The 71,831-nt window shown below is 39.5% G+C and overlaps 3 protein-coding genes across 7 annotated transcripts in view; all 3 read right to left on the minus strand.

Annotated features, from left to right (window-relative positions):
- The window catches only part of LIMS1 (LIM zinc finger domain containing 1), a 63,982-nt gene extending 61,461 nt beyond the window's left edge, over positions 1-2,521 (minus strand). The window contains exon 1 of one of the 4 annotated variants that reach the window (XM_068679417.1): positions 2,384-2,521. In XM_068679417.1, coding sequence (XP_068535518.1) covers positions 2,384-2,418 — 35 coding nt within the window. In that variant the 5' untranslated portion in view covers positions 2,419-2,521. Of the gene's footprint in view, positions 1-1,039; positions 1,265-1,812; positions 2,098-2,383 lie in introns of those variants that run through there. The other 3 variants (XM_068679435.1, XM_068679426.1, XM_068679444.1) reach the window with 3 other exon arrangements.
- Positions 2,522-8,152: 5,631 nt separating this feature from the next.
- Positions 8,153-36,031, minus strand: GCC2 (GRIP and coiled-coil domain containing 2). Of its 2 annotated transcripts, none has more exons than XM_068679492.1 (23): positions 35,899-36,031; positions 34,116-34,178; positions 33,396-33,480; positions 32,257-32,324; positions 31,309-31,413; positions 28,096-30,576; positions 27,344-27,413; positions 26,585-26,685; positions 26,406-26,504; positions 25,196-25,315; positions 23,703-23,867; positions 23,219-23,323; positions 22,456-22,618; positions 21,814-21,914; positions 21,615-21,692; positions 20,824-20,961; positions 19,064-19,185; positions 17,262-17,438; positions 15,833-16,050; positions 14,688-14,876; positions 13,756-13,895; positions 12,717-12,918; positions 8,153-11,609 (listed from the first exon to the last, which is right to left on the minus strand). In XM_068679492.1, exons 1-23 carry the CDS (start codon positions 35,902-35,904, stop codon positions 11,539-11,541), a joined length of 5,067 nt encoding a protein of 1,688 aa, XP_068535593.1. In that variant the 5' UTR covers positions 35,905-36,031; the 3' UTR covers positions 8,153-11,538. The 2 variants fall into 2 exon arrangements, with proteins under 2 accessions (XP_068535593.1, XP_068535590.1); XM_068679489.1 differs by having other exon boundaries at positions 14,688-14,882.
- A 6,896-nt stretch (positions 36,032-42,927) lies between these two features.
- Positions 42,928-50,039, minus strand: SULT1C4 (sulfotransferase family 1C member 4). The gene is made up of 9 exons (XM_068679504.1): positions 50,021-50,039; positions 49,559-49,654; positions 48,908-49,085; positions 47,065-47,202; positions 45,637-45,734; positions 45,157-45,283; positions 43,812-43,906; positions 43,436-43,616; positions 42,928-43,285 (listed from the first exon to the last, which is right to left on the minus strand). The coding sequence occupies exons 3-9, from the start codon at positions 49,077-49,079 to the stop codon at positions 43,173-43,175; spliced, it is 924 nt and encodes a 307-aa protein (XP_068535605.1). The 5' UTR covers positions 49,080-49,085; positions 49,559-49,654; positions 50,021-50,039; the 3' UTR covers positions 42,928-43,172.
- Positions 50,040-71,831: the final 21,792 nt, after the last annotated feature.

Consider the following 71,831-nt stretch of genomic DNA (forward strand, 5'->3'; position numbering starts at 1 on the left):
CACAATTGCAAGAGCGGAATAGCCTGCCTTAAGTGCTTTGATAATAAATATTTTATTGTAACTTGAAAAAGAATTTGTTAACTATGCAAGTGATGATGCTCCGTGCATTATGGGCCATTAAATGGTTCCCCTGCAGAAGCCATCCAGAGCCAGTTCTAAGAAAAAGACTGCTGTGATTTAACTCCAGGATCACCTACAGCTTCTTGTTTGTCTTATCAATGCCTTCCAAAGACAGTAGCACTAGGAAGTGCCCACAGTTTTCAGCTTCACGCGAACAAGAGCTGTAAATCCAATGAGTGTACACTAATTTCTCAAACACAAGTATTCTGTAAATAAAGAGGAGCTTGCTTTGTTCAGTATTTGACTGCACACTGGCCTAGATTTATTACCCCAAAAGAAAAACTTAGTTTTCATTAGGAAACTACAAATGTTTAAGATAATAAAAGCTCTGAGCTGCAAGCTAATATTTTTCTCTGAATCCCGTAAGAAACTTATTCCAACAATAACACGTCAAGATGAATTCAACACAACCAGCTGGAAAAGCTGCCCACAAAACTCAGCCTGTGGTCCCCCTCCTGTGCCCCCGCCAAAAAAAAAAGCCCTACAACTCATGCACTCTCGATCCAAGCATCACACTTCTTACATCTTACATTCATATGTTGGATGCTGGGTGCATTTTTGATTGAATCTATAACATTTATAACAACTATGAAGCAAGCGTGCGTTATAGCAAGTATCTCTCAGCACCAGGATGCACACTCAGCAATCCGGAGTGACAAACTGCTGCCCAGCATCATCCCAACTGCACGTCCCACACCACCCAAAAAAACCCCTCTCCCCTGTGGAAGACCTTCTTCCTCTGTTTGACACTGTGGTCCCACAGCAGTGCCCTGGGGTTACAGGCATTCAGGTTATAGCCTGCAGGCTCCTCGCATTGCAAAAACAAAAGCAGTGACAGCAACTGGAGCTCAAAAAGCATCCATAAAGCGGAAAAGATATATCAAGTTAGAAAGAACAGAATTTCAGAGAACATACTGACCAGATGTCTGCTCCACCTCCGTACACAGGTCTGGAGGGAAACCTCAAGTCATTCTTTCCCTTTTTGGTTCTCTTCCGCTGATTCAAACAGGAATTCAAATGCACTGATTTTGAATCCCCTCCCCTCAGAACTCACAATACATTTCACGTGGACCTTGGCGTTAGTTTTACACTGAACCTAGCACAGCTGCATGACCCGAAGGCAGCTCCACAGCCTCGCGCCCCTGATGACCAGCACCTTCTACCACCCAGAGTCTTCACCTCCTTCCACCCCTTGGTCCTTCCTATGACAACATGACCAAAATAATACACGGAGAAGAGAGGCGCAGGAGGAACCACGCTTGTTTTGTGCTGCAGAAACTTCCTCCCCGTGCAGCCAGGAGGGAGGTGGGCTCCCCGCCGGCACGCTCTGCCTGCTTCACCGCGGCAAGTTTCTACACGCGGAGGCCCCGGCCTGACGTTGTCCCAAAATTTTTGGCGGTGCCAGGGGTGTAGCTGAGCTCACGCCCTGGGGAGCGTGTAGCAGCAGTGCCACCGGCCCGACACCGATAGCTTCAGTGAAGCAGGCGATGGCTGCGCTCACCTGGAGAGGCGAAGCACCTGTGCGGGGCTGGATGCCCGCAGCACGGCTGCTGTCACCTGGGCTGCTCCCAGGAACAGGGGAATAACACAGAGAGCATAAAGAAGCCCAGATGGGCAGCTCCGGCACCCCAATAAGAAAGCTAAGCGTGTGAAATAAAAGCAGTGAGCCCTGTAAGCACGGAGCCACCTTACCTTTAACAAGCGTGCAGGGCAGCGAGGCTCAGACCTGGGGGCTCGCCCCCAGCCCCACGCCACGTGGCGGGGACGCGGGGTGCCACGGCTGCACCCCGGGGCTCGCTGCTGCTGCTGCTGGTGGTCCCCGAGGAGCAAGAGGGCTCGGGAAGGGGCACAAAAAAGGACGAGGCAGGCTCAGGTCGTCCCGGAGCGGCTCCTGCTTCCCCTTCCCCCGGCCCCAGCCTGCCCCGTGCCCGTGCAGCCCTCGCCGAGGGCTGTGATTCGGGCTGGCTCTTCCCGAGAAACGTTTACAATGGGCGAGGCTCCGAAGCGCCGGGCAATTAACAGAGCAGACTTTGCTTCCCCTACCCCATTCCCAGTAACCTTTTTCCCTGCAGGTAATGCTCCCCAAGGACTCTCCAAGCTTTCCCTCCACGTCCCCCCCCCCCCACCTCCCTCCCCGCCGCCCGGTAAGCGCGGGGCAGGCACCAACCCACACCAAACACCCACAGGCTCCTCGGCATCGCCTCCCGGGGCGGAATCTCCCGTCTCCAAGCCCTCGCAGCCCCCGGCCGCCATCTCCTCCTACCTGTTGGTCATCCCCGCCGCCGCCACCCCCAGCATCCCGCTGTAATGGCGCTGGGCGCCCGCCGCCCCCCCGCAGCCCCGCGCCGCCGCCGTTGCCGCCGCCGGGGGGCGCCCGTGGCCCGCACCGCCCCCGGCCCCGCTCCCGGCCCCCCGCGGGCAGAGCTCGCCTCAGCCCGGGGGCTGGGGGGAGAAAGGGTCGGTGGTCCTCGGTGCTGTGTGTTGGGGTGCCACAGGTCCCCCCCCAGCCTGCCTCAGGGCAGAGCTGCAAGTGTGGAAGCACAGGAACACCACCAGGCTGCGGGCTTTTGTTTGCTGGCTTGCTGCCTTCTTGGCATGGTTCGGTGTTGCTTGCCACGGTTAGGGGTACAAGGGTAGCAAAATCGGGAGTGTGTTTCTGTACGCAGACTTAAATAAATTACATGGAAAAGGGAAGGGAGCCTTCCCATTGGAAGGGGAAGTGCTCCCCACACCTGGAGCACTGAGTCCGCTTCTGAGCCCCCAGTACACGGGAGCCCTGCGCATACTGCATAGAGTCCAAGCAGGGTCACCAAGGTGATGGAGGGCCTGGAGCAGCTCTCCTGGGAGGAGAGGCTGAGAGCTGGGACTGCCCAGCCTGGGGAAGAGGAGGCTCAGGGGGATCTCATCCATGTCTGAGGGGAGGCTGCAGAGAGGACGGAGCCAGGCTCTTGTCAAAGGTGCCCAGTGCCAGGACCAGAGGCCCTGGGTACAACCAGGCCCCCAGGAGGCTCCCCCTGAGCCCCAGGAGCTCTGTGCTGTGCGGGTGAGGAGCCCTGGCACAGGCTGCCCAGAGAGGCTGTGGGGTCTCCTCCTTGGAGGCCTTCCAAAGCCGCCTGGAGATGGGCCTGGGCAGCCTGCGCTGGGTGGCCCTGCTGGGGCAGGGCTGGGGCCTGGTGCCCTCCACAGGGCCCTGACAGCCTCTGCCATTTCAAGTGATTCTGCTTAAAAAAAAAAGAACAGCGAAACAACAACCAAACAAAAAAACAACAACCAAACAAAACCCTCCACGCACCATCTGGCAGCAGGACTTCCGTATATCATCTCAATAGGTAAGTGCTCACTCTGTGCCTGTTGAAGGTAACACTACCCCGGCTGTTTTTCTTTCTAATCAACTTTGGGCAGCCTGCCACGTTACTTGTAGGCAGCTTCTCAAAAGTCTTTAATTAACCCCAGTTTGGCTGCAAGGAGCCTCTCAGATCACAAGCGGCACCTCCGACCAGCGTGGCCTGGAACAGGACCTGTGCCATCGGTACTGCACCATGCCTGCCCCTGCCAGGGCAGCAAACTCCAAAACGGCCACCTCTGGAAATAATTAACAGCCCAGGCATGGCAGTGAGCACAGCTGTTGTGGTCCTTCCTTTAGTAAATGCATTAATAGCTTTAATAGCGAGTGAATTGCACCCTGTGCAGTTTTCCGGTGCCTTTAAAGATGACAGCCCTGGAGCACGCTCTGCTAGCAATCTCATCTCAAAGCAACAAAGGCACTTGTAAGGAGTGGGAGAGCCTCCACCAAGCAGTAAGCCAAATGGTAAGTGCTAACAGCTTTCGGAAGCACACTAACAAGAAGATCTAGGCATTCAGTTTTGAAGATTGCCTCCCCAGACTCTGTACACTTTACAGCAAGTTTGTGCCTTGGCTTTGGGATCTGTCTTAAATTTTTGCTTTGGCTTCCTGTACATCAGAAATAACAATTCTTAATGATCTCCATTACATAGTATTAGAGCATTCTGGCATCCTAATTAACTTGTAAAATTCAGTCCAGAGTACTTACGTTAATAGTTTAATAGGATTCACAAACGCATTCTGCAAAACTCAAAAGAAAAAATGTCATTTTTCCAATCCTGTATAATGAAAGACTATGACCACTTTCTTCCTATGCAGTTTTTTTTTTTTTTTTCCCCCAATGGTAATCTGCCTGTGAAGCCATCATTAGCTTGGCCATTCTACCACTAACATGGTTAGTATCAGGAGGGTAAGTGCAAGTATCCCCAGAAGGCAAGTGAGGAGGTGGAGACAGAGCAGTTGAAATTAAGTTCACAAAGGAAGCATGTAGCAGAGCAGGGATTTATGACTCCATGTCTCCAGACCAGTGTCTTAATCACAATATTAACATTTATTTATTTTTTAATTATGTCTCCATGCTAGAGCAAACTAAAAATCAGTTTTATTTGAATATATGCTTTTGATGTTCCGTTTCTGGGAAACATTAAGCCTTCCATCATTGTTGAAATACCAACGTGTAATACCAGGGCTGGCAGTGGTAGAAATGACAGTGCAGAATCTTTACCTACTCTTTACCTATTCAGAACCAAAATTATCAGTGTTGCTGACGCCAGAGAAACAAGACCAATTGTTGTAGGCCTGGGAAAGTGAAGAAGGAAATCTTGTTGGAGGAACAGCCCCATGTGTTTAAGAAAAGGTTGGATGTGGTACTTAGGAACATGGTTTATTGAGTGATATTGGTGGTAGGGGGACAGTTGGACCAGATGATCTTGGAGGTCTTTTCCAACCTTTATGATTTTTATGATCTGTGATGATGAATGCTATCATCTTTACACCGAGTTCTTTCCATTTCCAGAAAAAATGTTTTACAATTTTGACATGATATAAAGAAATTTGAGTAAATAAGAGCCCAGGCACTTAAAAAATTACTTATCGCTTTGTCTTCTTCATTGTCTTCACAGGCTCCTTTCCCAGAGTAGTGGTCACAGCACTGAGCCTGCCAGAGTTCAAGGAGTGTTTGGACAATTCTTTCAGACACATTGTCTGATTTTTGGGTGGTCCTGTGTGGAGCCAGGAATTAGACTCAATGGTCCTTGTGGGTCCCTTCCAACTTGGGATATTTCATGATTTTATGATCTTCACAGCTTAAGCAATAAGGCTTTTTTGGTAGGTTTTCCTTACATAAATACTTATGCCTAGAGAAACAGATGCTATCAAGCAAAAACGTTCTAATTTAGGCTCGGCAACACAGAGTCTTTTCAATGCTTACACTTGGGGGTCTCAACCTCAAGGGTATTTGTCCTAGCTTTTGCGTTCTCACCGAACTTCATGAAACTGCAGGTACTGCATTCTTCTTATCATACTTTCAAAACTATGAGGCTAAAGCAACAGCAAAGGCATCTTTGAGTGTCTTCTGATCATTTAAGTATGAATAACTTTTGAACACAGGATGTTCAGGTAACATTCCTAGCAAAACCCTTAATGGATTCACAAATTATGAATTAAATTTCAAATTCTTGCTCAGCATTAATAACTTTTTGCAACTCAGTTGTAGAAACAACTATTGACCGCTGTTTGAGCTCCACAGAAATCTCTGGTATCTTTTTACATAGTGTATAGTTTATTCAGAATAGCTGCAGCATCGTTCTAGTGATCATTCTGACATCCCTATAAAAGCAAAGGCAAATTTCTGCTTCATGCATTTTAGTATATTTGGCTTCACCTTTTCTTGGAAGCTGGAAAGGGATAGTGCAGGAACAAGGACATAACTCTTATAGATCGACCTCAAAAACCTGCAAAACTGATCATCAAAATTCTGTGCTTAGCAGCATAAATTTATGCTTCATGACAAGGTCAGTAATTGGATGGATGCACTAATGGCTGAAGAAAAAGCTTCTGGCAGCACCACGAAACAGGTACTTTACAAAGTAATGTAATGACTTTTAGTGCTCATGGTATTATGCTCACAGTTTTATTTATGCTTTTATGTTACTTGTGTATAACAGAGGAGTATTTGTCCACAGCAATGTTTACTGTTGGTGATGCTTTAAAAAAAGTTCAGGGAATCTGTTCCAAACTGAAACCTTAGCCTACACTGATAAATGAAGCCAAGAGAAGAGTTAAAGCCACAGTCATCCTTTCTGCTCATCAGGCCATTATTGTACTCGACCCATCACAAGAAATAAGCCACTACCTGGCCCACCCCAAATTCCTAACCCACCCGTTATCAGAGATATTTTTTCCAAGTCATCGCTGTTCTACCACAGAAGGTAGGGAACAGATCTGATGGCAAGGATCCAATGATCTCCTTGTCCTGCTGACACCCTCGTTTTTCTTTGTCACACATGGACTGTATTTTAGCAGAAACATCATCCCTCACTGTTGCAGGATCAGTGGTATCACCATTGGGGAAAAAAATAATTGCTCAATTCTATTTATTTGATGCAACCAATTAGAATTACAGATGCATATCAGCACTTCAACATTCCCCTCAGTGATAATCTGCCTGCAGCTGGGACTCCTAAGTCTTTCTTCTGGTGCGTTTAGAAGATCTATCATCTTGCGTGGCTACGTGGATGTTTTTGCTAATGCCACTGCTCTGAGGGCCTCCAGAGAAAGAAAATGTAGCTCAAGAGTCAAGAAGCACATAAGTCACCCAAATACCTTGGGGTAACTAGAGGGGAAACAAACAGGTTTCAACACAAAGTAATTGAAGTATGTAATTTTTCTATTTTAAGCTTTTCTTCCAGGCAACTTCTCACAAAATCTATCATTAGCTTTTCTGCATTTTCTGAAAATCCTTGTCCTGCAAGAAGAATGTGATATATCCACTATCCCCTAACTCTCTGCAAACAACTGGTTTGAGTGGTTCTCAAGAGAAAGGCTGCTAGAGAACGTGAGGGCCACCCCATCAACAACAGCTTCACTTGGATTGCTGTGGCTGCAGGTTTGAGTAATTCCTGTTGACTACTCGTGAGAGGAACATTAACTAGTCTGTATAAATATTTAGCTACCAAAAGCCAAAATGCTGTGACTGGCCTCCTCCCTTGCCAAAAGCACTGCTGAGCATCAGCAGCCTAACTCCACAAGGAGGAATAAGGAGAGTTAAGCAGTACTTAGGTAAAAGCCTTTTCCTACAGTTGTGCAACATTTTCCATGGATTTTACTTTTCAGATGTTTTGTGCGCTACAAATGGCAAGAGACCCAAGAACTAATACGTGCATCCACTCAGGAAAAGGGCTGAGTGTTCTCAGAACAAGCTTCGATTTTCAAGCAATTAAGCTTTCAGATGAGACAATGAAACCCTTAAATCCTGCGCTCACATGCAGCTGCTATCCACTGTCTATCAATTTCAAACACTTTCAGAGGCCATTATATGAGGTCTGGGACTGTGCCTGTGCCCAAAATAGCACGCTGGTTTTTACACTGATTACCTTGGATTCTTAAGATGCCTTAAGATGCTCACAGACATTCAGCTGTCAGCAAAGAGAATAAATGATTTGCTAATACCAGAAGGTTTAATTGCTGAGCAGTAACTGATGAGCGTTTTTCAACTTTGCTTTACTACCTTCTACCCTCATTATTCAGTCCGGCCTTGATCAGGGCAGGAAGGAAGCTCCTGACCCCAATACCTCATCCTTGCAAGGCAATATTAGAGCAATATTAGATATTTTAGATCGCTGAATCTGAGAGGTAGATGGATAATTCCTTCCCTTCCCCAAACACATGTGTTTGGATTAAAAGTTGACTTTGGACTTTAGACTTTCTTTTTTGACTGTTTATCTGTTTGCTCTTAGGTTTACTTTTCACACTTTTTTTCCCTAAAAAATAATTTCATTTTTCCCTCTTCCATCCATCTAAGTTGCCGTCACTATTACTGTGTTCTACAGAAAAGAGCACACAGCTACTACACCACATCCACATACTCTTTTCTTTAGGACTACAGCAAACATGCCCCTTTTCTACCTTGCATTGGAGCAGCATTTCCTCAGGTAATAGACAGCATTCAGGGAAAAAGAAAGGCATGCTGTTACGTAAAGGTGAATTTTATTGAAGTGATGGCCACATGAAAAGGGCATCACAGCCCTAGTAATTCTGAAATTACTACAACACCTTTTTATCTCTTTATACATTTGGTTTCAGCTTGGGGGTGTTAACTGCTATTTGGAAGGCTCTTTTGGGAGACATTTTCACAGTAGCAGAACAACGAGTTAAGGAAGAAGTGGTGCACCAGGTGAAGCCACTCATGACAGTTTTAAAGTATTTTCCTCCCAACAATTTCAGGATACTTGATTCCAAAGCAGAAGGATGCAGGGAGATGCAGGAAGGAGGATTTAAATTCTTCTGTCATGCACTGGGGAAGGCAGAGGTGGGTCAGGAAAGGAAGACACAACTCCACTCTCCCCTGAACCACTTCTAATGTGGGTTCCCTCTGGCCCTTATTGAACCCCAAACCCAACTGGTCATATCTACACTTAAGTCTTTCAGCTTCTGGTCTTCCAACTGGAAGATGTTTTGCTTGCACTGATGGGCCTCTGTTCTGTAGAAAGTGGAACACAAGGCACATATATAACCCACTTCTAAGTCAAAGCCCACATAAATAGTTAAAATAGGGCCACAGGGCCTACAATGTCTGAACTCAGAATCACTCTGCATAGTGACAGTAGGGTCTCTTTTATTAAGCTGTGCCCTGCTGTTGGGAAGCTAGGGCTGAAAGCAGGCAGATAAGAGTAAAATCTGGTCTGAAGCTCAAAGTCCTTGGGTAGGGATTACACTTTCTGGAAAACACCGTAACAACTATGACACTGTGAAGAAAGGAAAAAAATAGAACCAGAAAGCAAAGCCAGCACAGTGCTCTTCCAACAAAGAGCACCACAGGACGTCAAGCAGCAGCAGTAGTTACAACTTTCAAGCATAGCTGTGATTTGCTTTCAAAAAGCAATGCTGTACATTACAAATACATGACAGAAGAACTTCATTATGCAAAATAATTCTGCTTCTAGTCCACAGTCTTCTATGCCACTTAACACAAGCGCATATTAAACCTTGATATATTTGTTTGCAGAGTTTATTGCCACAAAGGTTAAATTCTAGCAGTCTTAGCATTCAAACACAGTTTAGTAGTAGTTATTAAAATAGTTTTATATTAAGACTTTAATCTTCCATTGTACAAAAAATATATATAGCGATGCAAGAGGTGTCCACTACATTCATCAGTATAATACTTGAATTTTACTAAAATCAGTGAGCATGCAACTCAGACCTGAAAAGTCAATAAGCAACTGGTACTTAGTACAGCCAGTGATATGTTACTTGCATACATTTATTCACAGTTTACAACGATAAATAATCTTCAGTTCTGACATAGGCATTTAAAAAGGAACTTGTCACAGCTTTCCATAGACAGTTGAGCAGGCATCATGAAGAAAAGACTAAACCAGATCAGCTGCAAACAAAGTTTGAACCAAATGAAAAGAATTTGTACCCCTTTGCTCATGTGCTTCCATTGTTCAAGTCACAGCAGGAGAATGACTTGCACATATTTTTATGCATATTTGAAACCTCCCCTCGCTCTGTTCTAGCATTCTTTTGAGTGACATTAACCAAGTTCAGCTGCAAATGGGAGTTAGAATTAAACAAACGAGATCTGGAGCAAATCACAGATGTTGAGGGTATGGTTATCATTTCAAAAAACAGCAAATATGGCTTCGTGCTTGCAATCTACATTTACAAACTGCAGATGCCCTATGCTGTCAGTTTTCAGTTTTGTGACCTGAAACAGGATGTTTTCACTGGTAGCACAAACCATAAAGATTCCAGTTAGAGCATATAATAGAAGAAAAAATAAAAAATGGTACTCAAGAGTATGGAAAGAAATTAAAATACCTAAATGAAGTATGTTGGATATGCCAGTTGTGCACTGAAATATATACAAGTAAAAAAATCTAAAAGCTCAGTTACCGAACAGTTTGTTCACAGTACATGCTGACTTTCTGTTCTTATATGCAAATACATTTCAGCCCTGAACAAAGCAATATTAAAAGGAATAAGCATCATTTCCTCAGGGCCTCAATTAAGATGGACAGAAAGAAAAGAATACTATTTAGCATTGGTATGTGTAGCAGGGAATGATTCACTGTAAAACTGCACAGAGAGCATACGAGTGGAAAAAAACATTAAAGGACTCTGGTTGTAAGGTAAGCAGGGTACAAAAGCACTTGTAAGCACTTCAGTAATGTACAAATAAATTAAGATAGTGAAAGGCAGTATGGACTAGCAAGGGGAAAAAAGACACAAGCTTAAAAAAAAGGTGCTGTGCTAGTAATAGAAGAAATACTTCTGTTTCAGAGATTTATTTTTCTTGGAAACGAACAAAAAAAAAACCATTCTGTTGAAGAGCCTGGAACAGAGATTAAAGTACCTGTCCAAAAGATTTGTGCAAACTATGTGTGCAAACACAGAAGTGACAGAAGGTAACATCTTTGATCATCAGGACATTTAAAAGATGCATCTATTGATGAAATCTGTCCTTTTCCCTCCAAAGTCACCACTAGGAATCTGATACATGAACTCATAATTCTTCCTTTAGTATCTTCAATAAAACTATGAGTAGCCTTTTAAGTACAGGCATCACTGCAGTAACACAAGATTTCTTCCTGGTCTTGAACAGAACCTCAGGTTACAAAGTCATAGCTTAAGCCTTTTCTCCTAAAGCTTCAGCTCACTTATGACTGCTGATGTTGGAATACTATCCTAACACTTCCACAGATGCCATTAATCTCCATTACAGTACCATGCCCCAGATGTGCCAGACATTACACTTTATATAGCTTTAGGCACCTTCTAAATTTTGTGGACCACTGCCTTCATATCTTCACTCCAGCTACTGCGTAAGAAAAATATAACCAAGACTAAAAATTTAGTCAAAACAGAAAATCCCACTTCTGTTTCCAAGTGATCTTACACCTTGTAAGCATCACCAGAAAGGAAATAACTATTTTAATTTCTACATGCAGAGAATAGCACGAACCGTATAGATTAGTGAGCTGACAAAAACGTGAAAAACTGTAAACACTTCAAAATGCTTTAAATCTGAAATCTAGTTATTCCAGTTACTATTAGATCAAGTTTTAAATCAACATCAGAATACCTGGCACGGATTTGCCAAATTCTGTTGCAAGCAATTTACAGTTAATTTTGTCACTTCTGATCATCAGCTCTAACAAGAGGTACACTGCTGTCAAACAGCACAGAACAGCCTTTCAGAGCTACCAAGGCTTCTTCCTTAGAAAAAGCTAAAAAGCTGAAAACAGAGAAATCTTAAAGTAGAACAACCCATTGGTGTTGTAGCACTGAACTGTGTTTTTTTGTTTTGCAATGGTGGAATGTGTTTAAAGCTTCAGTATTTCCACTGTCTCATCGAAGTCCTGACCAGCTGTGAAGGTATGAAGCCCAGCCAGAGGGCCTTGAGGTACTCTCTTCCTCACCTGAAGGAGAAGAAAAACATACTGTGAACTAAATTTAGTGTGCTAGACATTACATCATTTGGAAAACTGATCTTGACACCCTCCTCCCCTCTGTCAGTTTTCAAATGCTATCCTTGTAAACTTGCTGAAGAGGTAACATTTACTTATTTTCATGTTGCCAAAAACGTGTTCAAGGAATTTAATCACCAAGTGCACTTAAAATAACCACTTTATCATCTTCAGAAAAATCCGGCTCATAGTGCCAGAACACTGAAATGCTATAGGCTTAACTGAAGTCATACATTTCCAAATGTGGAGATTATCATGGAATGCATTATAATGTCACTTTTCATGTTCAGTGTTTTTGTTCAATAGTTTTAAGTGTTCATATATACACACGGTATTTACAAATTATTTTAAAATAATAAAGTATATGTCAGTTGCTAATGATGTGCTAAAGCTACATGTTGATTTTGAGAAGATACAAACAATACCTTAAAAAGGATTTTTAAGGGGACAAACCAGATAATGTTCTGGCTACTTGTCAAATACTCTGTTATATATCATTACAGCTCTTGGGTTAATTTCTTTAAAGGCTTAACTCTTCTGCCTTCCTTCCCTAGTTCCAACAGTTCTTAAACAAGAGGCACACTTAGTTGAAGATGTTTTTTAAATTAAAGCTGATTTATTGAAACGAATATTAGGTCTGCAGTACTGCCTTTAGAGGACCACTTTAATTATCTTTTTAGAACATCTGCCAAGAAAACTATTAACCTATGGGAACCTCTATTTTTAAGGTCACTTTGACAAATCTTTAATCCTACTCAAAATATTGAACACATTACATTTTTATAGCTTACTATCATCTTTCTAAAGTGTGTCAGAAGTAATTAAAATTTAAGTATACATTTAACTATGTTTTCAGGTTTTCAATTTTATGAAAACTGAATAGTAGATTCCCAGAAGACTAGCATGACTTTATTTTAACTCACAGGCATTATGCTACTAAACTTGCTGCTAAACTTTGTTTTTCCCCAAAGGTCTACATAAAAGACAGCACAGAATTCCAGTTGCCTTCAGTTCCATTTTTTTTTTTTTTTTGGTGACAATGTTTTGAATCTCACTTACCTTGGGCAATTGCAACCAGCTTTCCTTTTTCTTCAGGACTGAGCTGCAACATGGTGTCTATTACTGGCAGCAGCCTCTCTCTCTCACTTCCCGATTTTAGAAATATAAACTGCAACAGAACGTTCTTCAGATATTCCAGATTAGCTACAGACTTTTCTCTCTCCTGATTTCGTTCCAGTCTTCTTATTTCACTCTTAAGAAGCTGCACATGAGGAAAAAGACCACACAATATTGTTTGCGTCACAGAAAAACAATTGAACAATAGTATTTTGAAGAGCTAAAATGCAAATTATTCAGCTTGCTTCAGAAAGGATGATGTGTGCATAGCAACGTTCTGGACAACAACCCAATGAAGCTTGAACAGGTGATAATTTTGTCCAGAAATAAGTTTTTATTGATCAGAAGTAATTATTCTAGTAAAATATATTCCATAATTATGAGATACTATTCAATTTCAGTGGTAAAGAGTTGAAAAGTTAGAAAACCTGGATCAGAGGGTTAACAAAATTGTGTTACAAAAATCATTTATAAAAGAAGTGTTACATTTAGTTAAGAAAAGTTACATTTACATTAACTTTAAAAATGTTTTTAGAAAAATTCCAGGAGGTACAATCAAATCAAACCAGATTCTATTAATATGTTTAGAGAGATGCATATATCTTGTTTTAACTTAGGACAGTTGGAAAGGGATTACAGGAAGAAAAACGAATGTTTTCCTCAGAATTTAGTGTTTTTAGCTAAAAAACAAAAACAAAAAAAAACAGTAAAGGCACTTTACTAGACACTAAACTTCTAAAATCTGACTTTTTTTTTTAAAACTTCCCCTCCATCCCAAATAAGAGAAACTGGAAAATAAAAAAGTTCACTTTAGAAGCACTAATTTCTTTTGTGGAATAAAGCCCTTCCCAAAATTAAGTTTTGCATCACTGAATTTCCATAGACTGGGATTTTCTGAAAGATGTTTGGTGTTAAACATTTGGTCTACAAAATAGACCATAGAAATTAGAGCTGTCCCCACATTCACTGCACATCTGCTAACCTTTATTTGTTCCATTAGGATCGCATTGGTTGCTTCTGATTCACGAAGTAATTCATTCAAGTGATCAGCACTCTTCGTTGTTGTGTTTAATTTTTGAATCAGTTCATCCTTGCTGAGCTCTGTTTGCCACTGAGATGGTTCTGCAATGAATTGGAAAAGAAAACTGAGAAAGAAGGAAAAGGCATTTGCGCCTACTTTAGGCTAACTTAACATTAGGACTTCATTAACACAGGAAATGAAATCCATGCAAATTCAAGCTGCCAAATTAATAGCCATCACTTCTGCTGGTGCATGCTCATTTTGCAAGCTATTTTTGTATACATAAATTTCTTAGAAGAGGACCAACAAATCAGCTCTAAGTACATCAAGATATATGGTTTTAATTTAGCCCTTGTTTCCCACCCATATATGGAGATTTTTCAACATTTCTCCATACGGTATTCAGTAGACTTTTCAAAACACAACTAGATGCTACCATTTATTCTTCTACTTTTTCTACTCTTTTATTTTCTACTGTTCTTCACTCTGGCTTTCATTTTCCTGAAAATGATATGAATTCCTGTTCTGATAAAGATGAACACATAGTTTATCTTTTCATTAAGGAGAGTTATTTCACTTAATTGTCTCAAGCAAATACTAGTCCAGAACACAGTGCTGAACTATTCTGATTTATTCAACCATCTTTTTTCCCTTTAGAAAGTTACAGATACAGTCTTTAAATTGCTAAATACTGTCACAAGTTTTTGTTGTTAATCTTTACTGAAGGAAAAGACTCATACAGAACTTCAGGACAGGGTATACTGAGTGGAACTAATTAGATTTGTGTATTGCACCTATGAGCCTGAGAACAAAGTATTTTTGTGTATTTTGAGGGTGCAAATTTCTGCAGCTTACACAGGCAAATGCTTCCAAAAACCATGCGTTCAACCTACCAGGCTTTGTTTCTGGGGAGTTCAGAAGCTGTTCCAAGGATGGAATGTAAGTGCCAGCAGAAGACACAGACTCTGTGTCTGTAGTTTCCATACCCTCTCCCTCTTCCCTGGCTACAGCATGCACGTCAAGAACAGGGAGGTCAATGTTTCGCCGTTCTCTTGAGTTCTTTGTTGCTGGATTTGAAACAGCTGGACCTGAAAGATACTTACTGATGATTGTCATCAAAATGAAATTGGTTGGGTTATTTCACAAGCGCACCAGTCTTGGATTAGAAAGCAGTACATAAAGTACAGCCTTAAAAGCCAGATACAAGCATGACATTTTAAACAGAAAATACAGCCTTTCACCTCAAAATGACCATTTCAGTCAAAGCCAGTTTCTAAATCCAAACTTGATTAGCAGTGTTCACTTCAGTGACTATGAAACCTTAATGCAACATCCTTGAATATGTTGTAGCTATGACAAGAATGCCAAATGTTTTTAATGCAAAACAGTATTAGCTTTTCTTTCAAGTAGTCCTGTGGGTGGTGTAAATTAGTTTTAATACTTTGTGTGCTATTGTGCTGCTTCAGTACAATCAGTTACTGCACTACAGGTAAATCACATATGGAAAGACCAACTTCTTAAGTTGTTACTGCTTCCTGACAAATACCTGACTACATCTGAATTAGTAACTGCACAGATAAAAAATAGTGCTTGAGCTTGAACAGAGTAAAGTTTTAAATTAGAAATGGGGTCAAAAAGCAAGTATACAAATAAATATTGTTAAAACACCTTTCAATATGCTTTTCTGCAGCTATACCCCTCATTCTGGAGGCAGAAGTCCACTAACCTCTCTAAAACCTGAGACAAACTGATAGGGAGAGCACCAAATATTTACAAAGTGATTTCCCTCCATCTGTCTCAATATACAAGCTGCATAAAACAAGTGATATTTATTTTGAAGGTAGAGTAATAACTTGTTCTTTACTCAGAATCAGTGAACTGATATGGCTCACTGCAAGTTTTCCATAGTAAGTTTCTGCTGCATTGTAGAACCACACACTATAGCTTTGTTACAGGTACACACTCAAGTACAGAAAATATAAGTAATGCCCCAGAAGTGTGTAACCCAGGAAAACCTGGTTTTATGACCAGAAGTTACCTCTAGTGCTTGGTTCACTCTTGAGCTGGAAGAGCTGAGCTTCTACCCTGGAGAGTTGCTGCTGAAGTGTCTCTACTGTCTTCCTGTGCTCTTCTTGCAGATTCCTGACTTGATCTCTGAAATTGTTCCGGAGAGCTTCATTCTGGGCTGTCAGCTGACTCAAAGCCTGGGTATGCTCTGTTTTCATGACCATGTTCTCAGATTGTATCGTGCAGAGCCTGAGAACAGCATACACACAAAATGTGAGGAACAAACACCAAAATACTTGTTTTTTACATGTAAAGTTTTTTTTAAGCTTAAATTCAACTCTAAAATTGCAACACAACTATTTATATCCTCATGCAAGGCATGTCATTTACTTTGTATTTCTTTTAACATTTACCAAACACTCATACAGAACTTCTGAAAACATACATTTCTATGATAAGTTTTTTTTAATCTTCAGAACTCAGTGAAAAAGTGGGTAGAATAACCATTCTTGGAAAGAAATGTCAGCATTTTTTGCATCAATTGTACTCAATTTGGCAGCACTCCACAAGCAAGACAAAATTGTCACAAGCAATTAAACGAGTGCATGTATGGAATGACTAAGCATAGGACTTGCCCTTATAAGCATACAAACTTAAATTCAGCCAGAGAAGCGAAGAGCTAGTCTTTCTGGGTACAAAAGAAACCTACTGTGGTATAGCTGGTTTCCAGAGAAATGCAAAACGATATAATTCAGCTGATTACAATGAATCATCACATGGCTATCAGGAACACAAAACAGTACAAAGATAAAGACAAAGTCAAGAATTCCTAAGCCTAAGCTGTAACTTCTAATGAGTATCTCATGTGAGTTTTTTGAACCCTAAAAATAAAGAGAAGGCACAGAAAGACATTTGAGAGCTCAAGTAGGTCCTCATGTCATTTCTCAAGAAGCAATGCACATTAAACAGACTCCTTACATTTTGGAAGAAAGATTGTGGTAAATAGGGACTTGGAAAAAGTACTTTCCATAAGGAAGGCACTTCGTGGTGGATATTTTATCATGGAAATTCCTATGGAAATAGTTGGCATTTAACCACAGTATTTTTCCAGTAAGAAACAAATGCATAAAACGTAGCTGAGCAGTCAAACAGAAATGTAGTGTTGAGCTTTGGACTCAGCAAATAGTCAGCAAATTCAACATGCTTAAAAAAATGTTAATTTTTAAGATCTGGCATTTAATGAGTAGAAAACTTGCAAAGATCTCATTCTCATCAGCTACTGCTTCATTTTCACTGCTGAAACCTCTAATGCTGACAAAAAGTAGCAAACTATCCTTTTGAAAATTCCTTTAACTTTCTCTACAGCTACACCCTTTCTTTCAGAAGTATTGTTTGAAGCCAGCTGCCTGCCCAGTCCTTTAGGTTTGCACAAAGTGTATCTAGTCATCAGCAGACCCTACTTTTCACGGAGTTCTGCCTCTTTTGCAACTGTCTCTTGAAGCATCTTATTGTGTCTTTCCAGCAGGGTGTCATGTTCAGACTGCAACGCCTGGAAATCAGCTGTATTTAGCTGTAAATTATGCTGAACATCTTGTAGCTTAACTTTAAGTTGATCTATCACCATTTCCAACTGTTCTCTGCAAGGGGGAAAAAAAAGAAAAGGTATGTTTAGAAAGTTATATTATCTCAGAACCTATATTATATGCACAGCATTTAATGTAGCTGATCTGAATTAGTTTATTCCATATTTGAAATCACTACAGCACTCTGACCATAATCATCTTAGAATGTGACTACAGCAGAAGTGATTAGGAAAGTTCTGATCATGTTTTAATATAGGTGCAAACTGGTTTATCACATCCCATCTGAACTGCTGGGAATGTACCTTCTGTGGTAGGAAGGTGTGACTGCTACCACTTTCTGCTTCAATCCAGTTTGAAGGAACAAGAGAGAAGAATAATATGTGGCATGCAGACACAAGAAAGAACTTCTACTTAAAAGTAGAAGAGGGCTGTTTGCTTAGTAAATGCATATCAATTCAGTGAGACTGAATAAAGTGGACAGTAATCTCCAACCACTTCCTAGGAGACTGGCAAAGGAGTAGAAAGCAGCATCAATCCAAATAAGATATATTTCTGACCAAGAGAATTTATCAAAATCAGATATACCAGTAGGAGTAAGTCTTTTTACATATTTACATATTGTTACTTCCATTATTTCATGAATTGCATATCCCATTAACCCCTGGAGTTAATACTTGTAAATCATTCCTTTGAAAATTGTCTGTTTATTATTACTTGTCCACTTCAATAAGTGACCCTCCTTCATGAGCTTCTTGAACAGGAGACAGAAATGCAACTCTTGCAGTTTTCTTGCTTCAAAGAAGTAGATGCATTAAACAAACACACCATACAACCAAAAAAGACCAAGTCCTCTAACAAAACACAAGTCTCCCTCTGGTGGATTGTCAGCAGCAATTTTATGTGCTGTTTTAAGATCCATGTCAGAAACAACTTACAACATCTTATACAAAAACACCCAGTCTGTCTCCAAGGTCAGACATCAACAGGATCTAAAAATAACTTACAGAAACAGATCTATTTTCAATGAGATTCATACACATTCTGAAGTGAACCTGAATTTACATGGCTCACAACTATATTTAAATGATCTCCAGGGAACTTTATGCAGTGTAATTTTTTTCAAGTCTTTCCATATATAATAGCTGATAAGACAACAGCCTAAATCTGCTGGAATTGATGACTGCATTGGCAGCCAGAGCTTCACCTACAGTAAACCATTCCTTCCTGAAAAAGGATCAAAGTCAGCTCAGATGAGCAGTATCAATCTGGTGTTAACTTCTTAGTTGGTGCATTGCTTCAATGCTTTACATCAGAGAAAACATTTCAAATTTACAGAAGTGACACTGGTCAATTTCTGCTTATGAGAACCATGAAAATCTTTTTAGTACTATATATTTCCTCCCAACTGAAAAAGCAGGTAACCTGGAGAATAAATACATTACAGATGAATCAAGGGATTAGAAACTAGCATAGTACTACTGAGAGCTGAGACATGGTTCAAAAATTGATGATCTTTTTTCTGTTCAGATAGGGAGAGCCAGTTAGAAAGTCAAAGTTAAAAAAGTTAAGAGTTAAATAGCTCTATTTCTATACACACTTTTTTCCCCACTTTTTGGTCAGTCATTAGCACAATAATTCAAGTACCAGTATTCTTCTGTACACAAAAGTTTTGGTTTTACCTTTCTTGTTTGGCTCCCTCAGTTTCTGTCTGAGAAGCAGATTTATTCTTTTGCTGTTTTAGAACATTGTGAACACGAACTTTGTAGCTCTCAAATTCAGATGTAACAGATTCCTGTTCAGCCTATGACAGAAGATAAGTTCTTAGTAAGTCATGCGATTGCCTACGCTCACCTATGTGCTCTAAAATGAAATGCATCTTGTGCTGAAAAAAAAAGTAAAATGAACCACCAGCAGCATTTTCTTCTGAATGGATAATTAAAACAGGTGTATTGCAACAGATTGTGTTTTTCTTTAGATCTTAATTGAATGATATTATCAATCTTGAAACTTAAGAACAAGAAGCTACTGATATTCAAAATTATTTATTTATATTCTGATTCAATATTTATATACTATTAATATATTTATATATTACGTATTTATATATATTCTGATATTAAAATTATTCAAAATCTGAGTCTTCAAGAAAGGGAAGAATATTTACAAAACCCAAGAATTACATTCAGGAGATATTCACATGTTAAAGGGTCTATCAAACAGATTTAAAGGAAAACAAAGCAAAGATGAAAGGAAGAAAAAAAAGAGGGTCTAGTTTTCCTTTCTATGCTAAGTGTCAAATGTCTAATAAGCTTGGAAACTACACATAATTGAGAAGTTAGGTCAGCCTTGAAGGGATAATATATAGTGTAAGATATGATATAGTTGCTTGTAAGGGTAATTAGTTTGTCTGCTCTTCTGAACTGAGCTGATACACAGCTGAGACACTGGACAGAAAATTGCATCACAACATAATGCTTCATCCTTTATTGTATAGTATACAGGCAAGAGTTATTCCCATGTGAACAAGTACTCGTGCTATTTTCTACGAAAATACAGTTGTAGGTTTTCATTCTTGGCTTTTAAGGACGCTTACATGTCCAGTCATCCCTGCGATGACTAAAGTTTTCTAATTTCCACAGTGATCCACATCTACCAGTGGAATTCAGGCAGGCCTCTTGTAGGACTAACGACATAGTTAGTCCATTTCAGTTCACCTTCTAAAATCGAGATGTTTTTTGGAAGGCACTCATGTTACTTATCTGTAGGACTGGCATCTATCATACAAAACAAGCTGTGGATCAGCACACTAGTCTGTGTAAGTACAGCTGGAACATAACACTGCTACTGAGCCTGCCTGTTTCTAATGCAAAAAACAGAAGTAAATTCCAGGCACATCTAACACTGTATCATACAGCCAAAAAATAGAAATAAAACCTCAGCATTACTGTCAACTCCACACGTAACTTAGCTGCCAATTAAGAAGCTGCTCATACAGCAGCATATTAAAAGGTGCTTGTGAATACACTTCATTGATTTTTCTTTTAAAGTGGTTAAAAGTAACATAGTTTTAAAACTATGTTACTGTTTTTATAAGCAAATGATACTCTTCCCCCCCCCTTTTCTTTAAAGAAAGAGGTGATTACTTCTCTTTTCTCCCCAATGTGTATACTTTCTGCCCATCTTAAATGAATTCTGACATACCACTGCTATAAGGTTTTTCCTACTGGAAACAAGACTGCAGTCCAGACATTCCACCACAAATGGTGCAGGACAACCAGGACAGACTGGCTTATCCACTACCATCGCTCAAATACAAAAAGCACTGAGATTTTCCCAAAGAATTTCCCAATTCTTGACAGACCAAAGACCTGCAAGTATTTTTAGAGAAGCAAATTCAGTCTCCTTTCTAAAGTCTATGACATAACTTCTATGACAGTACCTGGGCTGCTCTGCATTCTTCTTGCAAAGTTGCAATTTTTTGCTGGTAAGCACTCAGTGTACGCTGGTGTTGCTCTGCAGAAGTTCGTAACTGTTCCTGGACTTTATGCTTTTCTGATGTTAATACAGACACTTGAATCTGAAAAGGCAAGTTGAAAACTCAGTCTCTAGTATGACATTTTTCTTCCCTTTTCAAGAGGGTGTGCCACAGAGCACATCGTATTGTATTACAGTAAACCCTGCCCAGAATTGGTGAATATAAAAATTAAAATCCAATAAAAATAGGACAAATAGACATAAGTTATAATATACTTAAAATATAGCATTTTTTAAAGAGAAAACTGAAAACTATAGTGGCGGGTGTGGTGACAGCATGTAAGAATGAGAAACTTCCATGCTACTATTCATGATATTCTAAGAGAATTCACACAGATGAACAACACAAGTTTCTGCTGTCACATTTTTGTTTTTTATACTGAGCAGCTCCCATACTCAGTTATTTTAAGATTTATCCCAGTTAAAAGCTTCAAAGTTATTCGGTTCTCTGTTCCGGGGAAAAGAGAAAAGAGGAGCAAGAAGGGGTAAACCTGTTTAGACAACATCACAGGGAAAATATTTGGGAAAAGCAGCAAACAAAATCATTCAAGAAACAGAACCAGTAACTAGGTAATAAAAAACACTTTCCTTCTTCAGCTTATATTCCATCTGCCCACAACAAATCACATCTGTATTGCTTATATAAGAAATACTAACATAACTTTATTACACTAACAAAGAATTGAAATGTCTTGCCTTAAAGGATTCCACTTGTTGCTGACTGGCTTCCAGTTCCCCTTTCAACGATGCCTGCAACATTAGATGATCATTTTCCTGCATGATAGAAGTATCTGGTTAATTAAAACAACAAACCACTTTGTAATTCAGCAACAAGACCATTATTTAAAAGCCAGTTTAAAAATGGAAGTATGCAGTCATTAACTGCTGGACTTACAGCTTGTTTTGAATCAGCCAGTTCTTTTTTGGTTTTCACCAGGAGTTGTTTTATCTTGGCATTTCTTTCCTCATCTTGTTGCATACTTGACTGAAGTGACTCTAGTGCAGAAAACAGCAGTTACATGCTAAGAGTATAGCATACTATATTTCCTCCTCTATTTCCTTAAAACTATTGGAAAATATTTAAGCAAGTTCTGACAGATTTTGTAAGAACTGTTAAGTTATTTGTTTATTGTATCATTTCTGTATCAAGACCTTCTTACAAATGAAACTGTTTGGAGAGTTCCACTTAAGGATAGGAAGAAACCAAAGTTTTTAACCACATGTTAACTAGTAAAGCTTTGTAATTGTGGTATGTCAGCCTGAAAATCACTGCCAATCACTTTCAGAAGTAATGATTTCGTTAATTAGGTAAGAAACCATTTGTCAGTCATGCTATTTAGTTTTTCATTTGCTGAATACTAGATCAAGCAACTGAAGACCTAGTAAAGTTTACTTTCTAGAAAGTATTTTCAACTATGTAACTGCTTAGTGTTCCCTCAAAATCTTACTCATACTCATCAACTTAGGACATATCCGAATTTTTTTTTTTAACCATTACTACTAATTGTGCCATACCTACTGTTTATATTTTACTCACTTATTTCTTCCTGTAAGGTCTCTTGTTTCTGTTTCTGAATCCTTGTCTCCTGCTCAAGATCTTCTATTCTACTGTCTTTATCGGCAATCTTCTGATTAAGCTCTTTTACTAGCCTTTCATAATCAGCTATTTCCATATCCATCAGTGTACTCTTTTGAGCATCCTGCAAGTTACATACAAAGAAGATACAAACTTAAAAATCTGCCTCAGCTGCCAAGAATTCCTTCCTTACCCACGCCAAAATAAATGAGAAATATAGTTGTTTGATCTTTTAACAAAAAGTCTTTATAACTATCGATACCCACAAACAATACCCACCCATCAGGTTTCCATATCCTCAGCAAATAATTTGTTTTTGAATAAGAACCAAAAGCTTTAAAGAATCTGTTGACAATTTCAACAGTTTTAAGCAGTATGTATTTTGCAGCTATCGGTGTATACCATCTTCGCTCCTTGCAAGGGTGACTTCTGAATAGTGCACTATACAAGTACTCCAAACACCTGAATTCTATTCCTTTCTAGTCATGATAAAATGCTTACCCAGGCTAAGAACAACCCTCGCTCTCCCCTGCCAAATACCTCCTCAAAAAGTACACACATCAGCTCTGCAAAGAAAAATGGGTAAAAATCCTGATGTTTTTCCTTTTGCATACCTTAGGATTAAAGTCCTCAGAACAAAACGGGAGACATTAAACACAGCAAGAAGGACCAAAATCGTTGGTAGTCTGTCAAGTACTAACACAAACAACAGTAATAACTGTACCTTTTTGGCCAGCTCTAATTCTTGAATAGTCTTCTGCAGATGCTTCTTTTCCTTCTGTAGTTGCGTCTGAAGCTCCTCCAATTCTCGGAGAGCGCCACTATGTTCCTGAAATTTAAATACTTTTCGATTATGCAGTCCAATTTCAAACTAGATGTCAGATGAGTACACAAGTTTACAACCAGACACACTCTCTACAGTTACACAAAGATAAGATTATTCAGGAAGTCACTGGGAACCAAAGAAAACTTGGTAAGGCTATAAGATGTTGTTCACATTTCGTTAGCATCTCCAATTAACTCTAAGTGATAGTACTGCAAAGTTCTTTTAATGAACACACTAAGCCTTCAAAAGAAGACCAAGTGAAGTAACAAGAGAAAGCATGGAACTTGTTCTAAAATAAGCACAATTTATAAAAACTCTTCCAGAAGTCACATTCACCGACAGTAATGCTTCAAATCCATTCCCCATCTGCACGTAGTATTACCTTTGCTTTCTGTTCTTTTAGAAGCCTTTCTCCTTCCAGTTCTTTTTCAGCTTTTGCCTTGACTTTTTGTAGCTCCAGTATCTGAGCTTCCAGCAGCTTAGTATTACATTGCAATGTTTCGACACGAGCCAGTAGATCTTCATTAGCAGAATGTAACTGATCATGCTAAAATGATGGTAGCAGGAAGATAAGCTGAATCGGCATGTGACTGATTAATAAGATACTATCCATACTTAAACAAAAACAGACCAGGCACACTGATTTTCATCCATTTGTCATACAATCAGCACTCCTACCAATGATAGTAGGAAGTCTCATCCACCTTAATTGCTTTAAACCAGATTAAGAAACAGGCTAAATTAAAGTCACCAGCACAACTTGGTTATATTATTCAGAGTCCCTGTGCCCAGCTTTCTGTATGACAGTTGTAACAAATTTGAAAAACACCTTTTGGCTCTCTGCAAGAATTGTTTCCTACAGTAATACGCAAGATTCAAATACTCAATCACCCCACAGCAAGTGCAGTTGTATTTATAATTGAATCACCATCCCATTAATCCCCCCTAAAACATTTAGCTTCAGCACCACCAACCCTTCAATGAGATCACATCAGCACATAGAAAGAACTCTTCCTGTGTCTGGGCTACTGCTGCAATGATTAGCAGCAGTATTTTTGACATCTTCAATATTTTTATCTCAGTCTCTATCATGCAAATTAAGAATGCAGTATGAATGAATTATAGGTGAAATAAGCTGACAATTGCCTGAACAGTGTTTTTATTTACAAAATACTTTATGCAGAAGTTATTTTTCAATTTATTATAATCGGAGTATATGCTATTTGTGATTTTTTTTTTCTTATGGTATTCACTGCTAGCTTCTGTTTATAAGAGTGGCCTAGGTCAATCTTCAGTGTAGTTATGTGCCCTGAGAGTTTAAATCCTAAATCCCAAGCCCATTTCAGTTAGCATTGCAGAATGTCTCACAGATGTGTAATCCCATCTTAGACTTTTGAATGTCACTACAGTACTCCACAATGCATCCTAAAGTCTAATTCTGTAGAAGATCCAAAAATACCTCACCACAGTTAATTCCGTATGTTTAAACATTCGATTGGTTAAGCAACAGGCATATTTTGTCTAAGGAACTGAAAAAATTTAACACTAAGGTTACTGTGCTTCATGAGAAGCGTAGGTGTGAAATCAGAAATAGCCTAAGTCCAATACTTGTTTTTGTATTTGGTACATACGACAGAGTTGTGTCTCTAACTGAAGAGAGAGCTGGACACCTGCTCTTTTTTGTGAGCTGACCTTCCTATTAAAAAGCCCAGTCACTCTGGACATCCTTAACTTTTTCACAGTCCAGATAAGCACCCGATGCTGAGAAAAAAATGAATTTCAAGTAACTATCCATAACACACTTTGGTAGTAATACATAATTTCATAACCAGTCACACAAACAAAACTTAGCCCAGACACAAACACAGAACTGACCTGCTGGGATGACACCTGTAGCTGTCTTGTGAGGTCATCTAGCTGACGTTCAAGATTAATCGCTCTGGCTTTTTCAGAATCCAGCTCTTCTCCTTGTTTATCATATTCCATCAAAAGATTCTTAACACAAACACACACAAACTTCAGTTTCTACAATATACATCGCTTGTCTTTAGCGCATGCTAAACCCTAGACACTTATCCTCCCAATATTTCAGCATTGGAGGTGCTTTACTGCCACATCAGAAGCATCAAAATGAAACTACAGCTGTAGTTTCATTACAAGAGAAATCGGGAGAAGTCATTTTCCGTTCATGAATTTCAGTTCATGAAACTAGAATAATTCAGGTTGGAAGAGACCTCAGGAGGTCTATGTTCAATCTCTGGAGTGAAGCAGGGTCAGCAGTGAGATGAAACCAAGTTATTCAGAGCTTTGTCCAGTCAGGCTTTTCCGAGGACCTGACTACAAGTATGGGAGATGACACTACATCCCTGCACAACCTGTTCCAAAGCTCGACTGTCTTCAAGGCAAAAATGTTCACTGTATAGCCTTTTTTTTTTTAAAAAAAAAAAGCACCTGCTTTTTTTAAAAAAATCTGTCCTTCTAGACCATAACATCTTAACTTGTACAGGAGTATTGAGAGAGATGGTGTTAAAGGCCTTCCTAACGTCAAGCTAAGTGACATTCACTACTCTCCTCTCATCCACAACTCCAGGTGCTCTATCACTGCAAGCAATCTGGCTTGGATTAGTCAGACATGATTTACTCTCGATAAATCCATGCTTACCATCCCCAGCCACCTGCTTCTCTTTCAGGTGCCCAGAGATGTGCTCCAGAAGGACTTGCTCCCAGGGAGTTGTTAACTTTATCACTTAAGGATTTCTACATTATCCCCTATTTTATATACTTAAAAAATTCATAAGAACAGATTTGCCTCAGCAACAGTGTTTGACACACAATGCCAGATTTAAAGGTCCATTTAAGAATACTACCCAGGAGAAAAGAATTGCCTTGTTTTCTTCTGACAGTAGATACATGATTCTGTTACTAGAACCTTACATTTCTTGATTGGGGTACTTAACTGCACTGGCATAATTTCTTTTACCAAACATACTTGTGCACGTAAATAACGTATATCCAGGCTAGGACTCAAAAGCAAAGTATTTTTCTGACAATTAACCATCTTTTGTAGATACAGTTTTCTTCCTACCTTATAGCTTTCAGCTCCTTGAATGACATCTTTCATTGAAGCAGACAGCTGATCTTTTTCTGATTGAACCGACTCCAATTCTTCCCTCAGCAATTGCATCTTATTACAAAGAAGCATATGTCATTAAAACAGAACCCTACAAGCAGAACGCTTTTTGTACTAAGAAGTGGTCAGAGTACCTCTTTTCTGCTGGCATCCAATTCTTTCTTTGCTTTCACAGCAACCATCTTGATTTTATTTAGCTTCTCTCCTTTTTCTGCAGATTCTTTTTCCAGCCTTCCTAAAATAAACAAGAAAGTAAATAAACTTGCTTCTCCTCCCCCCAAGAAACAAAATTCAATTAGAACACAAATACTAGTTTGAAACAAAACAAAACCTAACATGTTGCAGGTATTCAAAGATTTCATCCTGCTAAGCCCTTCATTTCACTCTGAAGCTAGAACATCCAGCCTCACAGGTAAGCCTTCCCTGTTTCAAAGGCTTCCATTACAGTTTACAGTAAAAGCCATGTTTCTGTGTACTTCTGCATATAATTGTAACAACTTAGAATAATTTTCTTTCTATTGTGTTGGGATGACTGCAACAAGGCAACAGTAGCTTCAGCAAAGTGTTGCTTTCCTCTTTTCTTGGTAGCCTTAGGGATTCCTATTGACAAGTATTATCTGTATTAAAGATGAAATCTAGTACACTGTTTACAGTTAAATGTACTTAGGAAGAAAAAAGAAATATCAAATGAAAACAGACAAAATTGCTAATGTTACTTTGAATGCCCAACAAGAGGAATGCCGTAGGAATTAGCATTGGTACCTACTTCCCCATCTTCCTTGGTGTAGAGGAAATAAAGGACAACTATGCAGAGAAAGAAAAACTCCAAGTTTAAGAATACAAAAAAAAAAACACAAAACTGTTTACATAGAAGACAACAGCAAGCAAGATACCGATTTTTTCCTGAAGCTCTGCTACTGAAGACTGTTGATCATTTTTCTCTGTCAATGTCTCCATTACATTCTGTATTATAAACAAAGATATGAGAAGTATTACAAGAAGTTTCTCTGTGATATCTGTTTTTCAACAAGCCACTAGCAGTTCCAGCTACAAGCTGGACTGCATCTGCATTATTATCAAGAAAGTCTGCATGTGCAATTTCATATTAGCTTGGTAACTAGCCTGTTAACTGAAAAGCAAAATTATGTTGATAGAAAAACATTCCAACATTTTAACAGCTGTTTTCCATCCTATTCGAGGACAAAAAATGGAGTACCATTAATGCTGACTGACCAGCTGTCAGTTTTACATAACCATCAATACCCACGACCTGAAGTAGGAGTAGGTAATGCAGATCAAGTAGTTTTGTTTGAGATGGAGCCACAGAAAAAGGTGAAAAATTAGGCCAGTTAGTCCATCTAGTTAAATGATCACTTTTGGCAAAACCAATAGGAAAACATTTTCAAATACAAGCACATTTCATCAAAACAGCATTAGGATTTTTGTTGCTGTTTGACTTTTTTTTAAATTGAGGGGAGGGAAGGGAATCTGAGGTGCTAGGCAACTCAGAAACACACGCTTCCGAGAAGGGAAACTCACTTTGAGGCCAAGGAAAAAAAAAACAAAGAGAATGAAAGTATTTTTTGAACCTTAATTCTGAAGACTTTAGAGGTTTAGTCTGTATACTTCAATAACAAAATATAACCTTTAGAGAACTCAGTTCGTCTTTCACATTTCTAAGTTCAGTTTCCTTTTGTTCCAGAACGAACTTTAAGTCATCTTCGTTTTTGGATTCTTTTTGCTGTTCTTGCATTTGACTTTCATAAAAAGCAAGTTTTCCAGATATTTCTTCAATCTTCGCTAAAAGCTCTTGATTTTCAATTGTTGTTTTTTCACCAGCATTCTTCAGCTCCTGGATATCATGTTGAAGGGCTTCTTTTTCAGACAACATTCCTTCTAATTCTTCTCTCCAAAGACCTTTTTCTTTCTCAAAGTCCTCAATCAAGGATCTATGTTCTGTATACTGAGCTGCATTTTCTTCTTGTAGTCTCTCAACTTCCCTCTGCAGATGAAGAGCTTTCTCCTCATTCTGTAGAGCAAGGCACTGCTCTTCCTTCATTTTTGCCAAGCATTCATTTGCTATTTGTAGTAAGCTGAGAAAATCACAGTCCTCATCAGAATCTGAAATGCTGGACCCCACTTGCTCAAGGATGTGGTGTATCTGAGCTCTTACAAGGGAGCTGTGTGCTCGTTCACTTTCAAGTAATGATGAAATATGGTCTTTCTCTGCAGTCATCATCTGTAGTTTCTTTTCTAAGTTTTCAGACTGTTCTTTCAACCAACCATCTTTCTCAGATGTAATCTCTTCCAGCTTTTTACTTAAGTCACCTTTTTCCTGAACGATTTTCTCATTTTCCTCACGAAGAGTATACATTTCAGATGAAAGGTTATCTCTTTCACCCACCAGAGAGTCAACCTGCTTTTCCAGTTGCATTAGCAGTTCAGCATTTTCATTCTTTGCAGTTAAAGTTTCATTCAGTTTCTCTGTTAATTCCTCCAGCTTTTTCTTCAGGTCACTATTGTCCTTGTTAACAACATATATTTCTTGCTGAAGTTCCTGAATTTTTCCTTCTTCTTGCTTGCACCTCTCCTGAAGGGTTTCTCTCTCTTCACCCAAACACTTGACTTCATTTAAAATATCCTTGTTTTGATCAGAAAGGGATACGATCTTTTCTTCCAGTTCTTTGATAGCAACCTCTTTTTGGTGGACGCAGCTTGCTATTGTGCCATTCTCCTCCTGAAGACTAACAACTTTATGTTTAAGTTCCTCTATCTCTAGTTGATCAGATGACATTTTTTCTATTTCTGCCTTGAGACGATTCACAGTTTCAAGAAGAACATCCTTCTCATTGAAAGCAGCCCGGAGTTTCTGCTGTAGTTCACTGACATCAGAAGCTTGCTGTTGTCTCATTGATTCAAATTCCTTGCTGATCTTTCCAGCAGATTCTCCTAGCTCAGTCTGTAGTGTTTCCAGTGTTTCTCTCAGGGTATCATAATTGAACAATGCTTCTTCCTTTTCTTGAGTTAGCCTTTCAAGCTGTTCTTTAAGTTCCTGCATTTCAAAAACTAATTCCATCTTTTCTTTTTCAGAACTAGATAATAAAGTTTTATTTACTTCAGAAATTTCTCTCTCATGTTGCTCCTTCAAAGTCTTAATTTCTAATTTATGCTCTTCTGCTGTGGCTTCACATTGGTGTCTTGCTGTTTGAAGCTCCAATTTTAGCTTTTCAATTACACAACAATAATCTTCCTTAGTAAGCTGCAGTTCATTTATCTTAAATTCCAAGTCTTCTCTCTCATGAAAATACTCATCCTTTATGCGGCGGATTTCCTCTTCCAGTTTTAGTTTAACATTGCTCATATAAGTTAGCTCATCTTTTAAAATGGCATGTTGAGATTGGAGATCTTCTAAACTATGCTCCAAGTGTCTAATCTTTTCTTCCATTTTGGCTTCTATGCAAGGTTCTTCTTGCATATCTGCAAGATTTGTCTTGTTCTCACTATTTTTATTTACTGCTTTTAGCTGCTCCAAGTCATGTTCTTGCTGGTCAGTGGAAGCATACGCTTCATCTTTCACATTTTTCTCTGTTTTTAAGTCCTTCTCTACCAAACTGTGCTGTAACTGATTTATGTGATTTTGCTTTTCTTCATTTTCTTTAGAAGATATTTCAATGCGATGCATCAACTCTGATACCTCTTCTTGATGGGCAATTTTTAATTTTTTAAGCTCTTCATTCAGACTGAAGATTTCATTATGGTAACATTGAGAATTGCTTTTAATAGTTTCTTGCAGACTTGCAATTTCTTTGGTTTTGTCATCATTCACAGTTTCCAACTGCTTGGTCAAACACAAAATTTGCTCCTCATAAGTAGATTTAATTTCTTGGACATTGTCTTGTAATCTTTTAACTTCTTCTTGATTATTATTGTGACATTCAAGCTGTTCCACCAACTCCGTTTGTTTTTTCACTTGTTCTTCTAATTCTATTTTCAGCTTTGTTACATCATCATCGTATTTGGATTGTGCATTTACTAATTCATTCTTCAGAGCTTTTATTTCTTCCAGAGAGTCTGTATTTGATTGCTCCAGTTGCTTCTGCAGTTCTTCTGTCTTGGCCACTGCAGCCTAAACAAACAGACAAGTCATCAAATGCTGATAATTTAGCACATAAATTCTAAATAAACTGTTTATAATAACAAACTAGAAGATTTAGGAGTCCTTAGTTTTAAAAATTGCTATGGTTTCTGAACAACCAGCTATGTTGGAACAACTCAATTCAGAAGACTCCGCAGAGAATACAAAATTGTTTACAGAACGAAAAACGAGAATTAAGTCTTAGATCATGTTTGCCTCCTTGGAAAGCAGCTACTGTGATCATGTATTAAAGATCAAATTACCTCTATAACATCATATTGAAGAAGCTAGAATATAAAACCATTCATCAATTCCATGTGACTGAGTTTTCACTTTATTATTAACTGAGATTATTGACATGATTTAGGTGACAGGCTGCTTCCTAAGAATATCAGAATTTAAAATCTCCTATTTACCCTAAGAAGACAGTTGATTTGGAGGCATTGCATATCTAGGCTACTGAAGCACAGACTGAATTACTTTTGAACAATTGTGGGTCTAACCAGTACATACACAGATTTTACATTTATTGTCAGTCCAATGAAAACACTGAAGTATCTGTTCTCTGTAGCCTCTAAATTACATAAGCCACCTTTAGATCTTTTAAGGTGTAACAGAACACAGGTCAGCGAAGAAAAATTAAAATAGAAATGAAGCACACGAACAAAAGCAAGAAAAAAATCATTCTGAAACATTTTAGTAATGCTTTATTCATTTCAGTACCTCTGCTTCTTGTTTTCTTTGAATATTTTCTTTTTTCAGAGCTACACACTGCTGCTGACTTTCAGCTTTTTCCAGAAGCACAACATCCAGTCTTTCTGTGAGAGCCTAATTTAAAAAGAAAGAAATTATTGGAAAAAGGGTTCCTTAACAACAGAAGCCTGAATGATTTTTGCAAAGCAGTAAGAAGTTGCATATTGGTCAGAATTTTTTTTTTTTTGCTGTTGTCAATTAAGTAGACCAGCCTGATCTTAAAAGTTTTTTTTTTTTTTCCAAATGGAACAGATACAGAACAGGAAGACTAGAACAATGATGTCGCTTGATAGGTTTTGTTCAAAATCTTAGTTGTGCTGAGCTGATTTATTTTTACTACCATGTAGGAAGAGGAGGAAAAAAGCTTCCCTTCTGTAGAAGGGAAATCTCAATCCAAATTATTAAAAATATTTCCCCAGTTGATGAAGTCCTCCTCACTGCCAATTTTCACTTGGATGTGCTGCCTATAACCCTTACTTTGAGACAGATGTTCTTGGCACTAAAATAATTCATTACATTTTCCCTAAAGTATTTCTTGTGACATGCAACTTTAATTCTGCATTTCTGATCTTATGAAATGACTGTCTCAAAAGACTTCAGCCATTTAGAAGTCTTTCTACAGCAGTCATTCTGAGATAAACAAAAGCCTTCCTAACCTATTACACAAGGACAAAGTCTTACTGGGGAAATTATTATTCTATACATTTTTTTTCCTCAAAAAACTGTTTCCTGAAAAGCAAAGTAGAGATACACAGTAAGGAGGAAAAAAGATTTTAGGAAGCATCCTGAATTCCTGAAAATTAATCACAGATTTGAGTAACAATTCTACAGCTGTTCACTACATATCACAAGTCATTTCTGTAGATCTATTTCAGCTAATATTATGCAATACATCAGAAACCCATTATGGATTCTTACCTGAATAATGTCATCAGCTCCTCCAGAAGCTGCTTTAGATTTGAGTTCTTCAATTTCTTTCTCTAGTTCTAAACAAAACAGTAAAAAGCAATACAGAACTTTCATATCAAGCAGGAATTGATGCTTTATCACAGTATCTAATTTCTAATAAATCCAAAACGTAACATCACTCTATTTAAGTCAGAGGAGTCTTACCCCATCAATTTTTGTTGCCAAGTGATACAAAGGGCTAACAGAAAGAACAAGCATTCAGTGCTATTTCTCTGGTGCTAATGTTTGGCCTGATTTCCTGAGGAAACAAAGCTTCCTTGTTTGGGTGGAGAGACAACAAACAAAACCATGACAATTGTCTTACCTTCTATTTCATGGCCAATTTAAGACAGAGACAAGACGTTCATTTCCTACTAGCCCTCTAAAAATAGGCAGCAGGTTGGAGAAAAAGATCTCAAATAACCCCACTGAAGAAACACCCAGTATAGCTCATCCCCATCCTTACTGTTTTGCTGGGCAGTTACCAGCAGCCAGCATGACTGTAACCCCAAAGAAGGGGAGGTGACACTAGTCCAAGCAGGGAGCCACTATAGGAAAAGGGACAACAGAGAGGAGGGGGAGAACACATGGGAGCACAGACATACTCGGGATACTTTTAGGTATTAACACAAAATTTCATTTTCTGTATTTTATGATTTCTTGTCCAAAGAAGCAAATGATCAAATACAGAATAGCTAACATTTCTAAAGAAGCCACTGCACTCCTCAACAGGACTAATTATGAAAAAACTAATAGAGATGTCCCCCCCTCTGCTTTCTTAAAGGCTATCCTGCTACAGGTATGTGGAACAGATACCTGTAGCAGGATATATATAGTGTAGCAAACCCCACTTCTACACTGTTCCATCATGTTACACACACGATTAAGTTAATTTAATATTTGACAAAAGCAGTGCTGCTTTTTCTTCCATACCTCTCACTCTAGGGACTTGAGCCCTTATACTCCAACAAAAATAAGGAAATCACAGGAAGGAGAAAAAAAGGAAAAGCCTAGAATTTAAATCTACCTCGAAAACATAAAGTGAAATTAGGAAAAGTCAGATAGTACCAAGCATTAAGGTAGAAATTATTCTCTCTCCAGTCAAGTACCTGTACATCTTGACTTCACTTTCTGCAGAAGCATCATTTGCTTTTTGGCAAACTTGATGAGATCTTCTTTGGGCAATGTGTCCAGCTGTAAAAAAAAAAAAGAAAAAAAGTACTTATTAGAGAAACTGACTCCTCTAGCCCAGAAGTAAACAGAAAACAGGGCATCTTAGCATCCAACTTTTAAGGAGTGAAATTTTAGGATGAGAAAGCCTTAGCACACTCATTAAGGACAATAACAGGCCAAATTACAGAAGCTGTGTTATCCAGTTCTATCATTTCAGGTGCAGCATCAGCTAGAAAGGAGAACTCTGCTAGGAAGGGTTATATTTCAGTAGACTGGCTTAGGTGTTTGGAGTAACAAATTGAACAGTGTTTTAACCACAGCACACGTACCTAACATCAACATTGTTTAATTTACTTCTAACATATGCAAAGAAGCCTACATACATTATGAAACAGACTGCTATTAGAGCTAGATGCTATTTAATATTTTATTGGTTATTATGACAGAAAGTAAACATACCAGTAACATAATTTTTGTTTCATGCATTCTAAAATGCCTTAGCTTAGCATTCACATATCATTTTTTTAAACACCTAGAAGACATGAAGTTGTTTAAAAATACCTTTATACCTTCCTATTATTCACAGCTAGCATGCTAAGCTGCTACCCTCTCAATCACTGCTAGCCAAATACACCAGATTTGTGAGGTCTGATTACCTTTGATTTGCCCGACCCCGGTGTGACAGCGGAAGCCACCATCTCTTGCCCACCATCTTGTACCTACAACAAAATAGAGGTAAGATGGGAGAACTGAACTTTTTTTTTAAAGTGTACACTACCAAAGGAATCAAATGAAAGTCTACAAACATGGAGAGTAACTTGGTATAGTGAGAACTCAAAAAAATAGACAGTATTTGTAGGATCAGTAGGATAATGGAGGAAAAATTGAGAGCTCTATTGTGATTAATGCAACAGAACAGCAGAATTGAAAACTAAATCAGTATGATCTTATGGCTTAGATACTTAAATGACATCTAGAGCTGTCACTCTAGTGAAAAATCATTTAATTTACTGGCAGTTAAAATAGTGTATCTCACTATCTTGTTACTAAAAATGTACAAACCAAAAAAGCTTGTAGAGAAGCAGCAGTTAAATCGAACTTTGACAACTTCTGAACAAATTGTACTCTTCAACTATGTTCTTGTTTTCTTTAAACATACATTCTTTAAACATAATATACTTAACACTAGAAGCTTTGGCCTGACAAGATATTTGAAAAGGCTCCGTGTGTGTGTGGGCATGCATTTATGTGTGACACAGAGAGGGGGAGGGTGTGTATACACACACCCACATCCTTCACTTTTATTTTGCTACTCTTTATTCTCATGAAGAAACCCTTGTAATGGCAACCAGGGAAAGAATAAACTGGAAACAGATAATGACTGACTAACAATTTTTGAGAGAATATCTGAGAGAAGTAACACGAAAGACTAATTAGAAATAGGAGTTCAAGTACGGACCAAGGACAAAGACAGTTTAGTTATCTCTCTCTGGAGAGCCTGGACTCTCACATGGTCTAGAGCTTTTTGCGGAAGCAAAAGCAAACTTTTTTGTGTTTCAGACTTCACGGTACACGGAGCTATGTCAACATTGACATTCTTAATATTTCAGCATTCCTATTAGTTAACCTCTGTGCAAGCAGTATACTTGCACAGTATAATTATGGATAACGCAATGAATGTACTGCTTAAGAAAAATGACAGCACACCTCTCTCCATACTATTGCAGGATCAGATGATCTTGTTATTTTTATCACAGAATCACTCAGGTTGGAAAGCCCTCCAAGATCACCTGGTCCCACCATCCCCTACCACCAGTATCACCCACTAAACCATGTCCCCAGGCACCAGGCCCAACCTCTCCTTGCACACCCCCAGGGACGGTGACTCCACCACCTCCCTGGGCAACCCGTCCCAGTGCCTGGCTGCTCTCTCTGAGCAGAAATGGCTCCTCATTGCCAGCCTGAACCTCCCCTGGGGCAACCTGAGGCCATTCCCTCTGGTCCTATCACTGGTTACCTGTGAGAAGAGGCCGACCCCAGTTGCCCACAGCTTCCCCTCAGGCAGCTGCAGAGAGCAATGAGGTCTCCCCTCAGCCTCTTCTTCTACAGGAGAAACACCCCCCGCTCCCTCAGCCGCTCCTCACAGGACCTGTGCTCCAGGCCCTCGATGCCCTTCTTGTTTACAGGCACAGACCCAGCACTACGCCTCACGCAAGAAAACACAACCCATTGCTTATCCAACAACCGACCCCACCCGTGGCGCTTCACCTCCCCGCCGCCGTACGCACAGGGGCGGCTGTGAGGCACACAACCCCTCACGACCCTCTCACCCCCACATCACGAAATGGCGACCCCCCCCCCCCCCACTCCCCTCAGGGATAACGGCCGCGCGCCATGCGCGGGAAGCGGCGCGCGCTCCCCCCCCCCCCCCCCCGTTACCTCCATGTCGGAGCCGGCTGTGCGCGAGGGCCGCCGCTACATCCTCCCCGCCGCCGCTTCCGCCTTCGTCATCCCCCCTCCCCGCAGGCCACGTGAGGCGGCGCGCGCGCCCCCTCCCCTCATTTTATAGGCCCGGCACGGGAGCCCCGCCCCCTTAGGGGGGTTGGGCCCCGCCCCCATCGGGAGCCGTGGCCCCGCCCCCTGAGCCGCGGGAGGCTGAGGGGGGCGGGGCTGTGGCAGAGGCGGGCTGCCCTGAGGGGAGCCGGGGGTGGTGTCCCCCTGGGAGGGGCGTTCCTACATTTGTACACATATACACACATATACACACATATATACATCCGTATATACACATATCTGCACCACAACAAATAATAGAAGCCAGTTATTAAGGCTTGAAGCTCATTATTTTAAATTAGGAGCCCTTTTCCTCCATAGTTGGTTGAGGGGAGTGATGTTAGCCCACCAATGTTATCAAACTGCACACCTTTCTTACCGTAGTCGTGCAAGCACCTTTGGTAATGCTTGAGATGTTTCTCCCGAAAAGTGGTTGATTTTTAATGAGAAGTTTCCTGGGAGAAAAGGGTTCAGGCACTTTGTTCCATTTGCAATTCACCGGGTAGATATTGGATGGCACTGAATTAATTGTGGTGCCGTGAGGGAATGTCTATTGTTTTTGTAAAAAAAGAGTCACGTTAGGCAAAATGCTGCTCTCGCAAGAATAATTTGTCCAGATCTTCCTATTGTCACTCTTCTTTTAAAATCCAAATGACTAATGATGACTAAAGGCACAAAAGTTACGTATACCTCCAATAGCATTTCCTTATTTCTTTTTCCCTGATGCATAATGTATGTTTATTGCATATTGTAACATAAGCAGGCAAGCAATTGTGGCAGGAGCAGACAGTTCCTTGTTACAGAATCACAGAATCACTTAGGTTGGAAGAGACCTCCAAGATCACCAAGTCCAACCTCTGACCTAACACTAATAAGTCAAGTCCTCCACTAAACCATATCACTAAGCACTACATCTTATTCTCACAGAGGTTGCTGGCCAAGAACAGATCTCCATAACCAAACCGCCAGAAGCTGCTTTTCCACAACTTCCATCCTTAAACTCCTCATAAGTCCCACTCTTTCCTCATCCACTTTGGGATGCCCTGAACTGGGTACCCAAGCCTGTGGTGCCACGGCCCAGGGTGGAGGTTTCATGCAACTTCAAGAAGAGCCTTTCTGTAGAGAGTCCTTGCCAAACCATCTTGTGGCCATAGCATTTGGTCCTAAACTGTGCCATACTGCACAGCTCGGTCCTTCCAGGTCCATCTCTGACTGAAGCTGGATGTCTGGAGAGAACATTATAGAAAAGCCTAGCTGCTTTTTTTGGAAAACCCCAGAGAAAGCAATGTTTCTTCAAATGCATTCCTGCCTTCTGTCCTCTGAAAATATGTATTATGATCCAACTCTTGGGTCATCACCTGACTATGCAGAAAATGATTTTGGACATTGGCCAAGGCAGATGCACAAAGGTTTTTCTGATCTCTTTGTACTGAAGAGACTGAACTACCTGCTCACTCATCACTGGCTGACACCACCTGTTTCTAGCTGGAGGCACTCACCCCTTGACAGAGCTCCCTACTCCTGTGGGGTTAATGTTTGTCAGGCCAGTTCTCACTCTGCCATCCCCCTTCATTTTGTGCAAGAGGTCTTAGCTACATTTGGCAAATAAAATAGTCTTGATGGTCTTTCCTCTGGGTCCTAAATTGCAACAGAAATTGCAAAGCATCCTGTATAGGAAGTAGTAGTTCCTCCTAAAATAAATAAAACAATAAGCATTGAAGATTTTGACTGCTGACTGTTTCAATTTGTTAAAACCAAGTATTTCTTACAGTAAAGTTGCTTCATATTTTTGGGGGAAAATGCTGATTCATACCTGCAATAGTCTTACATAATTTTCTTAAACAGATTGTGAATCTTATCTTATCTATCCAGAAGGAGCCAGTAAAATTGCATCTATGCAGCTAATTTGGGACCAGATAAGTGAGAAAAACAAGAATAATTTATGTGTTCTGTGTATTCTGTAATTTTATTATCTTTGTAAAGATAATTAGTTCTAATTTTTTAAATAGCATTGTTTATGTAAAACAAGATTGCCAGGAGGCTTATGAGATGTGTGGAGGCAGAGGATAACAAACTTTAAATCTTGCTTTCATTGAAAGGCCAAGTTCCACAGGACTGTGGTTGGTTATTCCACTAAAGCAGTGTGTAGATGTTTGTTCAGTAGCATTGGAATTATTAGACCTGCAGGAATGTTCTGAAGAGAACAAAATGAGAAAATTACTGTAATTTTGCACCTGAGGAATGTTTCCAGCTTGCAGAGCTAATGCTTTAAATACTGGCTCTGTAGAATCTGCCTTTCCTGCCAGTTCTGTGGATGACAAACTTTCCTTTGTGAACCACTCCAGGCAAGCTAACTTTCTTGCTTTGAGTTACTTCTGTGGGTTCTGTACATGCAAAATTAGTATAAATGAAGGCAGGGTATGAATTTACAGCATGTTAACTATTCACCCCTGTGTGGCAACTGAAAGTATTCTCCCTGCCCTGTGCAAATGAACCATAAATTCTTTGGCCATACTGACGTGGGTTTGGGTTTAGCAGGTTCCCACTGTAGTGGAATTGTACAGGTATAGTGAATTAAAGAGGGTGTGAAGGGGGAGGCTATTCTGAATGCTTGCAGGATGCAGGGGCAGTACTGACCCTGATATATTTATCTCTATACTACTTTATGTGTGAAGGGTTTCCTTAAGTATTAAAAAAAAAAAAAAAAAAGTTTATTTAGCTCTTAATTCTGCTCTGAAATTGCAGAGATGAGAGGTACAGTCTGGTGTTCTATTACTAAATTGCAAAGCCCACCAAGCCTGTTTAAAGGTTATCATTAAACAAGGAAACTAGCATTTTGTTTGAGCACATGGGGTTGGGTCTGGCTGTAGAAGACTGTTCCATTGTTGACTGAACATGAAAGCTCTTCGAACTGCAAACAGGAATAGCAGCAAATACAGATTACTGTGGGTTATTGGCACAGTAACAGGTTATTGTGAATCAAGAGGCCCAATTTAAACTTTTTTTTTTTTTTTAAATAGCTTCCTTATTTTTAGATGTCCAGCCTAAGACCCTACCTATATTGCCCCTTTATTGCTACCTGTATTGCCCCTGCCAGAGAAGGACCCTGAGTAGCCTGCTTTTGACATAATCCCTGTGTCTCCACGAACGGGTTAGATGTGCATAATTCAACTGTGAGCCTTCATGCAGTCTGTGTTCACACTGCTTATAAATACCACCTGCCCTTGCAGCAGCTTGTGCTGAGGCCCTTCTGTAAAATGATCCATGACTGATTTGCATCTTCAATATTAACCATGGGACACTGCTGCATGACAACATTCCTGGTCCACCTACACAGTGCCTAAGTCTGTGCTTGGTCTGGAGGGCAGGCAGAGACAGGTTATCCAGCGTAAGCCCATGGCTTCAGGCCTGGAGGCTTGGTTTGGTTGCATCCTACGAGTATGGAGGGCTAGACTTTCTCTCTCATTGTGCTTCTAGCCTCCCTCACCTATAGCCTCCACTGAGCCAGGGCTTGCATAAATCATCAAAGACAGCAGGGGAGTGGAAGCTTCAATCCAGGTTTGAAATACAATGTTATCAAAACTCTGGAAAATTCCAGAATTAATCATTAACCTTGTTGGAAAGATAAGGTTCCTTCTGAGCATGTTGACATAGATCATTATAAAAAATTTTATATTTTGTACATTATAGGCTAATATATTCTTATCCTGTAAAGCCAGGACTAGTGGTATAAAAGCTAGTCTCTGTGTATGGTTGGTTTCCTACTGGATAAACAATAACTTTCAATCCAAGCAGGAAGCAAATCATCTGCAGTACAATTAGTGGAATGTAAAGCAGTGTTCTTCCATCTTTGAATGCTAGCTAAGATAGAACAGCTTGCTTCTCTGCCTCTAATTTATGTGTTTGTTTGTTTGCTTATTTATTTTTAAGCTTGGTGCTTCTCCCATGCTGCTTTGTAAATGGATGCCTTCCACCTGAAAGTAAAATGGCTGGCCTAGAGACTTCCTAAAGACAGTCAAGGTACAGCGAGATCACGACTATCCTAGAATTCATATAGCAATTCCTGGCAAAAACTCTCTATCAAAGCAGGAACCTTCATTAATTCCAGCAGGGGGATTTGTTCTGGTAGTTGTTAGTGCAGAGCTACAAAAAAAGCACATGCAAACAGATAGCATGGATTAATGAACACTGATTTTCAGACATTTGTTAGAGATTAATAACAAAGTTCCTTGGCTATTAAAACTCTGCAGGTACACTTTCTTAGAATACACAAGCGGCACTGAAGAAATTGCTGTGGGGTTGCATTCAGCTACACTGACACAAGTCCTATTTAAGCTGACATAGAAGTTGCACCTCTGTAAGAAAGTCAGTAAAACCATACTTCTGGGTAACTGGACAAAAATAAAGCACCAGTGTATGCTCGGGGCATATGTCTGACTGGAGCTCTGTACAGAGTTCTATCACCACAGTAAATAGAGAGTTACTTGTTCACACCAGAAGCTTGACAGTAGTTCAGATTGACATGAAATAATTTAGTTAAATATGTACAAAATCTCCTTCTGCTGATGCTCATCGATTTACAGTATCAAAATAAATTAAGCTTTTTACACCCTGAAGCCACTGTTAGTGAACAGTCTCTGTATAATACATCATTTAAGGCTCTTCTGTGCATAACAACTGACAAACATAAAGATATGGAAGTTAAAGGCACTCTAGATATAGGCACCCTCCAGTTATCTGCCCAGAAGCACGCACACGTCTCTGTTGTGATACTGTGATAACAGACAACAAAACACTGGTTTTCAGGCTGACTGGGGGTTTCATGCAACCTATTTTTCAAACCCTTTTCCAAACTTTTGGAACCCCTTTTCTGAACTTTCCCAATAACTACAGATCCACTTACTGTCACTTACAACAATTCATTGTTCCCTTACAGAGAATTAATATTCAATTGCATATTACAAATTATGACTGAATCCACAGGTTGATCTGTGTCAGCTGTGCTGGTTTAACAGCGCATAAAAGGCAGAAACACCCCACTTTTCTATTCCCAGGCCAGCTATATTTTGACATAAAGGTTAATATTTCTGTCTTTGAATTTATATATATAATATATAAGGATAATGTCAACAGGATAAGAAAAGCTAGTTTTTATTTACCCACATATCCAGTAGTTGCTTCTCTTCTTTCTGTTATTTTTTTTTTTTTTTTCCCTTTATTGCATTCTCTGACCTGTGTTACTTTTTATCTGTTTTTTCAGAGCAGCTGAATTCCAGTTGGGTGAAGGTTTACCTAAGGAAGAGAGAGCAAAGGTGACTTAGCCAATATAACTCAAGCCTCTATCACCCTTACTCTGCCACAGTCACCTTCAGCATTTTTGTCCTTCTAATAGATGGAGAGATTTCAAAGGAGGAACAAATAGGTCATCTATGTATGTGACCTTTTGTGCAGCTCAGCTGCTAAAATGTCACCCAACTACTAAGTTAAGCATTTTTTCCGTTTACTGATGGCTCCTGTGACCCTGAACGAGGATTAGATTGACAAACAGCTGACTCATGTCATTTCATGGACCCAAGAGAATGAAAAAATGCCGTAGAACAGGCAACACCTTTTCCTCGTTCTGGTGACAGCAAGTTAATAATGAACCAAAACTAGAGAAGCCACAGAAAGCTTCCCAGGCTCATATTTAGTTTTGCTGCAAACAGCAGCACCTCTGCCAGTTGATTTTTTCTCAGGTAGTTGGTTTACAGAAACGTCTTTTTTATGGAGGCAGGAATCTCCATTGACCAAAAGCCCTCCCAATACCTACATTTGTATACTACTTGTATAGCAAATGCCTGCTTCTAGGTCCAGTGTTTCCTGCATTTTTTAAGGGAAACTCATTGGATTGGGAGCTTACAATGTAACTTCCACATTTAATGGGAAGCCTTTTATTTGTCTCTAAACTTGATATTGATGCCCTTTAGAGAACTGCATTCAATTTAGATATTTAGATTAAATCGCTGCCCTGAAATGGTCTGTGTGTGCTGGCAGTGGCTGCTATTATTAAATCCCAGGAACCTTCTACAGACCAAAGAGAAAATACCCCCAGCAAACATTTAGTGTTTAGTTATAGAGATTAAAACAGAATTTTCCTCCAGCTGTGGCAGTCTATGTAGTTTTCTCCCTGACATTCAGAGTGTAAATGCAGTTAAACAGGAACTCTTCAGAAGTGGATTGGTAACAGTTGTTTATGATAAGAAAGGGCTATAAATTGTTTAAATTAATTTCCTACCAAAGTATGGCTACAGTGCTGGTGCTAATGCTAAGGCATTATATGATAATATTGATCAGGCCCTATTGCAATTAAAAGTCCTCATTAGGCTGTTTGCATATTTGGTCAAGGGAAGAGCAAAGAGGAGGAGGAGGTGGTAATGATACATTTGATTTGCGTGTTTGCAAAGATGGAGAAGAGGCAAGTGTATGCTGCAGTGACTCTTGTCCTGCTTCATAGCAACTTTCAGGATTTTCCAGATGTTTACAGAAGTTGATGATATCCGTTTCAAAAGGCAGCAATGGCAAGAGCTTCTTGACTTGATGCAGTAAGAACGACTACCTCCACAGATGGAACACCTCTATATAGCTCCTTAGCAAGTTTTGTCAGTGGAATTAATGGGTATTTGGTGGTTTTGGAAATGTTGCTTTCATCTCAATGATATTTATAATGTCCAGTTTAAAGCACGGAAAAAAAAAATTATTCTACTTTCTGCAATTCTGTTGCTCTGTTTGCACACTATGGGAATGACATATAATGCCCATACCTTGTGCACTCTTTTAACACCTTTTTTTTGTTGTTGTTCCTAATTTCTCATTTGAAATTGCCAGGTTGATTTGAAAATGCCAGCTGCAGTTTAATAAAGACACAAACTCAGAACGTGTCTGAAATATTTTAGTTAATGCTAAAGTTACTGTGGGAGGGTTGAATGACAAGTATCCAGAGAAGGATTATTTTCTTCAGATAGACCAGTCAAGACTTCCTCATAATTTGGGTACTCTCATCATAATGAAAAATCAGTGGTATGTGAAAGAAATATATTGAAATATTAGGGGCACAAGGCAAAGCAAAATACATAAAATGGAAAGGCCGATAGATCATAAAGAATAACTCCCATTACTAATAATCACAATTCCGCACGAAAAACAAGAGATGTATTAGCCATTTTCTTGTTATAATCCTCATCAAATTTCTTATTTTGTGCCACAGTGAAATAATTCTTCCAGTCCCCGACAACTCCTATGGAAAAAATAAAAATAAAAATTACCAGTATTTCTTGAAGCCCGTTAGCCACGACTTACTAGAGGATTGTAGTTGAAGGGAAGGATTATTTCAAGGCAGAATTACAACCAGGAAGAGTGAGTTGATACCAGTAATAAACCTCAGTACCTTTTCTCATGAATGGGGAAACTGAGTGATCCATTAATCCCACAAAATCCTTAGTGTAGTTTGCCATGGGATTTTCCTTCATGATCTCAAATGAGGTGTTATGGATTATCTTGTTAAGAACCTCCTGTTCCAAGTCCTTCCCCATAAACTTCATAATCTTCTGAATTTCTCTCTTTGGATTCTGCAGGGAGAAGAAAATGGGGTAAGATGCTGAGCCAAGAAAAGGAAGGAAATCACAGTGTTAACACTGTGGTTGTTGCCAGGGGGAGAAGTCTGATACAGCTAATGTTATAATAGACAACTATTGAGTGTAGATTATATCTACTGAACTTTCAGGTTTCAAGCAAAGCTCTATAAACACACATTCAGTCTTTACCTCCTTCATATCTTCATAGAAGAGGTAGAGAATACGGTGCTTGTCTTTTGCCTTCCACCAGCCTTTCACGTGGTCATACCAGGAGCCCCAGAGCACTGAAAGAGAAGAGCAGCAGCCTCTGTAAATGCCCAATCTGTCTTTAGGTACCTATGGCCTTCACATTTCCTCCATAACCAGTGTCTGGGTGTTTCCTAGCTGGTTTTGAATCACTGTGGCCATGACTGCTGTGCTCTGTACTGAACGCAGCATTCATGCTATTAATCCCTCAGGCATATGGATGCTCAGAGCAGGATTGATGTCTAACTGCAGACGCTTACATCTGAGTGAAAAATCTAGGCTGCCCTTTTGATGGAGAGAAAGAGACATTTCCAGAATGTGGCTCATGTTTTTGACTGGACAAAACTGCTTTTAATTTGGCCTGCTTTCAGGAGGGAGTTGGACCAGACAGACACCAAAGGCCCACCTGCGTTATTCTATGCTCCTAACTGGTTTAACTACTTAGTATGCTATCAGAAGTGCCTGTTTCTCTCCAGCAAGTACCAAGATGACTAGCTCGGACAGAGGTTCCTATATTATAAAAGTCTGCACTGGGACAGAGGGCTCACAAGCTCAGCCCATCAAACACAAGACTCAAGTTCTCATTTAGAAACGAGACTCTCACACTGGTCCTGACAGTGGTGTTTCTAGGCCTACATGGTGACAAAAAAAAAAAAAAAAAAAAAAGGACCTATGGAAGTTTTACTGATCCAAACTGAAATGACCACGCTTTAGTTTTTGGATGTCAGCATCTCTTTTAGAAGAGGAAGAATCAGTTTCTGGGGCTGCCTGTCCTTAGCTAGATGACCATCTTTGTTCAGATGCCTGATTTTTAGACAGGTGAATTGAGGTAAAAAAGCTCTCTTAGCTCAAATTCATACAAATCTATATTTACAATTCATACAAATCTATATCTATCTCACAATCTATACAAAATTAAATTTTACATTCTTGTGTGTCACATTAGAATACAGCCATTGAGCTGCTGTTCCTTCCCAGCTGTCCTCCAAGCAGGTTTCTTTTAACCTTATAGAGAGAAGAGATTACCTTAAAATCATCATATATGTTTTTGAATGATAGTGGAATAAAAAGCAGCAATTGTTTTTCAAAATGTGAGTTTAAAGATAGGATTTACCTTTTCGGTACTATAAAACCCTCTGAATGAAGCTACTACTACAACACCTCTAGTGGATATTCTTCCACAGAGTGTCAGCACTGGATTTCAAACTGTAACTGAAATAGATAAATCAATGTCGTGCATTTTTAAAAATGAACAAAATCTCTTATAAAACTGATTGCAATTCATCACCTTTTCCAGCCATGAATTTCTCCATGAACTCTTCCATGGTTCCTGGGTCAGGAAGTGCTTTATTCATTCTGTGGAAATGGTAGTATGACACCAGGTTGTCTTTTGCATTTCTTGCCACATAGATTATCTTTATGGAGTATGAAAATGAGAGAGAGGGAGAAAAAGAGAGAGAAATATGAGCTTACACATGGCTGTGACATAGATATTGAGCCTCTCCTGAGAGAAAACTGCAAGAGAGTTTTCTCTTGGAGCCTGAGTGACAGGCTTAAGAGATTTTGCTTTGAAACTGCCATTCTCTGAAATCCAATGTAGGTAATTCAGTCATAACTTCTTTACTTTCCCACAGACATTGCACAATAAAGGGAAGATAGGTGAGGAGACGTTTAGTTTTCACGAAGACTCTGGAAACCATATTGAGTCCCATTTTATATCACTTTCTTTCCAGTTGAAGTAGGCAGAGTCCTACCTCTTCAACCTTACCTTACAGTTTTGTTCCCAGAAGGAGGGGGGCACCATCTGCACAGGAAGATGAGTTTTCATTGTTCGTGGAGAAGGCATAGCTTCAGCTAACTCCAGGCCTGTGGAATAACATTTTATGAGAACTGACCTGTTCTTTAAATTCTGCTAGCACTTCTTTGCTACTCTCATAGGTGGGATTTTGACTGACTTCTTGAAAGCAACTAGGTAGCAGTGTAACATAGACAACATTGCATAAGCACCTTCAGTGCTTCTGGAGGATTTTGCACCTATGTTTTCAAGAAGAAAAGGGAGAACATTAATTCATATCTTCACTTTGCTTTCTTGGACCCATGTCTAAGCGATGCATCCCAAGGGATAATAATGAGTACTAATTTATGTTTACCCACCCAATATTTTTCCTTCACAATATTTAATGATCTCCCTTTTCTTTGCAAATAAGAGGTATTTATTTTGTTTGCTTGCTTTTTGTTTTGTTTTTGTTTGTTTGTTTTTCCTAGGAAATGAGAATAACTCTGCTGACTAGACTTTCTGGATAGCACGCAAGGAGAAGCTGGGGGAATGATGGATGAAGTTCAAATTGCATGCAGAGTAGATTGGGAGTAGTTCTGGATATATGGGAATCTATGAGAATATCTGGGGATATGTGGAGATATGTTATTTTTCCCTCAACTTTAAATGTCTGTCATGACCTCTCTCAATTATTTGCTAGCATCCTCTGTCAACTTCTATCATTTTTTTGTTTCTCTCTATATGTCAACACAGTCTGGATTAGAAGACAAAAAGTAGCACTTCTGCTGCAGTCAGTCAAGCTTTTTGGCTTCAAACGTGAAGAGAGTCTGCCTTAATGATTTGTGTGGGATGGGAGTCCCTTGCTGGGGGAAGGGTCTTGCAGGGAGCTGTCTTTGCAGAGTCAGGCCTGCCAGTTCCCTGAATGCCCAGTAGCTTGTTGTGATGACTAGACCCTTGAATTTAACAGCAGTTACTTAAAACAATAGCAAATTAAAACAATTAGCAAACCTACAGAAAACACATCATCCACATTTTGGGAATATATCCAAGACATAGGTTTCCATTCCATATTGCCCCTAGTCACAGGATGGGGATCAGTTTGCACCCATGTTGCCACGTGATGCCCATCTGCTGCTGTGTTAGGTGCTGTGAGTATCTATCATACGCAGCTTTCAGAAGATGTTCTGGACCAGCATGGTCTTCAGCAGGGCCTGTGCCCTATCTGTCAGCCTTGCACTGGCTTGAGTAGTGCTTGATGTTTGTGTTAAGCCAGCTGAACTGTGCCCTGATGCCTGACATAGCACTTAGTGCAGGGGCAGAGAAAGCGGGACCTTCCCCAGAAAAAATGTGGCATCAGTTCTGGATGTTTGCTTTGCTTCATTTTGTCTGAAATACAAAGCTATTCTCTTTGATATTCACCTGAGTAACCATTAGGCGAAGGACCTGGCATATACCATTCAAGGAAAGGATGGCGTCTGTAAGTACTGGCACGTTTACACTTCTCAATGTCTCCATTTTGTTGAATCATATCCACTATCTCCTGTGTCCATGTGGTACCTGAAAATATCAATGTTTAGATATTTCTCCCAGGGAGAGATGAGAGTCTCTTCTGCTAAGAACTGAAAGCCAGAAGGATGGACAGCATTTCAAAGAATGAAGGAACAGCACAGTACATGATTGACAAAATGTAAAGAGACAATCATGGAGAAAAAAATGCATAACTAGGAATGCAAAGGTCATTTATGAAGACATGTTTCTGATACTCTGTTTTGGACAGGTTTATTCTTGCCAACAGAAAAACCCTCCACTACTACTACAGTAATGAGGAAAGCTCTGAGATAAACTCACATAATACAATTTGGAGACTGTAGTATTTGAAAAGAAGAGTGAAATTCACATATCCCAATTTTCATCCCTCAAAAACAAAACAAAACAAAACAAAAAAAAACAGCTAATACAGCTTCTTCTTTTCAAGATTTCAATGGAAAAAATTAAATACCTGAACTTTAAGTAAAAATTTCATACAGTTTGACTGTATGAAATAAAGTCATATGAAAATGTTGCAGTATTTTCAGTATTCCTGTTCGAAATGCTTTAATGAAATTCAGCACATTTTACTTCATCTGCCTGAGCTAATGCAACATCTTGTAAGAAATACCAAATTGTGTCCCTTGGGTGCCTTTTTTTCCCTATAGCTGTGGTCACTGGATTAACTACATCTCATCTCAGGTACTGTGTCAGGTCATCTAGGGAACAGACTAAGGGATGTCCTAGAAAGCAATGTGGGCAGGAAACTCAATTCTTAATAAGATGCTTGAAGGGTGCAGCTCTGGCAGATAGAAAGTAATGTCAAATGGACTCCTAACTTTATTTTTTCTCAGTTCAATGGCTGAGATACTTTAATCCCGACTGATTAAAATAGCATGTCTTTGCTATCAATATACCCAAAATAAGTTAAAAGCTTTCTGCAAAATCTGTTTTTTCCTACCTTCAAAAGTAATTAATTTTCAGTAATAATGATTTTATTTTTTTTTCCTCTGCTGGAAACAACACTTAAAAATTCTTGCTAATTCAAGTCATTAATTTTTTGTGATCATCAAATGTTACACAGTCTGTTCTTGAATCCTATAAACTGTACATGTTTTTGTTCACCCAAGATTAATATTGGATGCTTCTTACTCATTGTTTTCCTTTATATAAATATAAATAGCCTAATGAAGAAGAGAAATATTAATGAGTTGTGTCCAATTTATAAATATAAATAAAAATACAAATACCAGATAGCTAAGATTAATGGTGGGCATTTTAATGGCTGAAATTATTAAGTGAATTTGGTTATTTCTTTAAAATAAGTAAGCCATTTCCAGGTATCAGTACTGGTTTACACCAAGTCATTTGCCATATTCATAATACAATTCATACTTGAATGGTTTCTATTATTTCTTAGTAAATGATGATTTGTACCAAGCTTCCTTAAATCTTGTAAAAGTTCTATAGTACATTAATATGTATGTATATAATCTAAATCAAAGGAAATATGTAATTAGACTTTGATAGTGTGAACCTCAATAGTAATACACTGATATTATTTCTGCCAAAGAAGTCAAAAGTAGCTTACCACATCTGGCAGAGCTTCACATCTCTGAAATATAAGTCTATTTTGGGATTAAAAATTATCAGTCACAATAGAAAAATATAGTTTTCCATTCCAATAGTAAGAACTATCCCAAACTTTTCTATTCGATTTCCTCTACACACAAACCTGCTTTTGCATAGGTTGCAATGAGAAGATCGTCAGGTCTGGCTTTGAAGTTCCACACTTGATTCCATATGCTGCATATTGGTTCTGCTAAGGGAATACCTTCCACTTCACACAGCTCAGTTCGAATCATTTTATCTTCCAGATTCAATTTTTCCATTTTATCCAGGGCCATTGTGTGCTGCATGAAGAATGAAAGGCTTGGAAATTAATGTTTGCTCTGAAAAAAAATACCCAAATTTACTCACCCATTCTCAGGTTCTCTTTTACTGAATGAATTCCATATCTTTTGATTTCTTTGCCTGTGATTTGACCTATCTGGGTCCATATTTAGGCTCCTTAAATCTGGATCTATCTTTAAGAAGTGCTTGGCATATTGCTGTCAGCATCTTTAAAAAACACTCCATATACTCAGATACAGAAAGAGAAAAAAAATACATTCTTTCTAGCTTTAAATATTTTAGCAAACATATTTGTGTAAAATGTTGACTGTAAGTTGGTGGCCTTTGAAAGGCAAGAAAAAGTAATCAGGGATGCGATTCAAAAGAGAACAGAGACTAAAAGCTCCCACTGTAGTCAGCACATAGGACCCAACCCTTCTTTCTTAAAGAAGAACAGAAACTTCTGATTATATCTTTTGGGTCTCATACTCACAAAAAATATTTGCAGGGCTTTTCCGTGTTTTGTTCCTGGAGCTGTTCACTCTTAGGATTCTTTGCTGAAGATTTGAATTTGCTGCAGATCAATAACCTGAAACAGATAGATGATTAACTAAAAGTTGTTATACATTACTTATTCAAATTGATCTAGTAAAGTCTAGTGCTGATCTTGCAGTTTTCCAGGATCTAGTTACTGTTTTCAGGATTTCTCTTGAGGAATATTTTAGCCCTAAACTTCAGAGCTCCAGAATCTGGTCAGAGGAACATTCTGCTTAAGAGGAGGCTACACAAATAATCTCAATTACGAATATCAGTCAGAAGAGATAAAAGCCAGATTTCAATCTCAACAGCGAACATTGCCAAGATATTTCCCTTAATTTTCTTATTTACTCACACCTGTTTTCACATAGATTCTGTTGAGCAGAGCAAGAGGTTGGGTTGGTGTCTGGGCACTTACCCAAGAAATTAAAAAAAAAAAAAAGAAAAAGGAGAAAGAAACTTGGCAGAGAATTTCTCATGCTTGAATGTCTTCAGTCCTGGGCTGTACTGATGACTGTGTACCTGCTTGGATCTTCAGAGGGAAGTAGGATTAAAACTTGGGTGGAGTTTCTGTTCCTCCTATGAGTGTGAGGAGAGTGAAGGAAGAAATACAGCACCAAACAACCCCTGAACATTTTTTTTTTCTGGCTTAGTTTCTTATGTAAAGTATGATTCTTTGCTGGCAACAGCATTAGATGTTGGCTAGTACCTCCAGAAAGATTATTTTAACTTGTCTGTGTTGTTGTCCATAGTTACGGAATAATTTATGTTTTTCCTAATGTTTAATCTAAGTTGCTACCTAGAATAGTTTATTATTCGCAAACACCTAAGATCAACAGGACTGAGTGAATTGAAAGAAACTTGGTTCATTTTTCACCATATACTGTACAATGCTCGTTTAATAGATATCCAGGGGTCAGTTTCATTGCTGGGGCAAGTTGTTTTTGATATAGAGAGTTTTCTAGACAGGGTTATTTTTCAACTAGCATGACTAGGGGATTTAGGATCACTGCACGTGAGGTAATATTTCTTTATAAAATTTAAGTCCCTGCCTATCTGTATATGAGGTTCTGGGAGAGAAATGGCATGCCCCAGATCAGCCATAAACAGCATAGTAACACTGGCTGCCAAAAGACTGTCAATGTCACTTTAATATCTAGTTTCTTGCTGTTGCAGACGTCCTGAGATGTTTGAATGCATTGGGAAAAGCTGTCCTTTTTCTGAGGCAAAAGGGAGGTCACTCCAACTGAACTCGATCAAGTTTGAATGGAAAACTGTTTTGAGACAGCGTTGTTATCAGGCATCGCTTCTGTGTTCCACTGAAGGCATGTGAGCACTGTGAGGCCTCAAGCTCCTGTTTGCTCATCCTTTGGGTGGCCAGGCAACATTTTTATCTAAAAAATATTTCTGTTATCTCATTTTTTAAAAGATTATTCATACATCTCAGTCAAAGGAGGATGTGGCTATCCTTGCACAAATCTGACCCTTGTATGGTGGGCTAATCAGCAATCCACCCCTCAGTCCACATGCAGTTTACCCTTTCCGGAGATTTTATAAATTGCAGGTTACATTAGAGAAGTGGGCTTTTGTACAAAGCCCAGCAGAGCTGACATGGACTGTTCAGGATTGCTGGTTCTTCAAATATAATGATATATATAGGCTCCCAGTACAGAGGAGTACATAGTAAAGCTATGCAGATAAAAGAATGAGGACAGGAATAGAGAAGGTGAGTGCAGGATACTGCAAGCAGAATGACAGGTAGGGAAGATGTGCAACTGTGAGAGAGAAGAGGAAAGAGAGGGACGGGGTGATGACTTTTCCCATGTAAGTTATAGCAAAGAGTTAGTGGATTCCCTCCAAGGAGCTGGACACACACACACAATGAACTGGCAGCATTCCCTATGCAATTTCAGGAAAAGTTTCCAAAGAATCAGGAAACAAGCAAAGAAACTGAAAAGACTTCTTGATTTATTTCAAGCCAACTACTTCATTGTTTTTTTTTTTTTTTGGCTCTGACATGGTGGTTTTGTTCTGAAGGTTGACAACACCAGATCTAAAAAATAACACAGAACAAGCATAGAATATGCTTTAAGGCCTAATATTTCTTTTTCTGTTTTGCACATCATTTTTATGTGGCTGTTATTCTCGAGTTCTGTAATCAGAGGCCTTGCCCTTTTCCCCACTACAGAAGCCCGTGTTGATTTTGCTAATCTTTCTCCTACCTACACGTGAGGGTTCATTTGTTAATTCAAAATGGTGTTTATGATCCTTCTGGTTATGCAACTACCCTGATCATGCAGTAATCCCCGAAGTAAGTCACCTGAATTTCCTTTCTGAACAAAGAAAAACGCAAGAACTCTTTATCAAGGGGCTCTCCTTTATTGCAGCTGTGAATCTGAGTAGCCTGTGAACAGTGCTCTGTGCCAGATAAGCTCTAATTGGGTCAAAAACTCTACCAACAGCTTTAAAACTGCTTACAAAGTAGGCAATGGGTGATGGATTTCTCCTATGGTGAAATAGGGAGGTGAGAGGGGAAAAACCAGCCCAGAGACTGAGTTTCTATATCAGGACCGTGTTTTTACTAGGCCACTTTAAAGACACCAGGCACTGTCTGTGAAAAGCTTCTTCCAGTTTTCATTGACCTCCTCCTGAGTACAAACTGCTGGCAGGTGTTTTCACCTGTAGTGCACACTGGATTTTTTATTTTATTTTAGCTGGGCTGAAAATCCTTAGATCTAGGAATGGAGAGCTACAGGCAGTTCATCAGAAATAGTAACAGGAGGAGAGCGCAGTGTGGCTGATGAGTGACTGTGAATGAGGGGTATGTTGGGCTGTCCTTGGGAGCATTTCTGCTGTATGGCATGGGCAGTGAGGCTGGGTTAGTTGGCACTAGGTTTCATAGTCACTGGGGTTTCAGAAAGCCCAGAAATCTGTATCTAATCAGCCTTTAAAGGGAGTACAAAGGAAGAAGAGATGTACTTTTATCTTAGTTTTGTCCTCATCTTCCTTCTTTGATCTACACGTGGTAAGCTGACAAATTCTCATTTATCATTCTTTTATCATTGTTTATCATTAATTGTGTATGAGTCTCACACTTAGTTCTGGGCAAAATTCTCTTTTCAGCACACAAAACAATTAATCACAGAGAGACTCAGGAGCACAATTGCACGGGATCACCAGAGTCCTCCCGTGGCTGCTCACAATACTTACTGGACTGCCTCCACTTCTCCTCGGTCTGAGGATTCATTTTCCCTTTGGCACACTGTAACCAGAGTTGTTTCAAGGATAATGGCACATTTGCACCATTTTCTTACATACTTTTATTTAGTGGCATAGAGTAATTACTGTTTCTTCTAATTTTTGCTTGGTGTGAACTGAAAAGCAGAAGTGTATGGCCTGCAGGCCCATAGCTATTTGGCTGATTCAAGACCCCATTAGTACATGCTGCTGCCGTGCATCATGGCTTTCTATGCCTATATTGTGCTGCTCTTGACATTAGTATCATTATTAAGATGAGCAGAGGCATTCATATATTAATGACTAGAGCATCTGAAAGCAGTTAAGCACGGGTAGACAGCACTACAGTGGAGTCAAAACCAGAAGTAATTAGACGAATAGACACACACTTCCTTTTAGCACTCCAGGGGTTGGAATTATATATATACTTTTCTTCTGTTATTTAAGTGAGATCTCCTTTAAAATATCTTCTTTTACTCCTATTAAATATGGCAGTTTTGCTTTAAGTTTTCTAGCTTAAAAAAAAGATGGAAAAGTGATTACCTAAGAAATAAACATATTTCCAATTAGTATATGAAGCTTTTTTTTTTTTTTTTTTAAAGTATTAGTAGAACATTTCTTACTTAAGACAGCTTTTCATTAGCTAATGGAAAGCCCTAACATTTCAATATTATTGCTTTTTACCCTACTTTCCTTGCAGTGAGTGTTTCAGGGACCATATGTGTATTAAGAAAGAGCACGTGAAAGAGTGCATTTTAAATTTAATCAAGAATCACAATAGGACTTTGAAATCATGTTAGAAAAAATGTTTTCTGTTGTTATTTATACAGAATCACACTTGAACTGGAATGAAGGCTGTGAATCCTTCATTAGTATCCAGTACTGTAATATGGCTTTAAGTATGATGTTCATCAGGTTTTTCATATATTTAGCTTTCTATATGATCTAGGGAGCTATGTGTTAGAAAAAAAATCTGTATTAAAATCTGTAGCTGATACGTTTGAGGCTTTTTTTTTTTTTTTTTTAATTTTTGTTATGCTTAGAGTTTTTATTATGTTTATATAAAACTCTAGTCTCCCTCTGCTGGACAAACACAGTCTTTATTCCAAAAGATGTTAAAATCATTTTAACTTAGCACTACATTTGAAAGCTACTGAAGTCCTTAGATACTCACATCTACTAGTCATCCAGAAATAAGCATATTCTGGAAAAAAAATAGGAAGAACATGCTGGACAAGCCCAGGTTTCACTTTCAGTTTTTTTGAATTTTAAAGCTGATTGCTTGCCTTCATCTCTCAGTGACTGAAGAAAACTGACCTGACAGTCAGTCAGTGAGAAACTTGAGGCAAAGAAAGCTTCTGGTATTGTGGGGCACAGCTAGAGTTAATCACAAATATGACGAGATGACATGAAACAGGCGGAGTGGCTGATTCCCCAGAGGACTGTACTGCTGTACAGAGGGACCTGGACAGGCTGGGGAAGTAGGCTGACAAGAATCTCATGAAGTCCACCAAGGAGAAGGGCAGAGTCCTGCACCTGGGGAGGAACAACCCCAGGCACCAGCACATGCTGAGGCCAACCCAGCTGGAAACAACTCAGCAAGAAATAACCTGGAGTCCTGCTGGACATGGAGACGAACATGAGATAGCAATGTGTCCTTGCCATGAAGAAGTCTAATGGTATACTAGGTTGCATTGGGCAAAGCATCGCCAGCAGGCTGAGGGAGGTGACCCTTCCCCTCTGCTCTGAATTGATGAGGCTATGCCTGGAGCACTGGGTCCAGTTCTGAGCCCCCCAGTACAAGAGAGACCTGGGCCTACTGAAGATAGTCTAAGAGAGGCCACCAAGATGATGGAGGGCCTGGAGCAGCTCTCCTGGGAGGAGAGGCTGAGAGCTGGGACTGCCCAGCCTGGAGAAGGGGAGTCTCAGGGGGATCTCATCCATGTCTGAGGGGAGGCTGCAGAGAGGGCGGAGCCAGGCTCTTGTCAGAGGTGCCCAGTGCCAGGACCAGAGGCCCTGGGCACAACCTGGCCCCCAGGAGGCTCCCCCTGAGCCCCAGGAGCTCTGTGCTGTGCGGGTGAGGAGCCCTGGCACAGGCTGCCCAGAGAGGCTGTGGGGTCTCCTCCTTGGAGGCCTTCCAAAGCCGCCTGGAGATGGGCCTGGGCAGCCTGCGCTGGGTGGCCCTGCTGGGGCAGGGCTGGGGCCTGGTGGCCTCCAGAGGGCCCTGACAGCCTCAGCCATCCTGTGATTTTGTGTCACAGACACCTGGTTGTCACAACCCATATGTTATCAAGAACAATCCTGCAGTTATCTGTAAAACAGGAAAAGTACTATGGCTCTTGTGATGGTTAGTTAAAGACTGTCTGGGGAGCAGCCATATAAGGTCGATATAGTTATCAGAGATATACTTATGTAATAGCAAAACAAATACTAAGGGAAATGTAAAGTGTAAACATGGAATGAAATGTCAAAAGGCTTTGATTCAACAAAATGTTTAATCCCATACGTAAGTGCAGTCCCTACCAATAAAGCACTTATGTTCCATTACCAACACACTGCACAAATTTCTTTGATTTAAGAATCCTCTCTCCAGCAGAATCTCCTGTTAAAGGAGGTGTTGAAACCCATGGTTTGTATAATTCTGGCCAAGCTCTGCCTGTGTTGGGGTTGCAGTCATATTAATAAACAACCTTGTTATTGTGAGCATGCATAGTCAGGTGATAAAGTTTAATTGGTCTCCAACAGCTTTTTCCAAATACTTTTTCCAAGAAAATATGCATATGAAATGCTGCACTGTCACCCTGTCAGAAGCAGTACATGCTTTTGGCTTTGTTTCTGGAAATTACTTTGTAGAAATAAAAGGTCAGGTATTCACTATGTAGGATAACACATTTGCGCTTGTAAATTAGAGCCACAGGGTGAAAACAGAATCTTGTAATAAACACTTACAGAGTTTGGTGTCCTTTATATATATGAAATGGTGGAATTTACTTACAAACATTACTTAACATGTTAATACACGATTCCCAGCTGTCTGCAGGCTCCACTTTGCTAGCAAGCTCAGTGTTGATGATGTTAATGCAGACAGTCTCAGTCTTGAATGGCAGCCTGGCTGTTTCTTCAAGCAAAAGTCTATGTTAGATAACATGGGAACACTGCTTGGGTTTTAGGTGCATGACACAGCTGTGTCCTTGTCTCTTCTCAAATGAAGCCCCAGAATTTGTGCCAGATCCTGTGGGAGACTGGTGTGCCAACACCCCAGTTCCTGCTGTGATGAGCAACCTGAAGTGAAGAGATGGAGCCTAAGAACAAATGTAACCAATGAGCCTATGAAGCTGGTGAAGAGGATGTATCCAAGTTTCCAGGCTGCAGGCATACATGGCTTGATGAGCAAGTGCTAACTGAGCAGTTACGGTCCTTTTCCTCAGAGCAGCGCTAAATGGACAAGTCATTTATTTTCTCTAGGCTTTCCTGTCAACCTGTCCTGCAACTGGCAAATTACAGCAGGAGAGAAATGCATTTTACATTATTTTTTAGAGTGAATATTTTAAGTTATTCTTGATTCATTTGTACCAACAAATCAATCTCATTTTTAAAGCTGGATTCTAATTCTCCTAAATGGAATAAGGTGTCACATATTGCATCCATGGATCCAATAGAAGCTTCGTGCCATGGTAATAGTGGGGGGTTCTTTTAGCAAGCACCTTCATGAACTGATATGAAAATATTTCTATTTAAGCTAAACATCTACTTTGTGGCATAGCTACTTGTGAACATCTCTACTTGCATTTGGTGAATTTTTTAAACAGACTATTTGCATGGTCACTTTATTAAGCCTTCTTTATGGATATAAGCAAACTCTTTGCAAAGGGCACTTTTTGAACTGACATAATTTCATATCTCTTCTCTTTCAACTGGAACTTCTAAGGCTGTGGTTTGACCATTTATTGAGTGTACCACAGCATCAGAACAAACAGCCTGTGAGCCAGGGAAAATGCATTTGCTCTCAAATATCTGTAAATACCTATATATCTTCTGCACACCTTTATTCAGGTTGTGATTGAGACAAAATGGCTTCACTACTTTGGGTTCACTACTGTCATACAGGTCCCTTGGGGCTACTGGCAACTACAGCCTCCCCAGAGACTGTGTGAAACTAGAAAACTAGGTCAGAGCAAAACAAAATCAGATTTGTTCAAAGGTGGTCATTTTTGCAATTATTTGCTGAGAAGAAATACGCACATCTTTCATTACAGCTGAAGACTGGAGATTGAAAATGTTATTGTTGGATCTGCTTGTGGTATAGCAGGATGCTCAAGTGCTATCCTGCAGTCCTTTAGGCACTAAAACATCTTGACCTTTCATCTGGAACAATTAAATGGAGTTTTGCTTAAGTGCCGCATCTGCTATTCAAGCTGGGACTTTGTTGCATGAAGACTGCTGTTCCCAGTTCAGAAGACATTTGCTTATCCAACCAAATTATAATTCCACTTTTCTTTTTACAAACATCTGCTTGGAGACAGTGAAATCTCTCTGGATGTGAGGCATCAGAAAACAGCTTCAGAAATTTTCATGCAGCGTTGATCTTGTGATTACTAGCCAAATTCCTCTCCAAAATTCTGCAAGCCCAGTGATTCACTTATTCACTCTAGTGCTGCTTGGGTCTGGAAAATCCTTGTATGACTATTTCATAAACTGGAGAAAGGAATCAAGATGCTACAAACAAACAAAAATCGAATACAGATGCTATTATTCCTTCAGTACGATAGACCTGTGTGCCACAATTCTTGTTAGGTAGCAGAAAGAACATTGTGTGTGAAATACCTGAACATTAAGAAAATCTTACTAATAAAGGTTATAAAAATAGTTCTCTTGGCAGTGGCTGTCTTTATGCATGGTTGTAAAAAGACCTTACTTGGTTAAACACAGTGCAGTGATGGAAAGCAAAGCAGTAAAAATGTTTAGTAGGTTCTCTTGTGAGCATAAAAATTAAATTATTGCCACCAACATTTTGTCAGGAGCATTCTTTAACAGCATAAAATCTGATACTCTTCATAAGTAAAGAAGCACTACTTGCCTATGTTTTTTGATGCATAAAGCCAGCCTGAACTTAGAACAATGGATCCTTATTCCTAAATCCATGATGGGATTTTATGTATTTATTTTCAAATGTCTGTTCACATTTTAAATCACAAAGATATTTTGAGCAGCTGAATATTCCCTGAGCTTCAGCTGAAACTGAAATCTGCACCTTTCCCCACCCCGTAAACCAAAGAGCAGTTTAATAACCAGATACCAGGACGAGGTTCCCTGGTGTTAGTGGAAGATGGAGTACAGGTGCCTTTATGTCCTTACGGAGATGGGAATATTATGTGAAAAATCTGTTCTCTCCCTTTTAAAATATTCATTTAAGCTTTCTCATTGATTAAATCTACTCAGAGTGTAATGGATATGTTTCTCCTCTCAGTTGGGCACTCTTTCAGGGACTAGGAGGAGAGAAGTTGGTCTAGGATTCGGTCTGCTGATGTTGTCATATATTTTTCTTCCCATAGGCTGACAAATCAGTTAACCTGTTTTCTTCAGGCAGCTGATAGAAAAACAGATAGCAGTGGTCACATTTTGTGAAGAATTGACACTCTTCTGAAATGAATGACCTGTGTTTCAGTGTCACATGGCAGAAGAAGCCTGACTGAAAAAAAAAAAAAAGGAAGAAGTTCTCATGCTTTAAGAAGTAGCTTTGAGGCTTAAAATGTGTATTACTTTTTTTTCTTAAGCTACAACAACAGCAACAACAACATCTGGAGGTGTTGAAGGTTGTATTTATATGGTGGCAGCCAGAAAGGCCTCCGGAGTGCTCACATCACCAGCCTGTGGGTGCATTTCTTCTGTTCTTGTGTCACTTTTGGGCAGTGGAAAGAGTAAAACCCTTTTCTGAGCAGCTAATTTGTATCTGTCAAGACTGGCAGGTTCTCTTCTCACATGAGGGTACTCCAGCTAAATGCTATATATGAAGTCATTCATCTCCATACCAGATGCAAAGCACAAAAAAATTAAGATCAGTGATAAAATTTCATCAAACAAATCATTCTGCTTGGTAAGATTCTTATTTGTGTTAATATTCACATTAAAAGATCTGACACTGTTAGGAAAATAAGATTCAACTTATGTAATATTAGATACTTCAGTGAGACATTTTGTGTAATTATCACACAATTAAAGTTGTATTAAAAGATCAAGACGTTGTGTTGGATTTTCTGCATATTTTAGTGGCAGCTGTTTGCTGGATGTTGTCTCCCTTTGTGCTTGTAAAGCTACAAATGCATGATATCAGAAGTCTTAAGTGCAGCTGAATTGCCTTGGTAGACTTCTACCTCTCTTCATTGACAGCTAGGGGAGCTAAACTCCTAACGTAGGCACCTTTTCATGTTTCTGGAGCTAGGCAAGCTAGGTCTAGATTCTAATATGCTTAGCAATAAAATGGGTTCAGAACTGTGCTTCTTAAGTGTTCTCAGTTACATATCCATATATAAGGAGGAGTGATCTATTTATAAAGAAACATATATATATATAGAAACAGAGAAAATTCCTTAGTCTAACCTTTGTTCTCTAACCAAATGTAGAAGGTATGAAAGAAAAACTGCACTAATAGCCTCATTTCTAAAATGTGTGGCTAATCCTGCTTCCACAAAAATGTAAGGCAATGTATCTATTAATTTAATGGGAGAAGAACTAGGTTGAGGTGGTGGAATATTCAAAACCGGTAATGTGTCAGGCTTTAAAAAGTCTTACAAGCATCTGCAAAATCTGCACTGAGCAGATACTGTTGTACTATAATTAAAATAATATCTGTTAGAGGAGAATCCTCTTGTCTAGAGATTGTAAAGGAAGCATTTTTTTTTTGTGTACTTTGTGCCACACTTTCTGTTCCTCTTCATCCAGACTTGTTTCTTGGGATGCTGAGGTACACAATTGTGCATGTCACCTGCAAGACAGAAGGACAAGATCTTGCTGTCAGGTTTTCCCAACAAGAAAATTAGAATTTAAAATTAAAACAGATATGAAGTGAGAAAGCTGTAGGAATAAAAATTGACGAGTCAGGTATTTGTACTTTGACCTAAACTATATGAATGACAAAAGTTTGACAGCATGATATCTGAGATGTTAGAAATATCTTACCTTTGAAAAAGCTCATTCTTTACTATTATAGTTCTCTTGGAAAAGGTCTGTTAGAAATTCACTAGTGAACATTAAATCCAAGTTAACTTTTTTTGTGTGTACCTTCAGCGCAAAATTAAGAAAAATATGTTCACTTATTCTTTTATCATTTTGGATAGATAATTTTCCTTAAGTTCCCCATGGCTGATCTAAAATTCTGTTGAATTTTGTGGGAATTCACAAACTCTACACTGACCACATCTTTACAAATGGGGAAAAGTTCACCAAAATATTAATAATCCAATTTTTTGTTATTTTTCTTTTTATTTTTCTTTAAATAAGAATGATATGACAATTAAAGATCCTAATGAAATTAAAGAACAGAAGTTTCCAAATTAAAAGCAAATATTTTACTAAGTGTTGTCCTCATAAAAACTACAGTGGAATTTTAAAGGTCTGGCAACTAAGACCATTAATAGAATGCATTTCATTTTACTTGTTGATAAAATTCCTCCTCTCATGATAAATGACAGCCCTAATACAGGATGATATTTTTAGTACTTAAAAGACAGCTATTCTTCAGTTAATATATATGCTATTCATCAGTGTCATTAAACTATTAGCATGCTTTTGTACCATATGTGAGAACAGCTTCTAATGCTAGTGGTTTAGTTTTGTTTGCTTTAATGAAGATGTTTCCTCTATAGAACATCCAAGAGAGACCTACATAAAAGAGATGTGTGAATTATTTAAGGATAAAATACCAGATTAGAGATTTTTAATGTCAAAGAAACATTCTGAATGTGTTGCCTGCATTCATCAGACTCACTTTTGCATGCATTGAATATGGAAGCTGTCAAAAGAGTTGAAAGTCTGACAGATTTTTCTGAGCTAAGTATTTTATTTTTTGACAGAACAGTTTGGTTTCTCAGACCTGCATCTTTGCTTCACTGAGCAAAGGATGCTGCTATGTTTGGCTTAGTTCATTTTGAAGTCTCCAGTGGTCATAACCCATAACCCAGAGTGGCACAGGGCCATCAATCAACACAAGATGACTCTTGTCTAATCTTTGAATTCCTGAGGTTATCTTTGCACATGATGTTCACAGTGCAACTTGTGGAATATCAATCATTTTTATAATGTGATAGTGGAGCTCTGAGATTTGAATTCCTGTCCACATCTGAACATTTAACTGGTAGGTGACCTGCTTGACAGCACTGTTTCTTCAGCCATGGGGTTTCACATATAAGAAAGAATGTCTCTAAACATCCTTGAGCTGTACCTTAATGACATGGCATTTAACCAATGAGCCATGACCCTTTCTGGGTTTTGGTGGCACTCTAAAGCAATCACACTCTGTGATTTTCCTCAGATTCAAAATTATTCTTTTTTTCTTTCTACTGTCACTAGGTGGTAGTTACAAGATGAGTACTGACACATATGCCAGACTTAAAAGTTGGCAACTTAAAATAGTGATATAATCTTCTTACTATTTGCATATCTCTATGCTCATTTCCAGATTTTACATAAGACTGTCTTTTGTACCCATCCCATACAGTTAGCTACATAGATTTTCTGAAGTATTCAAAGGAAAACACAATCTCTTGGCTCACGTAAACCATTTAAAAACTCTGACCTAAGCAGTGCAGTTAATACTGCTCTACTCCAAAAATGAGACCTAGAGTTTGCTAACATCCTGAATTGTTGTTTTATTGTGTCATAAGGTTGGGGACTTTTACTGATCACCCAGTTTATAGGATTCTGTGAATCCATCTTTTATAAGACAGCTGATTCCAGAAGTTTGTTCAAAAATACTAAATGAAGTTAAAAAATGCACTCAATAATCTTCAATTTATATGAGCAAAGATAATTGAAATAGGAATTAAAGTTTTGTTTAGGATTCAGCAAGGAAATTAAGTATGTGGCTGATTCAAAACATTCTGAAATCCCATGATTTTTGTTTTCACTGATTTTGGGAACTTCAGCGTATGATTGAAGTCAGGCCTTTGTGTAAGTGCTTCATTGTTTTGGAGCTGAAAAGTTGAGTACAAAATTCTTTTTTTTTTTTTTTCCTCTGAGAAAGCTGTTCACTTTCTCCTTTCATGCATAGCCTACCTGAGAGTTTTAATTAAGCTTTCATTGTAAGTAGTCTGCTCAACATGATCAATCATTTTTCTGTTATTCAGAAGTATTCATATTTTTAAGCCACAAATCACTTGAATGACTTTTCAGCCATGCTTATTGTGCTCTCCTAATCCTGGTGCTGCTGTAAGCCTTGTAATGAACCAGAAAATTCTGTGACTAGCTTACATGGATTTCCTGTGGCTCGCTAGTGCTGGCATGGCTGTTCAAAGGTGGTACCTTCTGCTGCTTCCAGGGAATTTTGTGGTGGAGATGAAGCACTGGAGGGGCTGTACAACACCCAGCGATTCCTGGGGTGCATGGATATGTTATCCTGGGGCCAGCATGGCATAGATGTTATTGACATAACCTATTTTGTTGTGTAAGCATAGGAGTGTATATTGTGATGGATATAAAACATTTTAAATACTCTCCATCATCTTCAAGAGCTGTAGAGAGTAGATCTCAAGACTTAGTAGCTGAAGGTACTGTCTCAGAACCATGTATTCAGGAACTGGTGAGTATTCTTACTTCTCATTTATCAGCTGGCAGCAAAAATTTAGCAGATCTAATTCAGAAAGTAAGGTCAGGAAACACTCACGTGAGGAGCCTTCTCACACTCGTCAGAAGTGTGAGCACTCTGTGAAACAGCGAGTGCAGCAGTAGGCCAGAACTGAACATTTTTGTCTGTTAACACACCTTCAAAATTTGAAACAAATGTTCTCCTTTATTTAAGTGAGTGTTGGTATTGGCAGGTCTTCCACCAGTATTTTTATAGGGAGAAATACTTAAATTTGGTTCTTGTTCAGCAGGATTACATGCTATGTACTACTTGTCTCATTTTTGAGCATGTAAAGACAACCAGCACTGACTTACGAAGATTGCAGGTATGTCTCTAAGCATCGACCATGCATTAGCAAGCATTTGGCTGTGAGTTGGAGCACCCTGAGGAGGACTGTCCTTATCTGAGGAGGGAGCCTTCTGGCTATATCTAATCAGAGGATCCAGGTCTTTCCTGACACTGTTGCAGTGACCAGGACACCCAATACCTCCCTCCTCTTCTCCCTGGTATCTGCAAGACACAGACCCACCTGTGGGCTGCTGGAAAGACCAGGACTCTGGTCTATATGGCAGTGGATATGTGATGCTAAATCCATAAGCAGTCTTTGTAGCTGAGAGTGTGGTTTTTTGTGCAGAAGACAACAGCACGGAGTGGATCACTAGAGCTGTTTTAAAATAACCCCCTTGTAGAACACACATGGTGCTGGCCCAGCGAGTGCCTCAGGTTTGTGCTTGCTCCTTGGCTGGTCTCCCCAAATCTTTCCAGCCTGACTGACGCACAGCACCTGACTGGAGATTATTTAGCCCTCTCTTGAGCTCGTGAACCTAACAATTAACTTTAGCAATGCAGTGCTCTGCCATGGGAGTGGAGAAGCTGAGGGGCAGTAGGGAGATAACTAAGCACTGTGTTCTGCAAAAAGCTTTAGGACATCAGTGACAGACCCATTCATGTTTAAAGAGATAATAACGCATTTCATTTCCACTTGTGGTAGACTCCTGGTAATAATCCTGTATGTTTGTGACAGGCGTAAAAATGCGTGGGATTAAATTTAGCAGGCCAACTGTAGCTGGACACTAGTGTGATTTTTCTCATGTTAAAAGGTCAGTTGCTGCTGTGCTGCACATTGCAAGAGCTAATCCCACAAACAAAATCTTTTCCCTCTGCTCCAGAGACAGTCCATTAACGCCAAGAGCTATTGTCAAATATACTTACTGAACATAAAATATAAATATATACATGTACATGTATGTGAGTATGCTGTGTAAGACTGAGGCATGCCTCAGGACTCCCCATCATGCTTACTTTACAGAAAAAGGTATTACTGTCACTTCCATGCTTTAGTTTACATGTACTTCACCCCATAAAATATAAAATAAAATAAAATAAATTGTAATCCCTTTTTTTGATCTAAATACAGCTTACTTCTTGCTACTATCTCAGAAGGACTCTGTTTTCCCTTTCTAGGGAAAAACACCATGCTTCAGCGAGTAAAGGGCTCTAATCTGTGAAACTGCTTGAGAAACTATCATCCAAATGGTCCTCTGAGCAGTGTCCTGTGAGCAGTCAGTGATCCTCACTTAGCAAACTCACTGCATGTTCTTTTACTCTAATCATAAAACCTAATTTCGATATTACCTCCCCCATCAGCCAGTCACTCCTGCTCTCATTGTCACACAACACTGGCAGCAAATCACAGGAGTGATCAGGTTCTCTGTGGCTAAAATGAGATTTTTTTTTTTTTTCTAATAAAGAAGACTGGCTGGTCTCCAAAGCTTCTCTGTCTCTACCTGCTTTGATGCCAGTGTCTTGTCATGCCTGCACTCCTGTTTGGCTCTTAGAGGAATGGTGCAGATAACAGCCTTGGAGCTGCTTTTCATGCCCTATTATTAGTTCATGGCATTTAGCCTTCTGTGCTTATGTCTCTACTGTTTTATTTCTTAATGAGCTCTTAAATCACTGATGTAGGAGGCTGGAAGAACTGATGTAAGAGCTAGATTATGAAATTAAATCTCCCAATACCACAAATGGTGATGCTGCACCAGGACCTGCTGAATATGATACAGATATTGAGAACTGGCCTGTGGTTCTTGCTATGTCACTGAAGTAGGTGTTTGAGGGCCTGCTCACAGCTGCAGCAGATATTAGATGTTCCTTATCTCTCTCACTTTGTACAATTTCCCATGACAGCTGTAGCCATTTGTTAGGTCCTGAATCAACCAAGCCAAGTCTGATTAGTTTCAGATTATTATTATTTTTTTTCTTCCCAACCTATAGTTTTCCTGTGAAGCACATAAGATCTCTGAGAGGTGTGCTCTGATACTTTCTGTCGAGCCAGATGTTTGAGGGATCACCAGCATCTGAGGAAATCCCATCCTACTGGGGTTGAGGCAAATGTCCTGGCAAAAAATGGGATACCAGGGATTTAAGTGACTCCCACTACTCTGAAGGAGCTGACTGGGTCTTCTGAGACTCCCCAGGTGCCTATGGAGGCAATCACACTGCACATGGGTGCTAAAAGCTTTCTGTTGATGTGGCAGTAGGCTGCAAGACACAATGATCACAGTTGGTCACTAATGATGTGTGTCACATTGCCTGGAGAGCAGCATGAAGGACCTGGGGATAGATTTGTGGTAGTACTGTGCGCTCAGAACTGATTGAAAATGGGCTTTGAATATGCATAAGACTACAAAAACGTACTTCTCAAAACCAAGAATTTAGCATTGTACCTCTCTGATGGAGTTACCATCCATAAATTTAGATAATCTTTTGGATTTTTTTTAATACTTCTGATATCTATAACATAAGAAAATATTAATTTGAAAATTTAATTACAAGTTCTTCTAAAAATGTATTTATTTTTACAAAAAGCTCAACATGATAATTCCACTGGACATCTTTAATTTTTCTTTTGAAACTTATTCCCTCTTCAGCTTTTTTACACAGTATGTAAAGTGATAAAACAAGCGTCTTTAATATTTGAGACATACTCCACAGCTAGCTCAGGTTTGTCACCTAAGAGTGATAAGCACGGCTTAAATTCTAGCTTTTTACATGGTTGTTACCAGAGTTTCTCAAATGTAAAGCTAGAGCTGGTATAAAGGTTGTAAAATTACATTAGTATTGTTTTTGATGCTTTTAGAGTAGAGAAATATTTTTAGTATATTAAAAAAAAAATCCATGAAGAGTTTGAAGTTATAAGCACTAGTTTTGTAAAGTCTAGAATTAATTTCAAAAGATAAGAATTTTTTAATTGCTGAATATTGGCTTGCCAATGACTTTAAATGATTTATTTTCTGTTCTAATACAAGCACTGGTGTGATTTTTGCAGTGTGTGTTTTCTTTACCTATGAACTAAATTTTTTCTTCACATACACTTATTCTGAGTCTAGACACTGTGTGCATGATTCCCTGGTAAATAAGAGAACTACATGTACATTTATAAGCATTTTTTTTTCTTTCTTTTTTTCTATTCTTTTTTTCCTTCTGATCTCAGGTCATGTCCTACAGGACTTAGAGGAAATGCAGCTATTACCACCACCTTCAGAGAAGCCACTTAGTTGCTTAACAGTAAACATTAGCTTAAGTGCTTTACTGATTAAGCTTTTATCACACTGGAGAGTTATCAATTAAAACAAAAAATCCCTTGTCTCCCTCTTGATTTAAAAGAATCTAAAGAAACTGAGCACTGTAAAGAGTGGCTTGACCTTTACCAAAGCGTTTTGTAATGCATTTTAATGAAATGCAAAGAGTACCTCTAAAATCTTTAGTATTCATCAGCCATTGCCTCATCTATCAAAACACCTGATTTAATTACAAACATAAACCAACTAACAGACTTTTCCGAGAGGCACTGGCTCCCAGGCTTTATCCGGGGAGCTGGTCCCAGCAGATGGCACTGTTATGAATAATTTGAGCAACGGCTGGAAATTCCTGCAGGCCAGCTAACCCTTCTCGGTCTGTCACTGCTCCTACCTCCTGAGAGCTGGCCCCGAGCAGCATGGAAAATCCCCCTCATGACATGCCCTCAGCCTTCCTGACCCTGGCAAGAAGGAAAGGTTTGCATTCTCCCACTTTAAAACTGATGTAGGCTTGACATTTTTTTTTTTTTCTTTCTTTTTAATAATCCAAGAGTTTATTGCTAGCGAGGGAAAATAATTGGTACCCCGCTGTGTAATTGTAATTGTGATTTTCCATCTGCTGCATATACCTGTGGCTTCACTTCAAAATAACTTCCTCCCTTATGGTTTTCAGCAAATTCAACATTTGTTTTATAGCTTCACAGAAAAATCTACCGGTGATGTTGGTGATAAGAAGCACCCCTCCCCACCTCCCAACGTCTTGTGAGGTGCTTTGGAGAGCACCATGTGTCTGCCAGGGGGTGAATTCACCCCACTATGTTTCTGCATTTGCTGATTTGCTTCCACAGAGAGACACAGGGACATAAATACTAGATCTACAAAGGGAGCCAAGGGCTGGAAAACTTCACTTTCAGGTGCCTAGTGAAATTTTATGTCCTGATTTAGGAGCTCGAGTTTCCTTGAACAGGAAGAGACTGGTGTCAAACAGCAACTTGGTGTTCATATTTGGGGTAAACAAAGATCCTTCTCAGTTTTTGTTTGCTCTGTTTATTTGTCAGTCCTCTTCTGAACTTTGACACTTAATTCAGGCATTTTGGATCTGATAACATTTTTTGGCTTGCTGGCTTTGCATGTTATCCTGGCCTTACTCTGATTCCTGTGAGAAGAAACATGGGTGCCCCAATCCATCTGAGCTGTAGGGAAGAGAGTATACATGAGCAAGGGTCCAGCTTTGATATGATATATTGAAGGGAGAACTTGGCTTCCCTCCTAAGATTTTGAGATTTGGAGGATGTGACTTTTAGTTTATGCTTGTTATGAAGCAGATGAGAAGTCTGAAAACAACTCCTCTCCCTCTTCTTGTGATACTGGGGATAACAAAACACAAACCTTCTGGTTCCTCAGGTGGAAGCACCTGATACTCATCTCTGCATATTGCCACAATCATCTGGGATGAGTTCCCTCAGCAGGTTATAAAGACAAGACACTGGAGCCAGGTAATGGTGCAATCACTGGCCTGTGGCACAGATTATTCTCTCCAACACTCAGGCTAACACCTATTAAGACAAATTATACCAAGTGGGACAAGTAGGCTGGGAGGATCACAACCATACAGCCCTGTTTCAATTTCCCTTGTGTGCTTGGAGGGGCAGGAAGAAATCTCCCCAGACAACTGTGGAACTGGATTCAGTGCTCCCAGCAAGTGGAAAGAGCAAGGTTTGGAGGCTGAAGGAGCCCCCTCCCTCAGGGGCCAGGCCTTCTTCCAGGAGAGAGCAAAGCTGCTGGCAACAGATGAGACTTCAGCCCTACCTTTCTCCTTTGAGTTCCTGTTGTGCAGCTCAGGCAGGTTTTGCGCTCGTGTTTTTAGCCCTGTGTTCATTCCTTCTGCAGGTCACAGTTTTCATTGCATCCTTTTCCCCCACACACTGATTTTGCCTCCTATTTTTTCCCCTTCTTCTCACCACTATTCCAGTTTTGTTCTGGGTGAAAGACAAAGAAAGAACATCTGTCTTCGGATATCTCTGTTTCCTCTTTTTTCCCCCATTTTGTCTTCTGTCAGTGAACCCCAGTGGCAACTCACCAGCGATTTGCTGTATACATGGGACAGACTCTGAAAGGAAACAGCATTTCTTCTCCTGAGCAGTTTGGGTGCTAAGGAAACTAGAGTGGAGTGAAATAACTCCTCTTTTATAGAAACCCAAAGGAAAAATATTCCTTCTGAATGAAGGAAGGAATGAATCCGAGGTCCTGGGGATTATATCTGTTATGGGAAAAAAACTGGTAGCTGTGTCTCTTGTTTCTTTGATGCAACCCTGATAACTATTTGCAAATTATGCTCCATCTTGATGGTCCTGGCTGGCCCTGAGCAGGGGTTGCCTTCACTTCACCAGCTGTGCTCAGGGCAACTACATGGCCTAAACTGGGTATACTGTGGGTTTTAACAGAGGAAAAGGATAAGTAACTCAGGCACTTTTACCTTTGTGCATTTTATAGGCTCCAGAAAAACAGCCTTCTCTGAACAGTCTTAACTCCCACAGTTTTTCTATTTTCAGACCTTTTGATGGGAATTCTGTTTGATGTTTCCCAAATGCATACAAATGCTTGCTGTGCTGTGTGTCACCCTTCAAACACCCCAAACTAAAGGTAGCCAGTGACCAGGAAACACTGGATTCTCCTGCACCTCTTTCTGCAGGCGATCAATTCTGTAAACACAGAATTTCAAACGAGCAAACCTGAATATAATTTATTGCTGTTTCTTACTGTGATAAGTGACTTAAGGTCAACTTTTCTGTATTTACAATGTGTGGCTTAAAATACAAACACCCTTTGTTTGTGCTTTGTTAGCGTGTACGCCAGTGAATGCTTTCACGGATGTGTGCTGCTATAAAAGACGGCTTAGAAATTCAATGTAAAAAGGCAGCCAGTGCCACTGGGGAATACAGTACTCTATCCATAAAAATGTATAGCCTTAATTGACCAGGTTCACAATGCAATGCTCTTTCTAAAATGTATTTAATGCAGGGCTGAAATTTATGTGTCATAAGGGGACAAGAAAAAAAAAACAAAAAAACACAACAACAAAAAAAAACATCTTCCAGCCTTTTCAGCATTTGGAAGGAGCTTTGATCAGCAATTTAATTAAATATCGAGTTGTCTAAATTTGTAAGGTCTGCTGCAATTTTGCCTAAAAGTGAAAACAGAGACCTTTCTGGACCTGTTCCTACCTTTCTTTCTGTACAAGAATGCCACATTTTAAAGCCAATGGGCACTTTCTTTTCTTCCACTCCTTAAATGAACTGCATGATATATTTTGAACAGAGAACATCTTCGCTGTGGCTCCCAAGCCACATGCCCAACATGCCCAACACAGATCTTTCACTTTTGCCATTTGTCTTCCTCCCCCTTTAAAAAAAATTATCTTCGAGACAAACAGGTCAAACTGAAAAGTTTTTTTTTTTTTTCCCTTTTTGTTTTTTTTTTTGTGTTCTGTTTTTGAGGCCAAACAGATTTTGGTTCTTGTGCCTGTGATTGCCGATTGCAAAAGACAGCAAATGTGTCCCCAGGCTTGAGAATAAGCCTCTGACATCCATTCTGGAATGAGCACTTTCAGGGTTACTGGGCTGTAATTATAGTTGTGTTAGCAAGTGTGAATTATTTAGTTAAGGTCAGGAACCAGCCTCCTTTAGAATAATCAGGTTTCAGATGCAGTTTGACCATTTAAAATATGTTAATCGCTTGATGGGGTAAGTTATCTCATTATAGGTTGCATTACATTTTTTTGAAATGAGTAGGTCTGTCATTTAAGATAGTTTTTAAAAGCAATGGGCATATATCTCTGCCCCAAACAGAGGCAGCAGGAGGAAGCTTGGAAATGTAAGTGAGGCATGTGGAGAAGCTAGGTGTATGTGTTATTTGGACAAGACTGGGTTATGTGAATGAGAGAACAGTAACCGATAAAGGAAAAAATCACAACACATATTGAATAGCATCTGTGTGTGGTCATGACAGTGTTGAGGTACTGGATTGAAAAAGTGGGAAAACTCCCTTCAGTGTTCAGTTCACCTGACTTTCAGGAACACAGGATGTTGTATATCACCGTGAGTATATAAAAAAAATACCACACAGATCCCTGATTCAATCACTGAGTTCTGCATGAAGAACATCACATCTGTTCAGCAGGATCCCAGAGGCCTTGGGCTGTTTGTCCACAGCCTATATAATTTTCTGTAACCGAGCTTTTCACATGCATAATGCAAGTGCTTGTATTAATGTCCAGTGTGCATCTAGTCTGTCTCATTGGCCCGAAGAGCACAAAATAACCTGGCATGTTTGGGGCCAGCTGTAAGGGAGGGAATGATGGAGTTCAAAGGTGCTGGGCAGTAGATGTGAGATAAATTTGGCTGAAGCATTGTGGCCAACTGAACTTATTTTCTTCAGCTCTCCCCTGCTTTACAAAAGCAGTTTTCTCACCCATGCTCATGTCTCTTTTCACTTTTGTGTTTGGTAAATATCTACCAGATGGTTTTGTTGAAACAATCCTGCGGAAGAAGTAGTAAAGAGAGGGAAAATAACAAGGAGTTATGAACACTGAACAAGTAGATACTGGAATTTGAACCTAAAGCCTCAGTAGAAGTTGCCCTGGTAACAGCATCCTGAAGTGCAGGGATGGAGAGAGGGAGTGAGAGACCCCATCCTGGGGCTGAACCAGCATGAACTGCTGAAGCCCAGGGAGATGTCTAATCAGCACTGATCATCATTAAGCAAACTGCTTGGTGGTGGCCTGCTCCTCCACAGCCACTGATGAGCAGCCTGACCATCAAGCATTATGCACCGGTGAATAATTTTGAGTAGCCAAGAGGGCCTCTCATCAGGTATGATGGAAATCGTTCCCTCGACTTGGCTTCTGCAAGAAAAAGGACCTTGAATCAGGCACTGCTGGCAGGCAATTCTCAGATGAAGAAAGAAGTTGAATTAGTTGCTATTTTCTTAGTTCTTGCATCCAACAGAATGGAGACATTGTATTTCATCTGCTTTGGACCTGGAAATGGGAAAGTTAAAATAAGTCGTATGCAAGTAGTGGTATTATTTATATGGGAAGAGTAGAGTGTGATATAGTCAACTCTGTATGAATTATGTAATAATGATATGTGTATGTAATATGTAATAATTATATATGTATGTATGTATAATTATGTATGAATTATGTAAGGGAGGAAAAGTAAAAGCAGAAACCTAAACAAAACTTTTCCTTCCTTTTGGGCGTCATTGTAAATAAAGAGTTATAACAATGATGGCTAACTCCTTCACTGACTTCTCACTGGAATCACTTACAAAACCTTGGTTTGGCACTCCAGAGGCCAGGAGAGGTAACAGCATAAAGGGAAAGGAAAGAAGGTCAAACACAAGAGCTGGAACGTGAACGAAATGTTGTTGTGGTGCAGCTAACGCTATATCTCTTTTTTGCCCTCCCCAGACCCATGCCAGCTTTGTGCAGTGCTACAGCATGGTGCCTGCCAGGGCTTCCACAGCCAAGCTCCCCAGGCTCATAGGGTCTGCATGAACACTACCATGCCCAG

This window comes from Anas acuta, chromosome 1 (assembly GCF_963932015.1).
Source record: "Anas acuta chromosome 1, bAnaAcu1.1, whole genome shotgun sequence".
NCBI classification, from domain to species: Eukaryota; Metazoa; Chordata; class Aves; order Anseriformes; family Anatidae; genus Anas; species Anas acuta.

Coding starts and splice junctions, on each gene's coding strand:
- GCC2 (XM_068679489.1), bottom strand. Junction 32,325..33,395: donor AGTGAAGTCAAGATGTACAG/GTACTTGACTGG, acceptor TGTTTTGTTTAG/AACTAGAGAAAGAAATTGAA. Junction 13,896..14,687: donor CTCCCCAGAAACAAAGCCTG/GTAGGTTGAACG, acceptor AATTCATTGCAG/AACCATCTCAGTGGCAAACA.
- SULT1C4 (XM_068679504.1), bottom strand. CDS start 49,079: ATGGCCCTGGATAAAATGGAAAAATTGAATCTGGAAGATAAAATGATT. Junction 45,284..45,636: donor TCTGGGAACAAAACTGTAAG/GTAAGGTTGAAG, acceptor TACTCCATAAAG/ATAATCTATGTGGCAAGAAA. Junction 43,617..43,811: donor TCTATGAAGATATGAAGGAG/GTAAAGACTGAA, acceptor TTCTCCCTGCAG/AATCCAAAGAGAGAAATTCA.